Consider the following 72,089-nt stretch of genomic DNA (forward strand, 5'->3'; position numbering starts at 1 on the left):
AAAAGCCTTCCGTTTGCACATTTAAAGATATTAAAAAAATAGTTTTTATAAAATTTTGGCCGTAGTCCTTGTTGAAATATTAAAAAAATACACGCTTATTTGCGATCCTTGTAAAAACTTTGTAATAAATCTGCGTGTATACCTTCTAAAGTTTTTCTAAAAAATCTAAAATCTAGTGTAGTTCTTGCTTTTTTAAACGTACGCCTATTTGCAGTTTTCTTAAATAATATTTAAATTTTTTTTAATATCAGCCAACCTGTAGTTTTTTTCTATAAATCCTAAATATTCAAATTACATCGATGAATTACTTACGGAATAGCGAACATAGTATACCTTCAGTACTATGGTGGAGGAGCATTAGTGTGATTTCACAAACATAACTGATATATATTTATCTTTTTTATTTCCGAATTCTCTTAATAGTCACATAAGAAAATTATTATTGATAACTAAATTAAAGAATAATGTAACTGTCATACCAACAAGCCGCATGACATATCAACAAATTAAATTATGTTTTTTTCCATTCAACTTCAATCAAAAATTTTATAAATTTCTTATTACTTCGATTTATTGCTGCAAAGCCAAAAACAAATAATCAATCCATTAACAGTTTTATTAGATGAATTGTTCTTTTTTCACATTTCTTATGTATTTATTGTTGTCTTTTCCATTACAGTTGGCGGGCGGCAATGGACATGAATATCACTTCAAACATCGGGCTCTGCCTCATGCCCGGTCTCGGCGTAGTATTACCCATACACGATTACTCAAAAGTCATCCAATGGTAAGTAATAATAACACAGGGCAACAGAGAAATTTAAAAATATGTTTCGAAAAACTAAACTAAAATGTTCGGCTGAAAAATGTTAACACTAATACAGTAACAGGAAAATTCACACTCCAAGGCTTTTTATTTCAATAATGAAGAGTTCCTAAACCAAAATTTTTGTTACACTGTTTAATAAATGATTTCATCATAAAGTAGTTATAATTGAATTTCGTTATACGGAAATGTAAGAAATGGACAAAAATCAATTTGAAATTTCGTTCGTCAAATCATCCATGAGTAATATATTTTTGAAGAAAATTATTATTCGAACTACATAAAGTCGATATGAAATTTCGGTGTGGGTTTTCTTATCACTTTTTTCATTTGCTTGATAATGTAATTCATTTCCTTTTCCCTCTTCCTTTTACAGATACACACTGCTGTACAACAGCCCGGTTTCAAGCGTGTCAAACGTGGACTACGACCAGCCGTTCATGCTATCCACGGACTGAAATTCGATGCCACCTATAATACACAACCGAGTTCGGAAAGTACCGAACCGACAGATCCTTACTTTCCCTTTCAATGGTATTTAAAGAATACCGGTCAGAATGGTGGTAAGGCACGTTTAGATTTAAATGTTCAGGCGGCGTGGGATCAGGGTATCACTGGGAAAAATGTTACCACCGCTATTATGGATGATGGTAAGTTCAAAATGCAATTGACACATATTCATATGTATGTATATGTGTCATTGGAAATATTTTCATTAACTAATTGGATGCAAGCAAATAGACCCACACATACATTAATATTTTTTTAATTCTTCTTTTTTTCTCTGTCACAGGAGTTGATTACATGCATCCAGATTTGAAATTCAATTACGTAAGTAAACTTTTTGTTCATAATTAAATATGAAATATATATTTATAAGTATGTGCATTTAAATAAAAATGTATGTATATGCATATGTTGTTATTATGTGTTGGTCATATGTGTGTGTGGGAACAAATTAAATTATCTTTATGAAATGTAATTTATTACTGAGTTTTGCAAATGTCATTATAGGCGAACTGGGAAAAAAATAAATGACGAATGTTGTTATTATGAGGAATAGGAAATGTTGAAAATATTTAGTGACCAGTAACATACATTTTAGAAATTATAATTAAAAAGCGAAACAGCCATGGTTAAGTTACAAAAGTCGGAATGGTCAATCTATACCATACCCTCCACCACTATATCGAATTCTGAACCGATTACATTAAAACTTCACATACGTTATGCAAAATTTTGTCTCAATATTCTCATATTCTCAAAAGGGTATCTCGTTCTAAATATAGTAAATGTCCACCAGAAATATTCACTGGAGACCTAGATTATATTAAAATTATTATTTCCATCTGCTAAGTCTGTTGAAATCACAATAGAGTACCCTAGAGATAGAGCTTTGTAGTACACATACTTTGCTACTATTCTTAGGAGGGTATTGAAAATGGGATGGTCGGTCCCACGATGAGGTATATCCTACATTACCTCAATATTTTGTATGGAGGTCACGTTTTTCAAGTATCAACAATTACCCTGTGATGAGGATGAAAGCTCTTTGCGAGTACATTTAAGGGGACACCCTTTTCACGGTTTTAATATATCGTCAAGTTACGTGGTCACGTTTTTCAAGTATCAAATATTACACTGTGCTAGAAAATTTTAGGGATGAAAGCCCTTGGCGAGTACATTTAAGGGGAACTACATTGAAGGGGACCTACCATTCACGGTTTAAAAATATCACTTTTTTATTTAAAATGAATCTATAACTTCTCAAGAAAGTCTCATTATGCCGATTTCAGCCAAGTCGAAAAATTTCTTATGTCGCTCGCCCCCTCTTACAAATTGGAAAGATGATCTTTAATGCTTCACCGGCCACGAAAGAAAGGAATACCACAAAATGTGATGATGACGACTCAGGACTTTATATCGCGAATGAAAAATGTTTCAAAACGTATAGAACATGTAACAAGCTTCAGATATATTGAAAGAACAAACGTATACAGTTAAAGTGACCAATGAGATAATTTTATTGTGTGAAAGGGAAGACATCGTCTTGAGGGGAAGTAAAGCCTGTCGTTAGACGTAAACTTAGAAAATTTTTGGGGAGTACACCCAAAAATGTAAGGTGAAATAATTGGAGTATACATCCGAAAAACAAATTCTGAAGGTGGCTCTGTGGATCACTATTTGAAAAGCGAAAGATCGCCGATCATCTTATTCACTTGATGCGATTGTAGTATGTGACGAAAATCTATTCCCAAGAATAATATATTGTTACAAATTTTAATAGCAATACCGGTAAACACAGCATCAGCAGCTTGGTTCTTCACCCAAAATAGGCGAATTTTCAAAAATTTACCTAGGTCTGCAATTTTGCTAATATTCGAGCGATGTCAATAATTCTAGCTCATATCAGAGCTAAATTTCTAATTGCGCCGGAATTTTGAGAAACGGATGTTCAAGGGATCGAAAAAATGTATTATCTTTAATTACAAAAAACAACAACAATATAGAAACCTATGAGAGTATCCCCTTAAAACCCAGAAGGACAAATTCGCTATTGGCCAAATTTTAGAGTTATGAAGCGGTGGATATTGAGTTGCTAACCCCAAAGTTTATGATATACTTTCATACATTTTAGTTTGCAGCTATTGCTGATAATTTCTGAGATGGCAAGTCTGTCAAATCTTCCTTCCTACCCTTCACCACACTGTGGTACAGGGTATTATGCCTTTGTGCATATGTTTGTAACAGGCAAAAGGAAATGAGATAGGCACAATGTTCCTTTTGAGAATATGCATAGAATCACTTTCTGAGCCGATTTACGCATGTCCGTCTGTCCGCCCATGGATTTTTGTGAACAAAGTACATGTCGCATTTATGATCCGATTTGGATGAAATTTGGCATAGGCCACTTATTTGGCCCAAGGACGAACCCTATTGAAGTTAGGAAAAATCGGTTAAGATTTAGATATAGCTCCCATATATATTTTTGCGTCCGATTTAATGTAAATAGTGCACCAAAGTCCGTATATATCTTTCGATTTGCAAGAAATTTGGCACAATGTAATGAATCAGGTCTAGAATGATGTGTGTTAAGTTTCCTGAAAATCGGTTCAGATGTAGATATAGCTCCCATATATATATATTCATCCGATTTAAGGTAAATGGTGTAGCAAAGTGACATAATATCTTTCGCACGAAATTTGGCACAGAGTAATAAATTAGTTCTAGAATGATGTGTGTTAAGTTTCGGGAAAATCGGTTCAGATTTAGATATATCTCTCATATATATATATATATATATTTGTCCGATTTAATGTAAATGGTGTACCAAAGTCCCTATATATCTTTCGATTTTCACGAAATTTGGCATATCGTACTTAAATAAGTCTGGAACGATGTGTGTTAAATTTCGTGAAAATCGCTTCAGATTTTGATATAGCTCCTATATATATTTTCCTCCGATTTAATGCAAATGGTGCACCAAAGTCCCTATATATCCTTTGATTTGCATGAAATTTGGCGTACTGAATTGAGTCTAGAATGATGTGTTGAAAGTTTCGGATCAGATTTCGACATAGCTCCCACATATACATATATACTCCGATTTTACAATAGCGCACCAAACACCTAATGTTTGCCCGATGAGCACGAAATTTTGCACGACGTATCAAATTGAGACCCGAATGACGTTATTGCATTTTGTTGAAATTGGTACAGATGCATTCATAGATCACATATGTATATCGAACGGGTATCTGATTGAGATTGAATTTTTAACAATGCGGCGTACCGAATAGGGGATATCAATTTTGTGAAAGGTATCATATAGTCGGCCCAGTCCGTCTTTACTACTTTCCTTATTGGTTTATTGCAGGTTATTGTAGTCCGATACTTAATTATAAAAACTAGTACCAAAAACATATAATAAATAAGTATTAGTTAAACATTTCTACAGTTTTGTAAAAAAAAAATCATATTCGCCGAATGTGCCCCCAACCCGGGGTGTCTGCTTACAGTCCTAATTTATATTTGATCCTCAGATGCCGTTCCAATTCATCACATACCAAATCCTCGTCCCGTGTCTATCCATCTTCAGACACATATTGTGTGATAAACAACAACCAAGTGTTAAATGTAATGTGGTATCTCTGGCCCCCGCTGGACCTGGCCCCGCTGAGCCTATCCCGGCTCATAGTCCATTTTCCCATCTGCAGTTTTTAATATCAGTCAATGTTATACATATATAGGGGTCATTTTCGGTATACTCAAGTTCATAGTCCATTTTCCCATCTGCAGTTTTGTTTTCTCGGGTCAGCAATTTATGGATATCTCTACAAGTCCCAGTTTAGTTATTTTGGTGTAGGGTATAAAATGTTCGGCCCGGTCGTATTTTCCAATATAAACTTCCACTTATGTTGAAGTGACTATATTTTAGGATTACCAGGTGGTTATAATTTCGTGCTTCGAATGGTAGATAACTCCATAGAACATTTTCATTGCAAGTTTATATCTTCTCCTGGAAGATATTTATCATGGCACAGTGATTTTGTCTATCGCATGATGGAGGGTGTAAACAGTTTGGTGCGGTTAAAGACGTTGTTCTTGTTCTTTCGAAGGGATCGAATTTTTATACCATGACCATACTATGAGGTGAGTATTCAAAACAACTAAAACGGACAGGACCCGTTTATGGTTCTATGTACGTATGAGAAAATAGAATAACAAAATATGTATCTTAAAAATTGTTCAAAAACCTGTAGAATATCGAAAATTAACCGGAATATGATAGTATTAGCAAAAAAAATACCCGATCCCATGTTTTGCCTATTAATTCCCGCAGGTATTGAGTGAATGTTGGTATAATTTCAGCAACATATCTAAATTGATTTGTAAGTTGAAATCGATCACTATGCGGCGTTCTGAATTGAGCCTAGACTGACGTGTGTTAAGTTTCATTGCAATCGGTTTAGATTCGTCAAAGATCGTGCTAATTATGCACTAAGAATAAAACGTTTGTCCAATTGGCATCAAAATTTTGAACAGAGAGCTGTGGGGCAGTATACCAAATGAAGTACATCAATTTCATACCAATATTTTTATACCCTACACAACTATGTTGTCAGGGTATTATAGCTTTGTGCAGCCCCAAGAGTTTGTAACGCCGCGAAATATTGGTCCTAGACCCACCTTTAAGTATACCAATCGTCATATCTCGACTAGCTGAGTCGATCTAGACATGTGTGTCCGTCCGTCCGTCTGTCCATTATATTTTGTAAACACGATACAGGCCACAGTTATGGACCAATCTTCACGAAATTTTGCATGTAGGATGGGTTCGGCCTAATGAAGACCCCTATTGTTTTTGGTAAAGATCGGATAATATTTAGGGGATGAAATGGACCAAATACTTAATTTTTTTCGGTTTTTCTGGTCACTCCAGAGGCCGCAATTATGGCCCAAACATCTCGAATTTTTACATGGAGAAGGGGATTGGGCCAAAGAATAAGCATACCTGTTTTGATAAAGATCGGTCAATATTTAGCGGGTCAAATGGACCCTGACTTTTGTGTGAAAAATTACAAAATTTGTATTCTATGGCGTATATATTTACTCCTGGAGGACATAGAGCCGAGAAGTATTTCCAAGAGGAGTGGTTGACCTTTAAATTGATACCAATTTTACTGTGATATGTACACGGATGTGGGAGTGACACGTAAATATTTACAGGTGCTTATGCATTCAGATATTATTTAGTAACCCATTACCACACTAGACGACGGAAAAATAGCACTGGTCGCTTTGAAATTTTGCATGACGTTCTAGTTATGGTCAAGGACAACTCTTATAATTTTCGGTGATGATCAGATACCAATTCGGGATGAAGTGGACCGAAAACTTTTTTGATTGTTTTTTTTTTCGAGACGATCTATAGGCCACAATTATAAACCGAACATCACAACACCACCCACGGTGAAGGGAATCTGGACAAGTAATTAGAGGGGCGGCTGTACTGAATATTAGTAATATTCGGAAAATATGTCATTGTAAGCAAGAGGTGCTGTTGAACTCTAATCGTACAAGAGGCTCCAAATATCAAGAAATATTGCCCAGGCTCGAAATAAAAATCCGCAGAAAGCTATATTAACGTGGTAGTTGTGTAGGGTATCGTATGGTCGGCCCCGTCCGACTATACTGCTCCGCTCACTGGTTATGGATAATTTTTCATTTTCTTCACCTAAAATATATATTTTATTGGCGAAATAACAATTCAATATCCTCTTGCGAGCAGTGGTGCTGTATACCAAATGACGTGCGTCAATTTCATACTACCATTTTTACGATTTTATTGACACAGAAAACAATTTAATATCCTCGCGCTATGTTTTAAATACTTCTTAAATTTCCCCTAAAGTATTGACATTATCTTCGTATTATTTACTTTGTTTAATACTCTTAGCGTTACAATAAACACCTTAACTTAGAAAATCTCTGGAATACATTCGTTGTTTTCTTCCATTGGTAATAATTTATACTTGCGACAATGGAACAATATCTTCTAGCGAAAATTAATCATAACAAAACAGATTAAATATGAATAATGATACACGTGAGTATCTGCTTCGCCATGTTTACTTTTCGAAATCTTCAATTTGTCGTTCGCATCAAACACGACAAACACACTTAACTCAAGGCAACATTTTTTAAGTAATGAAATCTGCTTTAGTGGAAATCTCATATCTTAAATGTAAGAGGATAACGTTTGCTCTTCAGCATTTTGATATTTGTTGTTGTTCGTTCATTCGTTGTATTTCTATAATGGTGCCCCAGAGATGAAGTGAAAACAAAACTGCGCATTTGAGTGTATTATCTGTATTTTATAGCGATTCATTTATAAAATGCACTTTAAGATAAAGACATCATTTGTAACATGTTTAAACGGAAAATGAATTAAAGAAAATTTAAGGAATGAGAAAAATTGTTGTGGTCTATTGGGTACACTTTCGATGTTTTATAGATCAATTTATATAAATATCATGAAAAATTAAGATATAAAGTAAATTGCTAACTAAAGTTGCACTGGTTCGATTTGTTCGTTAATGGGAAAATCAGGTTTTTCTATACAAATGCACTAAAATTTATGTTTTTCGTAAAATTGTTTGATAGATTATCTAACATGGGTATAACGTAATAATATAACGTGGCCAGTATATCCGTCACATTAAATATTACAATATTACAAGTTTAAAATTTCTTAAGTTCTAACGGGTCGAACTTTTTGTATCATTCGGGCCTTCGCAAAAAATTTAACTACCAAAATCTATTAAAAAGAATATTCAAACCTTCAAAGTACCAAAAATTCACCAAGTCATGGAACACGATGTCCGGTCCTAAATACTAAAAATAATTTATTAAGTTGTTCCTGATATCCGGTAAGGAAAATGTCAGGGCTGATGACCAATCACTTCCTGATTTAACCGGCCAAACAGGTGCTGTACAGTGGTCGAAATCACTGATTTAGCGGCACTAAATTAATAAATTCCAAACCAATTGCACAAAATAAACCTATACCCGTGCGAAGTAGTGGGCCGAATATGCACCAGATCGGATCATGCTACCATATAACGGTGCAACCGATTTTTGGTATTTTGAGGACGTTTAACAGGTTTTTTTTTAAACAAATTGACTGTAATTTGATATGTTTGATACTTACTGGTTGTCCAAAAATCTGAACCATATATAGTTTCGTCCTATTTTATGTAAATGGTGCACTAAAGACCAAGACTTACGCAGACCCAAAATTTTGAACAAATTGAGCATAAAACCAGTAAGGAAAATAGTAAAGTAGGACTGGGCCGACTAAATGATACCTTTCACCACTTTGGGTATATTCAACAGATGAATTCTAACAGACGTAGCATGTTTGTTATGTATCTGTATCTGAACCGATTTCAGGGAAACTTGCCAGAGACTAATTTATAGTACTTCAGTACGTTGTGTCAATCGGCCAAGCTATGGATATTTTCACGAAGCTTAGCAACATCATTCTAGACTTAATTCAGTACACTATACCAAACTTCGTGCAAATTGAAAGATATATAGGGACTTAAATCGGACGAAGATATATATGTAGCTATAACTAAATTTTAACCGATTTTCACGAAACTTTGCACACGTCATTCTATACTTAATTCAGTACGCTATGCCAAATTTCGTGGAAATCGAAAGATATATATGGATTTTGGTTCACCATTTACCTTAAATCGGACGAAGATATATACGGGAGCTATATCTAAATCTGAACCGATTTTCACAAAAGTTTGCACACATCATTCCAGACTTAATTCAGTACGCTGTGCCAAATTTCGTGCAAATCGTAAGATATATAGGGACTTTGGTACCCCATTTACATTAAATCGGACGAAAATATATATGGGAGCTATAGCTGAATCTGAACCGATATTCTGCAATTTCAATAGGATTCGTTCTTGGGCCAAATAAGTGACATTTGCCAAATTTCATCCAAATCGGATCAAAAATACGACCTGTACTTTTTTCACGGACAGACGGACATGCATAAATCGACTCAGAAAGTGAGTCCCGTACCACAGTGTGGTGAAGGGTATAATGAAGTAAATTTTGCACAACTTATAAAGTTGAGCATAGAAGGAAGTAATTGCGTTTTGTAGAAATGCGTATGTATGTATTTTCGACCGGGTGTACGATTGAGATTTGTTTTAAGGGGACCCCCCATTCTCGGGGTCAAAAATTTTTTTTGACATAATTCGAATCTACACTAAATCAGGAATGTCCCTACAAATATCTCAAGAACTCTTGAAGATATAGCCGATTTATTCTGTCAGCATCAAGTGACGGCTAAAGGGCTTCTCAAACTTTAAACGCGTTTTTCTCTAAACGAATGGCGGGCACGATAACTCAAAAACTAAAAACCCAATCAATTCCAAATTTTTACACGTTTCTCTGTAAGTGTATAGCTATCGTATGAACTAGGATAAAGCTAATCGGTGAAGATCTTCCTTATTTTTTAACTTAGTTTTTCGTCAAAAATCGGCGATTTTCCAAAAATATTTTTCAAAGGTCCGCCATTTTGTTAATTTTAGAGCGAAGTCAATAATCCTAGTTCATACGAGAGCCGGACATGTACTCTTTCTAACACCGTTGGAATTTTCGGATTCCGATGTTCCATTGAGGAGTTATCATGCCCGCCATCAAAAATAAGGACTTTTCTTTAGTTACAAAAAGCAACAACAAAACAACAACACAAATTTTTTGTAAATTATTTTTCTTCTCTTTTACATCTTCAAATATATATATATGCAAAGTTACATACCTTAACAAGCGTTGGTATTGATTTACCAGCCCTTTGAAAATCTTGAAAAATGAAAATCGAGAATGGGTGGGGTTCCCTTAAATCGATTTACACAATTTCATTACACTGGAAACAAACGACTTCATATCTGCCCAAATGAAAAATTTAATATAGTTTGCAGAATGGCAGGTTTGTGGAGTCGGTTCACATGTAGGTAGGTTAGGTTGAAAAGAGGGGTGGATAATACCACCACATGTCCAACATGGGAAGGACGTACACATAAGCCAATTGAGGCTTCTTGTGCGCTCTAGAAATGCGGAGAAAGTTAGATTTAGTGAAAGTTAGATTAACAAATTTTGGGTCTGAACCCCCTATGGAATTCCGTGTTTTTTTAGAACTCCTTAAGTCTTCTCCATTCACACCCCCTCAGATCTCTTAGTTCGTGAAAAGTGTCATTTCCCAAGAATTGTCTCCGAAGGCATGTAAATGCTGGGCAATGGCACATGAAATGTTCCATCGTTTCACTGTCTTCCTCACACGCTCTGCACATGCTGCTACCTTCGCATCCAATCTTGAGTAGATGTGCTTTCTGGCTGAGGTGTCCCGTGAGAATACCCGTCAGTCGGCTTATTTCTTTTTTGTTTAGCGTTAGGATTTGCTTAGTTTTGTGTTCGTTTGGGTCACCCCATAAGATTTTGGTTTTCTTTCCTGTCCCCTCATTTTCCCAAAGGGTTTTGTGGGTATCATTCGCCCATTTCCTTATTTCTTGGCGTGTTTCGCTAAAAGTCTTGGCGGTATTCACATCTATTGTGGCTAGTGCAGCACCATTCCTAGCTTGTTGATTCGCTATCTCGTGGCCTATGATTGTTTTGTGACTCAGTACCCATATAATCCGTACAGGTCCTTGTTTTGAGAAATCATTAATGGTATTTATACATTCCAGTACAGTTTTGGATTTAATTGTTTTGGAAGATATTGGCTTTATAGCTTGCTTGCTGTCCGTAATAATATTTATTGTACTTTGTCCTTGGTTTGAAATTAACCAGTTAAGACACTCTTTTTTTTGTTTGAACCTCGGTACCCAGTGCAGTGTTTCCTCCTAGTTGAGAGCCATCTGTGTAGCAACAGGTACCAAGCGGCATCTGAACTAGTGTTCCACTATTCCATTGTTCTCTATCTACCACCGTGCACCGTGTTACTACTCTCGTTTCAGGTATGCGGTATGAATCAAAGGTTTGGAATATAGACTTAGTAGTTGCCTGTGTGGCATGTTGTGTCCGGTATCTATCCACTCGTCTATTGCTTTGCGTCTTAAAGCTGTAACCGCCGCTTCATTTTTTATTTGGATGTATATATAATATTGTTTCCAAGGCTCTAGTTGGTGTTTTACGCATTGGCACACATATACCTAAGCAACACGTTCTCTGAACATTCCGCTTTTACGTTACATTTTTTATTCATTGCTGTCCACCAGACAACAGACGCGTATGTTATAATTGGTCTAATAACGCTTCTATAGATCCAGTGTATCATCTTAGGACTGAAACCCCATTTAGAGCCTACGGCTCTTCCACAGAATGACCAGCATATATAGGCCTTGTCAGTCTTTGCTGTATGTTGACTTTCTATTTAAGGTTTCTTGTCTAGAATTACTCCCAGATACTTAACGTTGGTTGATATAGCTAACGTTTTGTTTTGGAAGATGGGCTCTTCATTCTGACCTATTTCTGTCTTTCTAGTGAAAAGACATATCTCCGTTTTGTCCGGATTTACGTTTAAGCCCCTCGGTTTAGCCCAATGGTAGGCTTTTAGTACCGTTTCGGCTTTCCTGCATATTAAGTTAGGATTCTTTCCCAATAGGAAGAATTTATCATGGTGTCGATTGTACGTTCCATGGTTTTGAGTAGGAATGAAGTTATGCTAATTGGGCGATAAGATGTTGGTGTGACATAGTTTGCCTCGCCGGGCTTGGGTATGAAGACTTTCTGTCAGGCTTTCGGTGTGTACGTCACCTTAAGCATGCATTAAAGAGTGCAGCTAGATGTGGTGATAAAAAAACCGCCTCTTTTTGTAGTAACGCGGGGAAGACGTTATCCGGTCCTGTCGCTTTCAATAGTGTGAAGCTTTTTAATGCGTTTAACACTTTTGACTTGTCAATTATAGGTTCCTCTGATCTTTCTTCAATATCTGCCACGACATCTTCCATTGTCGATGTAAAGTCGGTTCCATCCGACTTTATTATTATACCCTTCACCACACTGTGGTACAGGGTATTATGTTTTTGTGCATATGTTTGTAACAGGCAAAAATAATCGAGATAGACCCATGGTTCCTTTTGAGAATATGCATAGAATCACTTTCTGAGTCGATTTATGCATTTCCGTCTGTCCGTCCGTCTGTCCGTCCATGTATTTTTGTTAACAAAGTACAGGTTGCATTTATGATCCGATTTGGATGAAATTTCGCACAGGTCACTTAATAGGCCCAAGGACGAACCCTATTGAAATTGGAGAAAATCGGTCCACGTTTAGGCATAGCTCCCATATAATGGTACCCCCAAATTTTCGGTATTTTGAGGTTCTTGAGCGCGTTTTTAACTGAATTCGCCGAAATGGTACTTTGAGTTCTTATTGGGTAGCAAATCTCCCTACCAAAAATTATAAAGATCAATTTTTTCGGATAGCCCCCATATAAGATTACTCCCAATTTTCGGTATTTTGGGTGTTTTGATCGCATTTTTCGACCGAATTCGCTGAAATTTGGTACTTTGTGTTCTTATTGGGTAGCAAATCTCCCTACAAAAAATTATAAATAAAAGTCAATTTTTTCGGATAGCCCCCATATAAGGGTACCCCCAAATTTTCGGTATTTTGAGGTTCTTGGTACTTTGAGTTCTTATTGGGTAGCAAATCTCCCTACCAAAAATTATAAATAAAGGTCCATTTTTTCGGATAGCCCCCATATAAGATTACCCCAAATTTTCGGTATTTTGGGGGTTTTGATCGCACTTTTCTACCGAATTCGCTGAAATTTGGTACTTTGTGTTCTTATTGGGTAGCAAATCTCCCTACCAAAAATTATAAATAAAGGTAAATTTTTTCGGAAAGACCCCACATAAGGGTACCCCCAATTTTCAGTATTTTCGGGTTCTTGGGCTCGTTTTATAACTGAATTTCGTCCGAGTTAATGTAAATGGTGCACCAAAGTCCCTATATATCTTTCGATTTGCACGACATTTGGCACAGCGTAATGAATTAGGTCTAGAATGATGTGTGTTAAGTTTCCTGAAAATCGGTTAAGATTTAGATATAGCTTCTATATCTGACCAAAAGAACAATTTAGTATCTGTTGCAGAATGACGTGTTTATGGTTCCAATTTCATTTTACTGGTCCTTTAAAAATGCGACGTCTGTTAGGATTCATCTGTTGAATATACTCAAAGTGGTGAAGGGTATCATATAGTCGGCCCCGTCCGACTTTACTACTTTGCTTACTGGTTTTCCTTACTGGTGTTTTGTCTTTTTTTGGTCACTTTTGAGGCTTCAAATGTTTCTTAACGCCACGCAATTTTACACCAGAGACGAAATCTGGCAAAAGAATAAGCATGACTTTGTGTTATGATATTGTTTAATATTACTATTATCCACTAGAGGATGTAAATGTCGCGCTGATCGCTTTGAAATTTTACATGAAGTTCCGGATATGGTCAGGGACGATACCTACAATTTTAGGCTATGTAGCAATTTTCGGCAAAACTTTGTTTTTGTCTGATTCTCTAGTCGCTCTAGAGGCCATTGTTATATGCAGAACGTCACATATTCTACACGGTAAAGGTAATCTGATCAAATACTTAGAACGGCTGTTTAGATGATGAGCGGTCAATATTCCAAACAAAATCAAATTTTTATTTTATGGCGTAAATATTCACCTCCGAAAACAAGATTTGGAAAATATGCCAGGGTTTGAAAGTGGATCTGTATCAAGAACTATTACTCAGCCTCAGAATATAGAAAGTTAGATTTGCGTAGAAGTTATGTAGGGAATCATATGGTTGGCCCCATCCGTCTATACTGCTCCGTTCCCTGGTTTTTTATTGCTACACAAATATACAAAAAATATATATTTCATATTTTTAGCATTTATTCCAATATATACATTATCCCGAAAATGTTATTATCCTTTTCCCGATAAAATGTTATTAATTTTTGTATTTACTTTTTTTCTATTTTTCTTCATTTTCTATTTTTCTCTTTCACAGAATGCTGAAGCTAGTTACGATTTTAGCAGCAATGATCCATTCCCGTATCCACGCTACACAGACGATTGGTTTAACAGGTAAGCAAGACTAAAATGTCACATTTGATTTCATAGAATAGCTAACAATGACAATAATCCGCCATTGTTGTGCTAAGAAAAATTGGTCAAGGTTTAAGTACATTTTGTTATTCTTGTTGTCTTCTTCTTCTGCTTCGATTTTCATTTCAATTTTCCTGGCAGCCATGGAACTCGTTGCGCTGGTGAAGTTGCTGCTGCTCGTGATAATGGAATTTGTGGTGTAGGTGTTGCCTATGACAGCAAGATTGCAGGTAAGTTCGAGTGCCAGTGGGTGTTATGAGGGGGGTGGGAAATCTAGCAGTGACAGATTCTATAGTTAATCAAAAGACAAATGATTTATCAAGGTATGTGTGTGGGTGGGTGGATGGTTACACGTTTATGTAAGTCAGTAAATTCTCTTAGGAGAGAGTATATAAATCAGATGATTAATTTTTAAAGTACTGTCAAAGAGTTAAATGTGATTCCTCAAAAATGGTTTAATATTGGAATATTGTTTTCAGAAAATTTTAATAGATTTTTATGATCATCATTTAATGGGTTAATAAAAGGGATTCAATACTAACTAATGTTATTTTTCCTTTTATAGGAAACATTACTTCAAATCAAAGATTTGCTCTGTAATTACTCTGTAAATATATATATATATATATGTACTCAATTGTTATATTTATAATTTTATTGACACTTCTTATGAACAGACATCTAATGTTTGTTCAATACTCACTTTGATTCACCATCATCATTATCATCGTTGTTATTTTTATTATTATAGTTATTGTTGTTATTGTTATCACTTTTTTATTGGTCTTTTTGCCCAAGTAAAAGCTTTTAATTGAATCCAGCATAGAATTGTGAGTTTATTTGGACTGTGTGCGTTTGTTATTATTTGCTTTTAGTAGTTTACTTTTGTAATCGTTTATGGCACCAACCAGATGACAGAAATCAAAGTTTAATGCCTTATCAATAAATATGTATATAGGTATTTATGATAAAATAAAATGATACACACATACGACTACACCTACTTATGAATCCATATGCTATCAAAGTATTTTATTCTGAATAATCTCGGGTTATTTTGTGGATATACATTCCGGCATATGTATTGGATTTGATTGTTTGACGTTTGCACACATGTTGAATCGAATTTAGGAATATTGCAAGTAAATAACCAGTTGGGGGAGGGTCACAAGGAAACGATATGAAAACCAGTAAGGAAAGTAGTAAAGTCGGACGGGGCAGACTATATAATACCCCTCACCACTATGAATATATTAAACAGGACTACTATCATGAAATTGTATGAAATAAAATATGTGATATTTATCTACATGTGAAACGACCTAGATCTATCCATAAACATGTCATTCCTTTGTTACAATGGAACAAAAGTATGTAAATCGACCTAAAACAAATATCAAAAGGTCATCCGTTGGGCTAGGTCTGTACTTTTAGAAAACCCAACTACGTTATTCTTTACTCAATTTTGTACGTTGTGCAAAATTTGATGTCAATCTAACAAATATGAGGAGTTTGATGCACAATTTACTTATATATGGATGCTATATCGAAATATGAACCGATTTCAACGAAACTTGTCACAGGTTTGGCTATACTGATTTTAGTGATACTGATTTTGTTCTTATCAGCCATATATTGGTTCCTTGGTGCGTCAATTACTTAAAATCAATCTATAATATAAGGGAGCTACATCCAAATCTCAGCCGATTTTCACTAGACTTGGCACACATTATTCTGGATTAAATTCAAAACGCTATGCAACGTAAGAACTTGATACATTATTTAGATTAAATCGGACGAAAATCTATATATCATAATCTGAATCGATTTTCACGAAACTCAGCACACATCATTCCAGCATCAATTCGGTATGTTATGCCAAATTTCGTGCAAATCGAAAGATATATGGGACTTTGGTGCACCATTTACATGAAATCGGACGAAACTATATATGGGATCTATATCTAAATCTGGACCGATTTTCACGAAACTTGACAGACATCACTCTAGGCTCAATTCAGTACGTTATGCCAAATTTCGTGCATATCGAAAGATATATAGGGACTTTGGTGCACCATTTACATTAAATCGGACGGAAATATATATGGGAGCTATATCTAAATCTGAACCGATTTTTCCCAATTTCGATAGCGTTCGTCCTTGGGCCAAACAAATGAGCTGTGCCAAATTTCATCCAATTCGGATCATAAATGCGACCTGTACTTTGCTCACAAAAATACATGGACAGACAGACGGACGGGCATGCTTAAATCGACTTAAAAAGTGATTTTATGCATATTCTCAAAAGGAACCATGGTCTATCTCGTTTCCTTTTGCCTGTTACAAACATATGCACAAAGACATAATACCCTGTACCACAGTGTGGTGAAGGGTATAATTATAGTTTTTGGGAAGTTCAAAATTTGTTAATCACTTAATCACTATACATAAATCAGTGAATTGGTGAAGAAAAAATGTACGTCGCTCAAGATAACCCTAAAAGATTTGATATTCCATCCAAAAATCATATGGACTGATGAGACACATTTCCACCTGGATGGCTACGACAAGAAGCAAAAAATTTTGCAACTGTTTGCTTAGAAAACCGATGAGTTATTATTGAGAAGCTTATTCATTTTCAAGTTGTGATAGTTTGGTACAGTGTTTGATTCGGCAGGGTCAATTGTACGGGAGTTATATTTAATTAGATACTTACATTAAACATTTTCTACGAGGACACTGAACTGAAATGTCGAAGTTCCATGCTGCAGCCACTTTTGTTGGTTCTTTATAATACTTACTTTAATAACCTCCACCATGTGGATGACAATCAAAATATGTAAAATTAATGGGGTCCTAGGAGGGAACTCATGTCATGAAAAAAAAAAAGAATGAAATTCTCAAAATATCGAATAGTGGGGCTACCGTTATATAATAAAACGGAAAGAATTCGGAAGAATACCAAATTAAAGCCAATTCGGTTGAAAACGTGTCAAAATTTTCAAAATACATAATTGGATCAATATTAATAATTTTTAGGGCGGAGATGTTGCGGTACTGTTATGAGAATCCAAAATTACTGCCAATTTGATTGACAAACGTTACAAACATCCCCATATGTGGGCTACCCTTAAAATTGGATCAGTATTATTATTTTTATACCCTTCACCATACTGTGGTACAGGGGTTTATGTCTTTGTGGATATGTTTGTAACAGGCAAAAGGAAGTGAGGTTGACCCATGGTTCCTTTTGAGAATATGCATAGAATCACTTTCTGAGACGATATATGCATGTCCGTCTGTCCGTCCATCCATTTTGTGAACAAAGTACAGGTCGCATTTATGATCCGATTTGGATTAAATTTGGCACAAGTCACTTATTTGGCCCAAGGACGAATCCTATTGAAAAAAAATCGGAAAATCGGTTCAGATTTTGATATAGCTCCCATATATAGTTTTGGCCGATTTTATCTAAATGATGCACCAAACTCCCAATATTTGTCGGTCTGTGACAACATTTTGCACAGCGCACTGAATCAGGTCCATACTTATGTATGCAAAGTTTTGTTGGAATCGGTTTATATTTAGATATAGCTCCCATAAATAGTTTCGTTCCCAATATTTGTCCGATTGGGACAACATTTTGCACAGAGTATTGAATTAGATTCGTCCGATTTTATCTAAATTATGCACCAAACTCCCAATATTTGTCCGATTGGGACAATATTTTGCACAGTGTACTGAATCAGGTCCATACTTATGTATGCGAATTTTTGTTGGAATCGGTGTAGATTTATCTATAGCTCCCTTATATAGTTTCGTCCGATTTTATGTGAATGATGCTCCAAACTCCCAATATTTGTCCGATTAGGATAAAATTTTGCAAAGAGTACTGAATTAGATCCAGAAAATATTAATATTTTTTGGTACGGATATATGTTATTCAATTAGAACCCAAAATGCCAAATTACAGTCAATTAGATTTGAAAATCTTTCAGAAATCCCCAAAATACTGAGCATTGGGGAGTACCGTTATATGGGGGCTACACTGAAACTTGGGTCAATATTAATAATTTTTGGTACGGATATGTGATACTCAATGAGAACCCAGAATGTCCGAAATTCCCAAAATATCGAATATTTGAGGGTATCGTTATATGGGGGCTACTCTAAAACGTATACCGATATATCCTATTTGCAATGCCAAATATTCTAGGAGCATTATGATATTACGAACTCTATCGTGATTTCCACAGATGGACAAACATATGGACACATTCTTGATCAGTATTAAATATGCACTCCGCGTTATGATTGAGGGTATAAGCATGGTGCGGGATCTTTCAATAGCGTCTTCTCCTTTATGTGTCTCTCTCACAAAGGGTCGGTTAGATATTGTGAGACATTGTAGTTATTTTAAATAGATGGGTCTCGGTCCTCCATCAAATATGGTATGCGATTGGATAGAGTATCCGATCTTGAAAGTAATATGTTAACTTTCAAACCAGTAAAGAAAGTCGGATAAGGTAGACTATGTGATACCTTTACCCACTTTGGGTACATACAAGAAATTTACATATCTACAATATAGATATATATTTGAACCAATTTAAATAGACCCATACGCATAACATTCTGAAATCTATGAAAAATTGCATGACAATCGGACAGGCTTGGATTCATTGGTGTACTATTTGTACGAAATCGAACATGGGAGCTATATGAAAATCTGGACCGAAATGAGCAAACGTGTCGTGCCCCATATGGTATGCAGAAGCATAGTGTCCAAAATGTAATCTCGATTGGTACACGAACATGAACTCAGATATAGATATGGGACAAACATTGGGAGTGTATTTCACCATTTATATAAAATCGACGAAATTATATGTGGGAGCTAAGTCTGAAACGCTGTGCCAAATTTTGTCTCAATCGGACAAGCATTGTGACTTGGATAAACTATTGGGGAATAGGATAAAACTCATATATGTGGGAGCTATATATAAACCAGTGAGCGGAGCAGTATAGTCGGACGGGGCCGACCATACGATACCCTACACAATTTCCATGAAAATCTATCTTTCTGTGGTTGTATATTCTGAGATTGGGCAATATTTCGCGATATTTGCACACTTTTGACTGGCTAGAGGTCAGCATATGTTACTAATAATCAGTACAGCACCTCTAATTACTTGTCCAGATTCCCTTCACCGTGGATTGTGTTGTGATGTTCGGCTTTCGACTCGAAAAGTACAAATAATTAAGTTTTCGGTCCACTTCATCCGAAAAATATTATCTGATCATCACCTGACATTTTAGGTGCTGTCCTTGACCATAACTGGAACCTCATGGAACATTTCAAAGCGATCAGCTATATTTCCGCCCTCCAATGTGGTAATAGGTTACAAAATAATATATGAATACGTAAGCACTTGTAAATATTTAAGTGTAACTCTCGCATCCGAGTACCTACAAAGGTCAACCACTCCTCTTAGATATACTATCAACTTTACGGGTCTATGTCCTTCAGTGGTAAATATATACGCTATAGAATAAAATTTTTTGTAATTTTTCACACAAAAGTTAGGGTTCATTTGACCCGCTAAATATTGACCGATCTTTATCATGCTTATTCTTTGGCCCGATCCCCTTCTCTATGCAAAAATTCGCGGTGTTTGGCCCATAATTGCGGCCTCTGGAGCGATCAGAAAAACCGACAAAAATAAAGTTTTCGGTCCATTTCATCGCCTAAATACTAACCGATCTTTTCCAAAAACATTAGGGGTCTTCATTGGCCAGAACCCATCCTACATGCACAATTTCGTGAAGATTGGCCTGTATCGTGTTTACAAATTATAACGGACAGACGGACGGACACACATGTCTAGATCGACTCAGCTAGTCGAGATATGACGATCGGTATACTCAAAGGTGTGTCTAGGACCAATATTTCGCGGCGTTACAAAATTTTGGGGCTGCACAAAGCTATAATACCCTGACAACATAGTTGTGTAGGGTATAATAAATCTGAACCGAATTTCCTTACGCCAAATAAGTGTGCTGTGTCAAATTTCATTCCATGCAGATCATAAATGCGACATGGACATTGTCCACAATTTAACGCGGCTATGCATAAATCGACTTAGAAGGTGATTCTATGCATATTTGGAAAAGGTTATTCAATTCAATGTCCCAGTCCTAATCTGTCCTGATCTGTCTCTATTACTTTTCAACTATGCTATTAAAACTCTCTGGCCTTAAGCTCGTCTATGAAGTCTTCCTGGGCTTCAACTCGTCTATAAAGACTCCCTGGGCTTCAGCTCATTTATGAAAGACTTTCTGGGCTTCAAATCGTCTATAAAGACTCTCTGGGATTCAGCTCGTCGATAAACACTCCCTGGTCTTCAGCTCGACTATAAAGACTGCCTGGGGTTCAACTTGTTTATAAAGACTCCTCTGGCTTCAGATCTTCTTTAGGACTCTCTGGCCTTAAACTCGTATAGTAGGACTTCCTGGCCTACAGCTCGCCTATAAAGTATTCCTGACATTCAAATCGTCTATAAATACGTTATGGTCTTGTGTTCTTCTATATATACTGTCTGCCCTTAGATCGCCTATGAAAGACTCTCTGTCATTTAGCTCGTATATAAAAGAATCGCATCTATGGAATATAAAATAACCCTTATCCTTCAGTTCTTCTATAAAGCCTACATGTCCTTCAGCCCGACTATGAATACTCCCTGGCCTTCAGCTTGGTTATTAAGACTCTCTGTTCATCACTTTGTCTCCAAAGTCTCCCTGGCCTTCAGATCGTATATAAAAGACTATCGTCTATAAAACATTTCCTTCAGCTAGTCTGTAAAATAATCCCTGTAAGTTAACTATAAACAACTCCCTGGTCTTCAGTTCGTCTAAAAAGACTCCCTTGCCTTCACATCTTCTGTGAAGACCCTCTGACTTTCTATTAATAGGGGTGGAAGAATCTCTCTCTACTGTGGTTGAAGTTTTTATATTGTATCTTATGAATTTTCCAGAATTTTATATTTTTTGTAATATCATCTACATATATCCTTTTAATATTTACAAGAATATGTAAAACTACGAAGTAGGACTATTATGCAATTCACGATGATATATTAAAACAAATACACCTACACCAAAATGGCCATAAATATGTTAACATGGGCAAAGTGATTTTTATTATTTGCCATAAATTGATGAGAGATCTTGTGCAATGTCAATAAATAGCAATACATACATGTGTGTGTGTTATCTACCACACAGATAAATATTAAACCTGTGGATTGTCAATTGAATGACGTTATGTCAGATTACAAATAATTGTAGATAATAAAATATACGTAAGGAAATATGGTAAACCATTTATATAGCTATAACATTTAATTCCCTTCTCACTCTCTCGTCTCTCTTATTTACTTTTAAAGGCATTCGCATGTTGGATCAACCTTATATGACAGATTTGATTGAAGCGAATTCAATGGGCCATGAACCACATAAAATTCACATTTACAGTGCTTCATGGGGTCCAACAGATGATGGCAAAACAGTGGATGGACCTCGTAATGCTACAATGCGTGCAATTGTACAGGGTGTTAATGAGGTGGGTATAATGGGCTGAAAAAAACCAAAGACACCTAATAATAAGTATTTGAGATTGGACACACATTCTCATAGACTTCCTCCCTCTCATTTGTTGGGTGGAAATCGTTCAATTGTAACCAAATGTAATAACCCACACTCACTCACACACACACACACCCATATATTCATTTATTTCCCGTAGGGCCGCAATGGTTTGGGCAACATTTATGTCTGGGCATCGGGTGATGGTGGCGAAGAGGATGATTGCAATTGTGATGGCTATGCCGCTTCCATGTGGACAATTTCCATTAATAGCGCCATAAACGATGGTCAAAATGCTCATTACGATGAAAGCTGCAGTTCAACATTGGCCAGTACATTTAGTAATGGTGCCAAAGATCCCAATACTGGTGTGGCAACAACAGATTTATATGGCAAGTGTACAACAACACATTCGGGCACAAGTGCGGCAGCACCGGAAGCAGCTGGCGTATTTGCATTGGCCTTGGAGGCAAAGTAAGTAAATCATGTGGCATGGTGTGTGTTGTGTTGGTTGATAAGGAAACAGCACAACATATGGACGCGCACTTAAATTGGATTCACAAAGAATGACGTCGTTCGTTCTCTTTACAGTTTTAAAGATGGCATAACATTAAATTTCAAAACAAATTTAAAATTTGTATTTTTGTTTAATTTTTTCTTCATTTAGCCCCGAATTGACATGGCGTGATATTCAACATTTGACAGTTCTCACTTCGAAGCGGAATTCTCTGTTCGATGCCAAAAATCGTTTCCATTGGACAATGAATGGTGTTGGCTTGGAGTTTAATCATTTGTTTGGCTTTGGTGTCTTAGATGCTGGTGGCATGGTCACACTGGCCAAACAATGGCATACCGTACCGCCACGATATCACTGTGAAGCCGGAGAAATTTCGGAGACACAGTAAGGAATTGATTTTTGATTAAATATTTAATGGTTGATTCTAAATTTTTTGTTTTTATTTTTAGTCCCATCTATTCTGGCCGTTCTTTATTCTTGGAAATCAAAACGGATGCCTGCAAGGGCACAGATACTGAGGTAAACTATTTAGAACATGTCCAGGCTGTGATTTCGGCAAATGCATCACGCAGAGGAGATTTGGAACTGTTCTTAACATCGCCAATGGGTACAAGGTAAGGAATAAAGAAAACTTTTTTTATAAAAAACATTGTTTCCTAAAAAAATCCAAATAAGACCAAAAATCCTTCAAAAATATTTTGTTTAAAAATTTCTCGCTTATAAGACCGAAAATCCTTCAAAAAATATTATTTAGAAATCTACACTTATAAGACCGAAAGTGCTTCAAAAATATTATTTAAAAATCCACGTTTATAGGTCAGAATATTCTACCACAAATATTGTTAAAAAATTCGCGCTTATAAGACCAAATACTCCCTGATCATAACGTCGACTATAGTGACTCCCTGACCTTCAACTCCCCTATAAATACTCCCTGGTCTTCAGTTCCTCTATGAAATATTCATTGATCATCGGCTAGTCTATAAAGATTCCTTGAGCTTCAACTCTATAAAGACTCCCTTTACCTCGTCTATGAAAAACACCCTTCTTTAGCGCTTCCATGAAATACTCGCATCTTCAGCTCCTTTCTACTTGTCTATGTTAGACTGACTCCCTTCAGCTCCTCTATGAAATACCCCCTTCCCTGGGCTTCAGCTCCTCTGTAAATACTCCCTGGTCTTCATTTCCTTGGGCTTCAACTCTATAAAGACTCCCTTTAGCTCGTCTATGAAAAACACCCTTCTTTAGCACGTCCATGAAATACTCGCTTCTTCAGCTCCTTTCTGCTCGTCTATGATAGACTGACTCCCTTCACCTCTTCTATGAAATACCCCCTTGCCTGGGCTTCAGCTTGTCTCCCTGGCCCTCAATTCATTAATAAAGACTCCCTGGGCTTCACCTAGTTTAGAAAGATTCCCTGGGATTCAACTCGTCTATAAAGAACAAGTTGAAAGACTCACTGGGCCTTTATTCATTCATAAGTACTCCCGTGGCTGCAATTCGTCTTAAAGACACACCGGACTTCACCTCGTCTATAAAAACTCCCTGGCTTTCTGCTTGTCTATAAAATCGAACTAGCCTTCAGCTTGTCTATAAAGACTCCCTGGGCTTCAACTCGCCTATAAAGAAGAAGATGAAAGACACACTGGGCTTAAATTTATTCATATGGACTCCCAGACATTAAATCGTCTATAAAGACTGCCTGGCATTCAGCTTGTCCATAAAAGAATTCCTGGTCTTCAACTTGTGTATAAAGACTACCTGACCTTCAGCTCGTCTATAAAGATTTCATGGACTTCAACTCATCCCTGGTCGCTTCAAGAAGATGAAAGACACACTGGGCTTAAATTCATTCATAAGGACTCCCTGGGATTCAACTCGTCTATAAAGACTGAATGGGCTGTAGTTCGTCTATAAAGACTCCCTGGTCTATAAATACCTCTTGGCTTCAACTCGACTACAAAGACTCCCTGGACTCCAACTCGTCTATAAAGAAAACGCTGATAGACTCACTGGACTTCAATTCATTCATAAAAACTCCCTGGGCCTTAACTCGGCCATAAAGACACCCTGGATTTCAACTCGTTTACAAAGACTCCCTGGTCGGCAGTTCGTCTATAAAGATTCTCTGGTCTGCAGATGGTCTTTAAAGACCTCTTGGGGTCCAACACGTCTATAAGGACTCCCTGGGCTTCAGCTTGACAATGAAGGTCTTAATAACCTTCAACTCGTCTATAAAAACTCCCTGTTCCTTAGCTCGTCTATGTAAAGCTTCCTGCCCTCAGTTCTTCCTGTCCTTCAACATCTTTACGAGAAAGTCCTTGCTCTTTAACGTGTTAATGAGAGAATACTGGCCCATCAGCTCGTCGATAATGAGACATCCTGTCCTTCGACTTGTCTGTAAAGAGCCTCTGGCCTTCAGCACGACTATTTAAGATTCCCAGCCTTCAATTCGCGTAGCAAGAGTTTCTTCCGTTCGTTTATATATAAATGTGTCGCTACACACTTCTTTGGACCGACAGCAAAAATATTTGTGTTTCTTTATGACTAAACTGATACTCACATTAACATTTAAATTTTTTGTTTCAGATCAATGATTCTATCACGACGCGCCAATGATGATGATCATCGTGATGGTTTCACAAAATGGCCTTTCATGACAACTCATTCATGGGGTGAATATCCTCATGGTACATGGAAATTGGAGGTACATCTAGTACAATTATTATTGTTTAATTTCAATTAAAAATATTTTCTTTTCTAGGCCCGTTTCAATTCAAATCAACCCCGTTCTGGCTGGTTAATCGATTGGTCTCTGGTGTTGCATGGCACAAAGGAGGCACCCTATCGCACCCTGTCACCAGCATCACCTCACTCCAAATTGGCCATTGTTAAAAAGGCTCATGAGGAAAAGAAAATGCAGTAATTTCAAATTTCAATCCCCACAAAAAAATTATCGATATGAAGATAGACAACAGTAAAATGAGAAAAATTTTACTGCATCTGAATTCGATATAAAGAGAAATAGAATCAAAAAATCATCAAAACTCCCACAGCTAACAAAAATCACAAAATGTATGTTTTGTGATGATCGAAGGCCAATTGAAATCTATTCAGATGTAAAATTTAAAAGAAATTTAGAAATGTTTAAAACTATTGTAGGAAATTTGATGCGTTTTAAGTTAAAAGTAATGTGAAATCTTCAATACACTAAGAGAAAGTAAATGTTATTTAATTATTTTTAAAAATTTATTTTTTTTGTTTTCTTTTCGCATAACTCTCTGTGTATGATGATTGTTTATTTAAGAGTTGTGGGAGATTTTTTCCAGAAAATATTCCATTATCATTAATTGGCCTTTTGATTTTCTTTGTATGTTGAAATGACAAAGATTTATTGTTATTTAATATTTGTTGTTTATTTATTTGCAATGTTATCTACACTATTTTCACATTTCCTTTTACAATGATTAAATTCGAATAAATCTGGACATTCTCAATTTTCTTTCTTCTTTTTATTATTACATGGTAGACTTGGAGGAGCCTAGCCTCGTATAAATATGGGCTATTTGAAATAAAATATTTTAAAATTTTAAATAATAGTAAGAATTCAATATATATTTATAACGAACGTTTATTGTACTTCATGTGAAAATGGTGTAATATTTATTAGTGGTTTAATGTTGTATATAATTTTTTACATAATTTAAAAATATTTTACATTATTTTGTGTTCTATCCGACATAAGGAATTTCATTTATTATTGTGCAAGTACAAAATGTATATGTGCATATCGTTAGCTAAAATGCAAAATGGCGTAACTAACAAAAAATTGAAATTGATTTTGTCAACACATGTAGTTTATTGACATTCACAATATTCATTCAAAAAGTCAATTTTCAATTTTTTGTTAGTTACGCCTTTTTGCATTTTAGCTAACGATATATATTATTTAAATAATAGGTTTGCATTATTTAATGCTCGAATAAATAAAATGTCGGGATTCGATAACTTTTATATTTCATTTAAATCAATAAAAATCCTATTATTTTAGCTTCAAATTCCACATAAAACCAAAAACAATGCATTAACAATTTAAATCAGTTTTTCAAACCAAATTGAGAAAATATTCTGTATTCCGTAATGAAATAATTTGTCATGACATTTAATACCTTGGAGTAACATTGGTTAATACAAAATTGATGTTCTTCCAGGATCAATCTTCCTGTCTATTAATTTCATTATAGGAATATTATAGAAAGGAAGATGTTTAGATGCTTTTGTATTCGATATACAGTGAGTGTAATAAGTATTTTGCCTCAATAAAAATTTGAAAAAATTCCAATATATACGCCTAAAGCCATCAAACTAAAGATGTAAAATGAATTATGAATGATGGAGTACATTTGTGGACATATTTAGATCGTATTTCTACAAGAATCACAGCGAAAGATCCATTGGTCTCGAAGATATCGGCCTAAATATATAACAACCCAAAAATGTTTATCACAAAAAAGTATTTTGCTTTTTATTATTATTTTAGAAAAAATGGTTACATAGAACTCGTTTGGTCTTTTTATAGTTACCATTGCGGGTAACGACACACTATAAGTGATTTGGCAACGATTCCAATAAACCGCGGCATTTTTCGCGAGTATTTTCTCTCACATTTACATTCTATACATTCTCCAGCAATATTTCATTTAATATTTGGTATTTTCTCGCCCTAATCTTAAGATGAGAGTATTAAACATAGTCATTGTGGCTTCAAAACATCCCAAATATGTTTAGAATAATAAAAAAGAGGTTTTGCAAAATATAACGCGAGGACAGAACCTTAAAAACTATTAAAACCAAAATCCGACAAACAAATTATTTAAAAAAATATCGCGAAACCCATTTTTTTCTATCTTCGAAAACTTTATGGTTCATTATTACTGATCTGGGAACCAAAATATACCATGAAAATACCAATAAGGAGGTCAGATTCAATGTTATGGACGGTTTTCTGGCAATAGAAATACATCTTATTTCGAAAATAAATAGATCGACCCGTTTATTCCCTACTGCATTTTATTCCCAACTGATGGTGTTAATCGGAGATAAAATATAGAATGCGTATTCGCCACCAGCAACCACAGTTTTTCAAAAGACAGTAGGATTTGACGAATAATGATGTTTTCTCCCAACTTCATGTATTGCATTTTATTACTATTGCTTTAGAACTGTTCATATATTTGAATCTGACCCCCTTATTGGTATTTCTATTGCATATATTGGTTCCTAGATCTATATTACTGGACCATACAAATTTCGAAGTCAGAAAAATTGGGTTTCGCGAATTTTTTTAAAAAAATTGTTTGTTGGATTTTTGTTTTAATAGTTTTTAAGGTTCTGTCCTCGCGTTATATTTTACAAAACCTCTTTTTTATTATTCTAAACATATTTGGGATGTTTTGAAGCCGCAATGACTATGTTTAATACTCTCATCTTAAGATTAGGGCGAGAAAATACCAAATATTAAATGAAATATTGCTGGAGAATGTATAGAATGTAAATGTGAGAGAAAATACTCGCGAAAATGCCGTGGTTTATTGGAATCGTTGCCAAATCACTTATAGTATGTCGTTACCCGCAATGGTAACTATAAAAAGACCAAACGAGTTCTATGTAACAATTTTTTCTAAAATAATAATAAAAAGCAAAATACTTTTTTGTGATAAACATTTTTGGGTTGTTATATATTTAGGCCGATATCTTCGAGACCAATAGATCTTTCGCTGTGATTCTTGTAGAAATACGATCTAAATATGTCCACAAACGTACTCCATCATTCATAATTCATTTTACATCTTTAGTTTGATGGCTTTAGGCGTATATATTGGAATTTTTTCAAATTTTTATTGAGGCAAAATACTTATTACACTCACTGTATATCGGTCCACCTTTTTGTGAGAGCTATTTTTTACCTATTCAGATATAATGGAGGATGCGAACCCCTTCGGTTTCAACATACATATTGTACTGTGTTCTTTCAAATTTTGGAGGCTAAAATACATCCTCGCAGCAATTTTTTTTAACATAGACCCATGTATTGAAATGGGACCAAAAAACGATTTGGTGATCGGACTTCCTGACAGAAAACGTTCATTATGGGACCATGTTTCGACTTACTTTGCATATGAATGTTACTTCCTCATTTTGCTATTGGTCCTGATAACATTGTCCAACCAACTTCTTGAGCGAAAATTTTCAATATATTTTTATGTTTTGAAATATAAGTCCTAGAGGCATTTTCTGATTTGGCATTTCGTTTCTGAAATAATACAAAAAAAAAAAAAAAAAAACTCCTAAGGGAACCTTTTTATTCTTCCCCTAACAATGCAAACTAACATGCTTTGATATAACGCAAATTGACCGACTCCGACCGAGTTTAAGTACTTTGAAGGTCCTAGCAGAATTTCTATTCATTTTTTTACCCCAGGGTCACACTTATAATACGATAATAAATCATCTAAAAAACCTGTACCCGAGCAGTGCTAGTTTGAACATACGGCAACAGTCCAAAAATTGATCCTGTCGTTTATCCTGATAAGAAAAAAGGATAAAAATCAAAATTTTGAATTCAGTGGCCCACAATCTAGAGTCGATGAATGTTTCTTTCCACAATTCGAAAAAAATAATTACAGCACAATTCGGCTTTCGATCACATTAGCCTTAGTTTCATTATACCCTCCACCATAGTATGGAGGGTATATTAATTTTGTCATTCCGTTTGTAACTCATCGAAATATTCATTTACGACCCTACAAAGTATTTATATTCTTGATCAGGGTAAAATTCTAAGACGATCTAGCCATGTCCGTCCGTCTGTTGTAATCACGCTATCTTTTGAAGGAATTGAGATAGGGTGCTGAAAATTTTCATAGGTTTGTCTTTTATTTGCAGGCAGGTCAAGTTCGAAGATGGGATATATTGGTCCACGTTTAGGTATAGCTCCCATATAACAGTACCCCCCAATTTCCGGTATTTTGGGGTTCTTGAGCGCGTTTTTATACCGAATACGCTGAAATTTGGTACATTGGGTTCTTATGGGTAGTAAGTAAATGTATCCACAAAAAATTATAAATATAGATACACTTTTTCTTGTAGCCCCCATATAACGGTACCTCATAATTTTTAGTATTTTGGGGGCTTTTATCGTATTTTTACACCGAATTGGCTGTAATTTAGTATTTGGAGTTCTTAGTAGGTACCAAATCTCTCCACAAAAAATTATAAATATAGGTCAATTTTTTCGGATATCCCCCATATAAGGGTACCCCCCAATTTTCGGTATTTTGGGGTTCTTGAGCGCGCTTTTCAACCGAATTCGCTGAAATTTGGTACATTGGGTTCTTATTGGGTACCAAATATCTCTATTAAAAATTATAAATATCGGTCCACGTTTTCATTTCAAATATCTGTCAGTATACCTGGGGTGGAGGGTATCCAAAGTTCGGCCCGACCGAACTTAATGCTTTTTCACTTGGTTTTCAATCAAATGGGCTTAATATGAAATTTCAAGTTTTTAGAAGATAATTTATCATGTTGGTCTATATTTTTGAATGTTCCATATAAGGGTACTATCCCTTTTTCAAATAAAAGTTGCTGGGCTCTCAACGGGTATTTTGAAGATCTTAACCGCATCTTTCAGAACCGAAATATTTGGAATTTTCGCTCTTCTGAGATTTACAGACCTCTTTACTGCAATATATGTCCATGTTTTTACATTGCGCCATTATTGATATTTTCCAGGTCCCAGCAAAATTTTCAAAGAGGATATATATATATATATATATATATATATTTTTATATACTATATATATGCTTAATATAGGTCTTTGTTCTGACATATCCGTCATGTAAATGCCTCATCCCATATTTGTAATTGACGCCTATCATTATTTCTTATTGTGTAACATGGTTTTTCGATTCATCAAAAACTATCCCGAAAAAATGTTTAATACATGAATATGCTTTGAGGTATTTTGATAGTCCTATTCGAATTTTGAAATCGAATTGACTGTAATGTAGGATTGTAGGTTATCAAAGGATAACAGATTTTTGGTGGACAAATATTATTGGAAGAGTCAATCAAATTGTGAGTAATAGCTATGGTTGAGGAAAATTAAAAGTGGTCCCTTTTTACTTTGCAATTTCAGGGCTAGGATGTTCTAAATAGCGAAATCAAACGATATATGGGATTAAACCTAAAATGTGTTAAATCCCTTCAATAAACATAGGACCTAATCTGTAGTTGTGCCATGATTAGATTATACCATCTAAGATAAGGGCGATAACAAATGCTTTGAATTTGAAGGCTAAAAGACAATGATCGGTTCGCTATTCTAATATTTTTGTACGGTACTGTACTAATTTATAAATTTCCAAATTTATATCCAATATTCAACTATATTTAAAATTCAAAAATTGATCTTTAAAAAAATATTTATAAATTATACAAATATATAATTTTTTCTATTTATTCATTATTTAATAAAAATAAAAAAATCATAAAAATCTATAAATGTACGTGAAACTTTATCCAGCTCTGTAATATATAAAAAAAAAACTCTACTTACATTAGAACTGAAAAAGAAAAACACTAAACCTAAAAAATATACAGCAAAGCGTAAACGGATGTGTAGACAAATTTTAAGAAAAAAATGCTTTAAATAAAAAAATATATACTAATAAAAAAATTAAAAACAAAATACTAATTGTGTGGTACATAAAATAATAAAATCAACCTTAGAAACATTCGAAAACTAGAAAAGAAGATGAAAAATAAAAGAAAACTATTACTCGAAAATATTACAAAAAAAAAAAAAAACTTAAAGCCTTTTCTTCCACTGTGCATGGTAGTTGGTTTTCTTTCGCAATTTCATTTCCAGCATAATTTTAATTTTGTATTTTATTTATTTGTTTCCTACTTTCGGGGGCCAAACATATATTAACATAAAACAAAAAATATAAATAAAACATAATGCATAATAATTTCCCTAAAAATAGAAACGAAGATGAAAAGGAAATGTTACCAACCAAAGGAAAACAAAAATAATTGTTAAAGTTTATGGATGTTTTATTCAGAAATGGATATAATAAATACAAAACATAAAAAATATAAATAAATGTATAATAAAAAACAAATATATTAAAAACAAAAATAAAAGAATAATAATAAAAAATATATATTTAAAAAATAAAAAAAAAATACCAAACAAGAATAAATAACTCAGTGTACAGCATTATAATCGATACGAAGAAAATAAAAACATGAATTGCTAAATTAAAAAAAAAAAACAAAAATAAACGAGAAAAATAAATGGAAATAACATCCACCTTAAATATTTATACAAAATAAAAAAACAAAACAATATAGTAAAAATGACATTATAATAAACCAAAAAAAATATATTAAAAAACATAAAATAGTAAAAATAACAAATATATGGGATATTTGTTATTTTAACCATTGATGTAGTAAAACGACAAACAATTAAGTGACACATGTTATTGCAAACCAACAACCAGACAAACAAATATATAATTATTGATTAATTTTCAATATATACATATACTAACATAATCAGAAAATTATTTATAGCATATAATTTAGATCTTATGTTGTATTACAATTAGTTATTTTTTAAATTACATTTATAACACAATTTATTTTCAGTTTTGTAAATAAATTTATAATAATATATACATACATATATATTAACTATCCGAAATGTTGGAAGGTGTTTTAATTTTTTGGAAAGGGAATTACGATTTTACAAAATGGGAAAATCTTCTTCTAGCTTCACCCGAATTCGCTGCTTCTTTAGACATTCGCTTAGTTCGTATACGGAGGGAATTCGATATTTTAAATTGTTTGATCACGGCAACCACACTTGATAATCAGCAATACCCGTTTGTTTTGAATGGATTTAAAGTTTAGCCATCCATCTTTCAAACCAAAATACAATTTTATGACTTTTCAAAAGTCTTAGTTCATGCGCCATGCATATTCGTTGATCCGATTCCATTTAACTTGTAAAATTTCATGCTTTATAACTTTGACCACTAAAACAGACTTTTATAACCCAAAAACCAGTAAGGGAAGTAGTAAAGTCGGACTGGGCCGATTATATGATACCCTTCACCACTTTGGGTATATTGTACATATGTATCCTAACAATTGCATGTCTATGTTCCCTCTTTCTCCAACCTATCCTAACTTTAATTCCATTCGAGCAGATTTATAGCCGCTTGCGTAACATGGGGAAAATGTATGGAAAACGATTTATAGCAAAATTGATACACGCTATTCGGTACACCGCGTTGTTAAAAATATAATCTATATGAGGGAGCTATATAAATCTGAACCGATATCCACGAAATTTTACACACATCGCTTTAGACTTAATTCAGTACGCTGTGCCAAATTTCGTGCAAATCAAAGGATATATAGGTACGTTGATGCATCATTTACATAAAATCTGACGAACATATATATGGGAGCTATATCGAAATCTCGACCGATTTTCCCGAAACTCCCCACTCATCATTCTAGAGTCAATTTAGTGCGCTAAGCCAAATTTTGTGCAAATCGAAGCATATAAAGGGACTTTGGTGCACTATTTACCTAAAATCGGACGAAAATATATATGGGAGCTATATCTAAATCCGAACCGATCTTTACAAAATTTAAAACACATCGTTCTAGACTTAATTCAGTAAGCTATGCCAAATTTCGTGCAAATCGAAGTATATATAGAGACTTTGGTACACCATTTACCTTATATCGGACGATAATATATATATGGGAGCTATTTTCAAATCTGAATGGATTTTCACGAAACTTTGCACACATCACTCTAGACCTAATTCATTACGATGTGCCAAATTTCGTGCAAATCGAAAGATATGTAGGGACTTTGGTACACCATTTACCTTAAATCGGACGAAAATATATATGGGAGCTATATCCAAATCTGAACCGATTTTCACGAAACTTTGCACACATCACTCTAGACCTAATTTGATGCACCATTTACTTTGGTGCACCATTTACATTTAACAGGACAAAAATATATATGGGAGCTATATCCAAATCTGAACCGATTTTCACGAAACTTTGCACACATCATTCTAGACCTAATTCATTACGCTGTACCAAATTTCGTGCAAATCGAAAGATATATAGGGACCGTTTACATTAAATCGGACGAAAATATATATGGGAGCTATATCTAAATCTGAACCGATTTTTCCCAATTTCAATAGGGTTTGTCCTTGGGCCAAATAAGTGACCTATGCCAAATTTCATCCAATTCGGATTATAAATGCGACCTGTACTTTGTTTACAATTTAACATCGACAGACAGACGGACATGCATAAATCGACTCAGAAAGTGATTCTATGCATATTCTCAAAAGGAACCATGTGTCTATCTCGTTTTACTTGCCTGTTACAAACATATGCACAAAGACATAATACCCTGTACCACAGAGTGGTGAAGGGTATAAAAAGGTTCAGCCCTATATGTTATGTGTAACGATTTGCAAAGTTTGGATAAAATGAGGATCAAATTGACAAATTTTCAAAATTTGTGCATTTTGTGTGGAAGGTAGCCGTAAAAGTGAACCAATGGATCCCATCTTAGAGCTTGATCTATGTAAGGTATTCTAGCTCTATCGGATTAGCAAAATCCTAATTGTGTTAAATTTAGTACCATTATGTATACATATATACAAGTTTCCATTACTATCTACATCATACAAACCAATAAAAATAATCGCTAATACAAAATTGTACACATTTTTTCTACGTTTCTGTTATCAAATCGATGCACTACTTTAAACACGGGGGTAAATATTTAGGTAAATACCCGAATATTTGTACAAATTTTGGGTATAAACTCTTTAACTGCCGAATTAATTTTCGTAGGCTGCCAATATTTGTCTCACATGTTTATACCCTTCACCACACTCTGGTACAGGGTATTATGTCATTGTGCATATGTTTGTAACAGGTAAAAGGAAACGAGATAGATACATAGTTCCGTTTGAGAATATGGAGAGAATCACGTTCTAAGTCGATTTATGCATCTCTGTCTGCCTGTCCGTCCATGTTAAACTGTAAACAAAGTACAGGTCGTATTTATTATCCGATTTGGATGAAATTTGGCACAGCTCATCTGTTTGGCCCAAGGACTAACCTTATTGAATTTGGAAAATTCGGTTAAGATTTAGATATAGCTCCAATATATAGTTTCGTCCGATTTAATGTAAATGGTGTACCAAAGTCCCTATATATATTTCGATTTGCACGAAATTTGGTATGGGATGTAAGACGTCAATATAGGTATTTATCCACTGTTCATCTCTACTAATGGGGGTATATAAAAATTGCTACGGCAAAAATGAGCCTCGCCGAAATATTAATTTTTGACCTTATGTTTCTTTGGATGAATTCCGTTTCAGACAATTTGGAGGCGATATACAAATGACCTCAGTCTATATGCCTGGCCCGCTGCAGCGCATAATAATTCTCGAAGGGTGTAACCGATATTATCCAAGCTTTACACATCGTAATATTTCTTCCAAATCTAGTTCGAGTTCGAAGATGGTGAATATCGGTCCACTCTTTCTGGTACCTCTCCCACAAAATGGTTAGAATTGGTTAATAGCCGATTTTAACCAAATTTTGTAAAACCTATTATTTTTACTATGCCTAGAGCAAATCCGAAGATTGTATAAATTTGTCCACTCCTTCTGGTATCTCCCCACATATGGCCAACATTTGCAATATTTATAAATCCAATATCTGGCGAATGGAATGACCGATTTGAACCAAAATTTGACTTGCCTAGATCATGTCCGAAGATGGGACTCGTCGGGCCTCTCCTACTGGCACCACCCACGCAAAAGGTCAATGTGTTATAAACTTGTAAATTTAATTTGAAGCTATTCTAATTACAAATTTGAAATTTTAATTACGAAAATCTCCACAAACCATGGGCTGAGCGTATATATCTCTCGGCGACATCGATTGACGCTTTTCTACTTGCTTTTAAACACAAATGGCAATGCCATTTAATCTACGAAGCTTTTTAGTTAATTCAAAAACCGATAACATTAAACAAAGCTTTTTATAAGCTTGTAATTGAATTCGTTATCGATAAAAGAGCTTTTTGTTGTAACTGTTATACAGCTTTTGATTAGTTTAGTTAACACCAAAAACACCCCTAAGGAAATTTCGATTTTGTACAGGTGTTTGTCTGGGATTTAATACGCAATACATGATTTGTGTATAGGCATGATTTGTCTTATCTCTTCTCTTTAATTTAATATAACGAATGTATATTATAAGTTGATTCGAGTTTTAGAGCAACAATAAATTCGTAAATATTGATTTGCATGTAGGCATTTCCGAGAAAAGGTCAACCAGAGCCATATAGCATTTTTTCCTTTAGAGGTCATAAATGCAATAATATTGCTTGATATTTACACCCTTCAGTACACAGGGTATTATGACATTGTGCATATGTTTGTACCAAGTAAAAGGAATCGAGATAGATACAAGATTCCTTTTAAGAATATGCATAGAATCACTTTCTGAGTCAATTTGTGCATGTCCGTCCGTCTGACTGTCTGCTCTTGTTAAATTGTAAACAAAGTACAGGTCGAATTTATGATCCGAATTGGATGAAATTTGGCATAGCTCGTCTATTTGGCCCAAGGACGAACCTTAAGTGGGCCACACACGTCAAACATGTGCATTCGATCGGTGTGAAGCACATAGCCCACACACGTCAAACGGATCCACGAAACTTTATTTCGTATTTATTTTTGAAGTGTTAAGATGGACAGCGATAATGATGACGGAAAAAAGACCTAATATTTTTAGTTAATATAAATTTATTAAATACTTTTATTTTATTCCGGGAAAAACATTTTTATTTGCCACACTGTAGAATATGTGTAAAAACATCAAAAAAATCTTCCAAGACATTTTTTTCATATTTTTGACATTGTCCGCTGATCCACACTCAACAAATGAGAAAATATCCACAAACCAGGCCACAGAAGTCAAACATGAACGCGTCGCACAACGAAAAATTAAAATTTTTAATTTCTTTCGATCGGTGTGCGCACCGGCAAATCGGTGTGAACACATACGTCAAACATTGCTTCGATTCACACCGATCTAACGCACATGTTTGACGTGTGTGGGCCACTTTATTGAAATTGGGACAAATCGGTTCAGATTTAGATATAGCTACCATATATATTTCGACCGATTTAATGTAAATGGTGTACCAAAGTCCCTATATATTTTTCGATTTGCACAAAATTTGGCATAGCGTACTGAATTTAGTCTAGAATGATGTGTGTTAAGTTTTGTGAAAATCTGTTCTGATTTAGATATAGTTCCCATATATATTGTGATGAATTGTGTACCGAACTCCCTATATATCTTTCGATTTGAAAGAAATTTGTAATAGCGTACTGAGTTAAGTCTTGTGTTCAATTTAACATTTAAAAAATTATTTTGCCACCGAAAATCGCGTGAGTGACCGAGAAGATACCCATAGTATATCTACAACATAATTGACAACGATTGGTTTATGATGATTTGTATGTAGAACCTAGAAGTACCCATCATATTTAGATATACATTAAGACCACCTTTTGTATACTTATTTGTGGTCTTCTGAAATGTTGCTTATGAAAGACATTTCCCTTTAATGTAACGATTTATTGGAAATTGAATCAATCCAAATCATAATTGAAATTCTTATTCAGTTTATGTGAAACTAAATATTCCTACAGTAAACAATTTCATTAAACTCGTAACACAATTTGGAATCAATTAGAGAATTTGTAAATAAATCGATACACAATCGAGTGTCTAATGATGTCGTTGCATACGCAAATATTCATTGGAATTGTATGCATTGAATGAAGTGTCTGGTTGCTGGAAAGTCTGGAAAGTGTTTACTGACCTGTACAAACAATTGAAGTCTATATAAAAAATAAATCAACGAGAAATCGAAGAGTTCATTACATCAAGGCTATGACCATTTTTGCAACATACAAGAATGTATCTATAACTTCCCAAGAATGTATCTATAAAATGTGAAGTGGTTTATGATGTATCTAAAAAATTGTGTAAGCGACAGTCTCTCAATACTTTAATGTGTTTTTTTTCTCTATTAACTATCGTATGAACTATGATAAATGTAAACGGTGAATATCTTCCCCATTTTAAAGCTTGGTTTTTGGTCGAAAATATGGGATTTTCCAAAAAGTTGGTTTTATATCTCTACAATTTTGCTGAAATCTTCGAAATTTGCAATCCTCATAACTAGCTCACATCGCATAACAATTAAAAACACTATTACAAAAATTGTGATTCTGTCGCAGCCACATATTTTGCTTTAACCCTTTCAGTGTTTTTTTTGTCGGATATATCCGACATTTAAAAGTACTCTCTTTCTTTGCGATTTTTCGGTTATCCTATGTACAATTGATGTTTTTATACCCTCCACCATAGTATGGAGGGTATATTAATTTTGTTTTTCCGTTTGTAACTCATCGAAATAATCATTTCCGACCCTATAAAGTATATATATTCATGATCAGCGTAAAATTCTAAGACGATATAAGCATGTCCGCCTGTCCGTCTGTCTGTCTGTCTGTCCGTCTGTCCGTCTGTTGTAATCACTCTAGAGTCTAAACGAGTTGAGATAGATCGGCAAAATTTTGCACTGAGTGGTCTTTTGTCTGCAGGCAGGTCAAGTTCGAAGATGGGATATATCGGTCCACGTTTAGGCATAGCTCTCATATAAGGGTACCCCCAAATTTTCGGTATTTTGGGGTTCTTAAGCGCGTTTTTCAACCGAATTCGCTTAAATTTGCTATATTGGGTTCGTATTGGGTACTAAATGTCTCCACAAAAATTATAAATATAGGTCCATATTTTGGGATAGCCCCCATATAAGGGTACCCCCCAATTTTGCGGTATTTTGAAGAGGTTAGATAGCATTTTTCGACCGAATTCGCTGAAATTCGGTACTTTGAGTTCTTAATGGGTAGAAAAGCTCTATACTAAAAATTATAAATATAGGTCAATTTTTTCGGGTAGCCTCCATATAAGGGTACCCCCCAATTTTCGGTATTTTAGGGTTCTTGAGCGAGGTTTTCAACCGAATTCGCTGAAATTTGCTACATTGGGTTTGTATGGGGTACCAAATGTCCCCACTAAAATTTATAAATATAGGTCCACTTTTTCTGGTAGCCCCCATATAAGTGTACCTCCCAATTTCCAGTTTTTGAGGAGTTTTGACCGGATTTTTTCACCGAATTGGCTGTAATTTAGTAATTTGAGTTCTTATTGGGTGGCAAATCTCTCCACAAAAAAATTATAAATATAGGTCAATTTTTTCGGGTAGCCCCCATATAAGGGTACCCGCAATTTTCGATATTTTGAGGTTCTTGAGCACGTTTTCCAACCGAATTCGCTGAAATTTGGTATTTTGTAGTCGTATATGGTAACAAATCAGCCACCAAAAATTATTAATATTCGCCCCTTTTTAGGAGTAGTCCCCATATAACCCCCTTTTTTATATTAAAATGTTTATCTGATTTGTTCCGCGTTTTGAGTTTAGTTTTAAGACTCTGTTGTAATCTTTTCACCAGCGGAGGATAGCGAGATAAAAAAAAATAGAACGTAACGTTCGATAATGAACTATAGCCACATTAGACCTAGCCCCTATGTGGAGGTTCCAGAAGGGTGGACCGATATTCCCCATCTTCGAACTTGAACTAAGTTTGGAAGAAATAATAAGATGGGCAAAGTTTGGATGAAATCTAAATTTTCTGAAACGGATTTGGTCGAAAGAAACATGGGGTCTCGAAACAATATTTCCATGAGGCACATTTTCACCGTGTCAAAGTGTATACACCTCTGAAATTTGTATTATGGTTTACATAATATGTTTGTAGAAATGTTGGTATAGGTCCACTTTGATATTTTCCTAATATTTTCATTTCAAGTACCTGTCAGTATATCTATGGTGGAGGATATCCAAAGTTCGGCCCGGCCGAACTTAACGCTTTTTCACTTGTTTACCTGTTATTTAAGAAAACGACTTGGAGGATATGTGATTTCAGCAAGATGATGCCATATGCCACACAACTCGAGAGAATATGGAAGATGGGGAATAACGGACCACTTCTTCTGATACTTACCCACAACTTAATTTTTTAAAATCATCGGAACGGTCTATCCGATTTGCATCAAACTTTGCAAAACATATTACCTTTGCCAAGCTTCTTCTGGTACCTTCCCCACAAAGTAAAAAACTTCACAGAACCTTATCAGTATACGCCCATGTTCATACATAGTGCCCATACAAAGGTCACGCGTCATTTTGGCATGTTCAACGCATAAGTCCAATCTGCCAACCTGAGTGCCTGTAGGCCCGACCTTTTTCTTGTTTCATTCTATTTTTTTTTTTGTTATTACGACAGTGCGTCAGATTTTAAACAAACATCTGCATAACAATTCTATGTAAACACAAAAATTCATTTTTTAACCAATATTGAATTCAAACTCCTAATTAAATTAACATCATTGTTTCTTTTTGAGTCATTCGTTTTTGTGTGTGTGTGTGTGTTTGTGTATTCGTGCAGTTAAACTGTGGGTCATTAAGAGTAGTTAGGCTACTTGTGTTAACCTCTTGTTTTAATAAATGACCCTTAATAGGGGCAATCGCAGCATAAAACAAAGTTCATTGTGGATGGCATTTCTTTTCCCAAAGAAAAACAAAACAAAAAACCAGAAAAATGAACTAAACGCGAACAACGGGAAATGGCGATTGAATTGGAACTTGAATCGGAATTGTGTCTAGAAAGTAATTTAAAATTTTTAAAAAATCAATCGAAATAGTTCTGACTGACTTTGTAATAGGTTTTTAAATATTTACCCTTTAGTTGGGAGAATAATATTAACATATAGTAATATTTTGTAATATAATTAATTTTTCATGGAGATTTTTATACCTTTCACCACACTGTGGTACAGGGTGCATATTGTTATTGTGCATATGTTTACAACAGGCAAAAGGAAACGAGATAGACACATGGTTCCTTTTGAGAATATGCATATAATGACTTTCCGAGTCGATTTATGCATGTCCGTCCGTCCATCCGTCTGTAGATGTTCAATTGAAAGCAAAGTACAAGTCTCATTTATGATCCGATTTGGATGAAATTTGGCACAAGTCACTTATTTGGCCCAAGGACGAACCGTATTGAAATTGGGAAAAATCGGTTCAGATTTAGATATAGCTCCCATATATACTTTCGTCCGATTTAAGGTAAATGGGGCACCAAAGTCCCTCTATATCTTTCGATTTGCACGAAATTTGGCATAGAGTACTGAATTAGGTCCACAATGATGTGTGCTAAGTTTCTTGAAAATCGGTTCAGATTTAAATATAGCTCCCATATATATATATTTTCGTCCGATTTAAGGTAAAGGGGGCACCAAAGTCCCTCCATATATTTCAATTTGCACGAAATTTGGCATAAAGTACTGAATTATGTCAAGAATGATGTGTGCTAAGTTTCGTGAAAATCGGTTCAGATTTCGATATAGATCCAATATATATTTTCCTCCGATTTAATATAAATTGTGCACCAAAGAACCAAAGATTGGCTGACCCGCACACTGGAGTTACTATATCCTTGTGTGTGTCAAGTTTTTTTGAAATTGGTTCAGATTTACATAAAGCTCCTATATACACTTTTAAGTAAATGGTGTACTAAAGACCCATAGTTAGGCCAATTGGCAAATCGTACTGTAATTAATATAAAGCCTTAAAGTCTATTTAAAAAGTATGGAATATATTGCAAAATGGCATGTGTAAGGATTGATGGTAGTCGGTTTACTTATAGATAAAGATCGCATTTTTAAGTGCGTTCAATTTCATGACAATGTTCCTTCGAAAAGACGACATCTGTAAAGGTTCATATGTAAAATATCCCCAAAGTGGTGAATGGTATCGTACAGTCGGCCAGGTCCGACTTTACTAGTTTCCTTACTGGTTTATCTATTAAATTTGCACTTTCAATAGCAACTGGTTTAATGTCACCCCACCATCTTAATTCAAAGACCACCTGCTGTACAACGGCAGTATTTGTTTACATCTTATCGTTTTGTAACGCTTGTTTGAATAAATTATTTTAAATATTTTTGTCTTTTCTCAAGAAGAAAATAAACACCAATTAGGTGAGTACCGACTATGAAAAAGTCCATAAATATTAATAAGCAATGAAGAAGCTTGACTCGATAAAAAATGCAGCTATGATATTGATTTTCGATTGTTATTGAAAAGTGCATTTAATTAGCCAAGGTCAACGACTGGAACTTGTTATGTAATAACGACAAGAAAAACTAATTTTAATGTGTTGTGAAGAAATAAATAAAAGGGTTTTAGACACGCTTTTCAACCGAATCAGGTGTAATTAATTATTTTTGATTTACTTTGACTACGAGATCTGCCTAGGAAAAATTATAATTATAGGCCCATGTTTTAGGATACCCCCCCATATAACGGTATCCCCCATTATTCGATATTTAGAGGTTTTTGGGTACAACCAACTACTTGCCTGCATTTTGTTTTTTTAGGCTGTGGTATGGTAGTAAATCTTTCTACTACAAATTATCAATATTTGGTCTGTTCCAGTACTTTTTTAATAGTAAATCTAGTAAAAGGGAAACATTTCAAAATTGCTCTCAGAATACAAAATAATTTGAAATGTTCGGGAACGCAAATCTAGTAAATATGCAAAATTAGATGGCAATACTTTATATCACATGCCATTTACTCGATCAAATTTCTCGAGTAAAAAGTTTACAAAGAGAGCCCCATTTTGTTTTGTGCTCTCTTAAATTTGAGTCAATGTTTTAGCAGTTTTGTGGGTTAAGGAACGGTTTTCGAGTAAAAAGTTGCAAAACATGTAAATTGAGTAGAATCGTTTAGGTTCAGGAACGGAACTATTGTTCTATCTCTTAGGGAAGTCCCCATATAACGCTACATCCAAAAGATCGGTATTTTGGGTGCACGTGATTCAATTTGGGAGCCGTATAATATTTTGATTTCTTATTGAGTAGAAAATTTCCATATCAACAATTTTCAATATTGGAACATGTTTCCAAGTAGCCCTCATATAATGGCAATCACCATTATTCGGCATTTTGGTTCCATTTTTAGGGAATATTTCTTCACTTTTTAGAGAAACCCCCATATAACAATACATTCCAAATTTCGATATTTTGAGGAGCTGGGGCGTGTGCTTCAACCAAACTAGTTGTAATTTTATAATTTTGGATTCTCATTGAGTAGAAAATCTCCTTACCAATCAATATTTGCTCAATTTTCTTGGTATTCTATGGGGTTTGGACCGAATTCGCTCTAATTTGATTTCGTAAATTCTCTTCCTTCCCAAAAATTATAAATGTTAGTTTACGGTTTCGTATAGCTGCCATAGAACGTTATCAACCAATTTTTGGTACATTGAAGACGCTAGCCACATTTTCCCACCTATGTGGCTGTAATTTGGTATAAAGAGTTCTGGAAACTTGAATTTCATATATATATATATATATATATATATAATGATCAATATAGGTACATGTTTTGACATAACCTCCATATAAGGTATGGACGCTTTGTCAATACTGAAGGGAAGTTGTCTATGAAGGCCCAAGTTTCGATATAATACAATTCCCACATAGAAGTTCCGCCTCTTTTTCGGTATTACCACTTAATGCAATAACATGCCATTGGAATTTTCGGAATCGTATGTTCCGGTCATGGGAAAAAAGGGTAAAGCCCACACTAAACGGCTGAAGCTAGAACCTTTAAATTTCCGATGAGGGTCACTCTTGGTCTAAAGGTGTCAGATAAGACTGGGTTTTTAGCAAATTCGTACTAGAACTTCGTTTGACGAACCGGTAGAACTAGAACTCTTAAATTTTACATGAGGGTCACTGATGCAGTTTAGAATAGATATAGCAAAGGGAATGCGAATAAGGGTTTGGAATGCGAATAAGGGTTGAGATGTAGGGTTTATTTCAGGAGATGGTTTTGAAAACGTGAACTCATGTGTACGAAAAGTATTATATGGTACTATATTTGGTAAAAATTTAATTTGGACATACAAATCGAACAGGAATCCTGGAATTTAAATTATCATTAACGTAGGAGTGTAGGATTGGGATATGAACGTAGTTTTGGAAATTTCGTACTATAATCGGTACAGTTTGGATTTGGGTGAACCGACAGAGCGGGAACAATGAAATTTGGAGTCAGGATCATTGTTGGGGTGTGGGATTGGGGTAATAAATGGTACTAAATTTGGTACAATTTGAATTTTAGGTGAACCAATAGAGTAAGAATCATGAAATTTGGAGTCAGGATTACTGTTGAGGTGTAAGATTGAGATATATAAAAGTTTTAGAAATTTTTACTAAATTTGGTACAATTTAAGTTGTGAGTTAATTGATAGAGTTGGATTCCTGAAACTTGGATTTGGAATCATTGTGGGGGTGTAGGGTTGGGGTATGTAGGATGGTTAGGATATGTACTAAATTTAGTACGATTTGATTTGTGGGTGAACCGATAGAGTTGGAATCATGAAATTTTGATTTAGGAACTCTGTGGAGGTGTAGGATTGGGGTATGTAGGAAGATTTGGAAATTGGTACTACTATGTACTAAATTTAGTATAATTTGAATTGTGGGTGAACCGATAGAGCAAGAATCATGAAATTTGGAGTCAGGATCACTGCTGAGGTTCAAGATTGAGATATGTAAAAGTTTTAGAAATTTGTGCTAATGTGTACTAAATTTGGTACAACTTGAATTGTGAGTTAACCGATAGAGTTGGAATCCTGAAACTTGGATTTCGGATCACTGTGGGGGTGTAGGGTTGGAATATGTAGAAAGTTTTAGAAAATTGTATTAAGTGTACTAAATTTGGTGCAATTTTAATTGTGGGTGAACCAATAGAGTTGAAATCCTAAAATTTGAATTTGGAATCATTGTGGGGGTGAAGGTTTGGGTTAAGTAGGAAGTTGTGGAAATTTGTAATACTGTGTACTATATTTGGTACAATTTGAATTGCAAGTGAACCGATAGAGTTGGAATCCTGAAACTTGGATTTAGGATCACTATGGAAGTGTACTACTGTGTACTAAATTTGGTACAATTTAAATTGTGGGTGAACCGATAGAGTTGGAATTTTGAAACTTGGATTTAGGAACAGTGTGGGGAGTAGGATTGTGGTATGTAGAATGTTTTGGAAATTGGTGCTATTGTGTACTAAATTTGATGCAATTTGAACTGTGGGTGAAACGATATAGTTGGAATCATGAAACTAGGATTAAGGATCACTGTGAGCGTATAGGGTTAAGTACGAAGTTTTGGAAATTCGTACTACTGTGTACTATATTTAGTACAATTTTAATTGTGGGTGAACCAAAACTTCGTACTACTGTGTACTATATTTAGTAAAATTTGAATTGTGGGTGAACCAATAGAGTTGAAATCCTGAAATTTTAATTTCGAATCATTGTGTAGGATCGGGGTATGCAGGAAGTTTTGTTGTATGGCTGAGGAATGTACTTATGGAAATAATGTGTGCTAAATGGAAATAAATTTGGTAAAATTGGGATTCGGGTGAACCTGACATATGCAGTTTTCTGTGAAAATATAATATGTTAATACATGTTTAAATATTAACCACATTACCTAACGAAGTAGCGGTCATATGCTAGTTTGTAATAATTTTAGTATCTTGTGCTAATCGGAAAATTTGTGTATTTAGTGCACAATTTACATAACATCATAAGAAAATATATATGGGAGCTATAGCTAAATCTCAACCGATTTTCACAAAACTAAACACATATCATTCCAGGCCCAATTCAGTATGCTATGCCAAATTTCGTGCAAATCGAAGGAAATATAGGGACTTTAGTATACCAATTACATTAAATCGGAAGAAAATATATATGGGAGCTATATATAAATCTCAACTGATTTTCAAAAAACTTAACACATATAATTCCAAGGTGAATTCTGTACCATATGCCAAATTTAGTGCAAATCGAAATATATATAGGGACTTTGGTGTACCATTTACATTAAATCGAACGAAAATATATATCGAGCTATATCGCAATCTCAACCGATTTTCAAAAAACTTACTGATATCATTCTATGGTCAATTCTATAAGCTATGCCGAATTTCGTGCAAATCCAAAGATATATAGGGACTTTGGTGAACCATATACATTAAATCGGTCGAAAATATATTTGGGAGTTATATCTAAATCTGAACCGATTTTCAAGAAAATTTACACACATCATTCTAGTCTCAATTCACTGCGCTATGTCAAATTTCGTGCATATCGAAAGATATATAGGGACTTTGGTGAACCATTTACATTAAATCGGTCGAAAATATATGTGGGAGCTATGCTAAATCTGAGCCGATTTTCATGAAATTTTACACACATCATTCTAGACTCAATTCAGTACGCTATGGCAAATTTCGTGCAAATCTGAAGACTTTGGACCACCATTTGCTTAAAATCGGACGAAACTATATGGGAGCTATATATAAATCTAAACCGATTTTCTCTGATTTCAATAGGGTTCGTCCTTGGGCCAAAAAAATGACATGTGCCAAATTTCATCCAAATCGGATCATAAATGCGACCTGCACTTTGTTCACAAAAATACATGGACGGACGGACAGTCGGACGGACCTGCATAAATCGACTCAGAAAGTTATTCTATGCATATTCTCAATAGGAACCATGGGTCTATCTCGATTCCTTTTCCCTATTACAAACATATGCACAAAGACATAGTACCATGTACCGAAGTGTGGTGAAGGATATATAAACGGGGTGCATCCAGAAATTGCTCGGCTTAGAGAGAAAAAAATAACAAAAATTAATTAGGTTTAACAAATTTATTTTATTTAATAAAAATAATAATAATTTAATGCTTAATAAATTACTAATCAACTAAAACGGACTTATGCGAAACAATTATTTAAAATTAACTTTTGGTGGCAAATAACCATTTGCTGTAACCGATGAAGGATTACCAAAACCGCTTGCTTTGTCCGACAACAAACCTTCATTAATCGAAGCGAAATCCAAAACAGGAGCAACCCCTTCATTCGAATAACGTGAAGTACCACCCAAACTATCGTATTCCTGTTGGATTATTTGTTGGGCACGCACAGCATCCTCGGGAGTGCGATATTTGACAAAATGTACTTCTGGTTTTTCGTTACTGTTTTGCTGCACCGTTTTCAGCTTATTAGCCAATTCGGCGATGTCAGGTTGTTTGCTTAGAACATAAATGGCGGTTTTCGATTCGGCTGTGTGTTTAGCTAATTGCAAAGCGGCATTTTCCAAAGCATGATTTTCGGGTGTTTTTATGAAGACAACACGAAGATTTTTTCGCATTGTTGCAGCCAAACGTTGGCTGCCATCAATGTCATTGAACTCTTCCTCAGGAGCTGCATACGAATAGAATTCCTTATTGAATTCCGGCCGTGATTCTACAGATTGATATTGTTCTCTGGCAACTGTATCGGCGGCGTATCCACCAGGTCCAATGTAATTTCCAGTGGCAGCTCCATTGTCTGTTGGTGTGGGTGCTGAGGTTGTTGCTGGGGTGGCATTACGCCCACGGTGTTTAAATCGATTTCCAAATCCATGAGTCGATCCACCCGCTGAGTAAGTGTATCCCAGTTTTTCAGCATTGGCAACAGCGAAGAGGACAATGATCTGAAAGAAGATACGGGAAATATTGTATTTGATTAAAATTGATATTACAAGTATAATAGTAAGAAAGGTGTCAATTTGTCAAATATATTAAAAAAACAAGTGAAAAAGGTGTTAAGCTCGTCCGGGCAGAACTTTGGGTACTCTCCACCATAGGTATACTGACAGGTAGTTGAAATGAAAATAGAGGGAAAATTCCAAAAAGTGGACTTATACCAAACTTTCTATAAACCGGCTTATGTAAACCATAAAAACCAAATACAAATTTCTGCTAATTGAGGACTGATACAGCTTTAGACCCACAAAAAACGAAAATTGGGGTACCCTTATATTGGGGCTACCCAAAAAATTGACTATATTTATATTTTCAGCCGAAAATTGGGGGTAATCTTATGTGGGAGCTATGCCTAAACGTGGACCGATATATCCATCTTCGAACTTGACCTGCCTGCAGACAAAAGACGACTCTATGCAACATTTTGACAATCTATCTCAATTCGTTTAGATGCTAGAGTAATTACAACAGACATTTAAGCTGATCAAGAATATATATACTTTCATATATTATGATTCTGATTCTGTAGTGGGATTCTATACTACAGAAGTGAACCAGTAAGGAAAGTTCAAAATCGGACGGGGCCGACTATATGATACCCTTCACCACTTTGGGTACTTGCAAGACATGTTATTATCTACAATATCCTGTAGATAGAACGGTCATACAATCTTTGGAGAGCCATTAAGATGGTATCGGCCGATTTCAACAAACCTTACCACGCATCATGTTTTTCTCAATAGCAATCGCTATACAAAATTTTACTCAATCAGACAAATATAGGGAGTTTGGTGTATCATTCACAAAAAATCCGACGAAACTATATTTGGAAGCAATATCTAAATCTGAACTGATTTTAACAAAACTTCGCAGACATCAGTTAGGACCTAATTCAGTACTCTGTGCAAAATTTTGTCCCAATCGGACAAATATTGGGAATTTGGTGCACCATTCACAAAAAGTCGGACTAAACTATATATGGGAGCTATATCTAAATCTGAACGGATTTTTTAAAAGAAAAACTTCGCAGACATCAATCTGAATTCGATTCAGTACTCTGTGCAAAAATTTGTCTAAATTGGACAAATATTGGGAGTTTGGTGCATCATTCACAAAAAATCGGACGAAACTATATATGGGAGCTATATCTAATTCTGAACCAATTTCAACAAAACTTCGCATACATTAGTCTGCACCTAATTCAGTACTCTGTGCAAAATTTTGTGCCAATCGGAGAGATATTGGGAGTTTGCTGCATCATTTATATAAAATCGGACGAAACTATATGTAGGAGCTATATCGAAATCAGAACCGATTTTAACTAAACTTCGCAGACATCAGTCTGGATCTAAATCAGTACTCTGTGCAAAATGTTGTCCCAATCGGATATTGGGAGTTTGGTGTATCATTCACCACAAAATCGGAACTAACTAAATCTGAACCGATTTTAACAAAACTTCGCAGACATCTGTCTGGACCTAATTCATAACTATGTGCAAAATTGTGTGCCAGTCGGACAAATATTGGGAGTTTGGTGCCTCATTCATATAAAATCGAACGACTATATATATGGGAGCTATATCTAAATTTGAACCGATTACAACAAAACTCCGCACACATAAGCATGGACCTGATACAGTGCGCTGTGCAAAATTTTGACCCAATCGGACAAATGTTGGGTGTATGGTGCATCATTTAAATAAAATCGGACGAAACTATATATGACAGCTATATCTAAATCTGAACCGATTTTCTCCAATTTAAATAGGGTTCTTCCTTGGGCCAAATAAGTGAACTGTGCCAAAGTTTTTCCGACTTTATAGGACCTGTACTTTGTTAACAAAAATACATGAATTCTCAAAAGGAACATGTGACATGCTGTTACATATGCACAAAGACATAATACCCAGTACCACAGTGTGGTGAAGTATAAAAAAGGAACCATGGCTATTGCGGCAAAGAATACTCGTTTCAATGTATAGAAGAAAAGGAACTTTGGAATTGGGTATTAGATATATTTTTCATGACAGTTTATTTACCCTTCATCACACTGTGGTACAGGGTACTATGTCCATGTTTGTGTCTATCTCGATTCCTTTTAACTGTTACAAACATATGCACAAAGACATAATACCCAGTACCACAGTGTGGTGAAGGGTATAAAAATGGAATTCTGCAATGCAGAAGTAGACAAATTTGAGCTATTGCTTTGGAATTGGGTATAAGATACATTTTTCATGACAGTTTATTATACCCTTCATCACGTGTGTTGTGTTGTGACTTGTGGTATAGGACTCGAAAAAATACAAAAAAAATTATGTCAAAATTTTAATCTGATCATCACAGAAAATTAAAGGCGTTGTCCTTGACCATAGGATCCTCAAGGAAAATTTCAAAGGGGAAATTTCCCCCCTCTATTGTGGTAATATGTTACTAAATAATATATGAATACGTAAGGTCCTGAAAATATTTACGTGTAACTCCCACATCCGAGTACATACGAACATATAATTGGTATCAATTTAAAGGTGAACCACTCCTCTTAAATATACTATCAACTTCCTGGGTCTATGTCCTTTAGGAGTAAATATATACGACATAGAATACAGAATTTGTCATTTTTCACACAAAAGTCAGGGTCCATTTGACCCCCTAAATATTTTTGCATGATTATCCCCTTCTCCATAATATATGTTTGGGCCATAATTGCGGCCTCTGGAGCTTCCAGGAAAACCGACAAAAATTAAGCATTTGGTCCATTTCATCTCCTTAATATTAACCAATCTTTACCAAAAACAATATATATCATCCTACATGCAAAATTTCGTGAAGATTGGTCCATAACTGTGGCCTGTATCGTGTTTACAAATTATAATGGACACACGGACGGACGGACACACATGTCTAGATCGACTCAGCTAGTCGAGATATGACGATCGGTATACTCAAAGGTTGATCTAGGGACAATATTTCGCCGCGTTACAAACTCTTGGGGCTGCACAAAGCTATAATACCCTGACAACATATATATATAATTGACAACATAGTTGTGTAGGGTATAATAATACCCTGACAACATAGTTGTGTAGGGTATAAATATTTTGGCATATCATGAATTATTTTCCGGCAGAGGTCCACTTCTTGGTAAACTTAACATATCTTATATTTTTTGTTATTCACTATTTGAAGTTCTTTTCATATCTTTAACCATAAACACATATAACGAGTGGAGATACGAATAATTCTCTGTAGTATTATAATATTATTTTTTTTTAAAAAAAATTGTATATCTAATTATTTTCCAAATCACATCATTTTACACTTTCATTAATTTCATTGTTCCTTTTGTTTTAATTTTTCAATATTTTCAGTTCCTTATTATATTCAATTCTGTTATTTCACACATTAACACTTACGAAAAATCCACGCATTTTAGTTTTGAATCAATTTTGTAAAAATTAAAAAAAAATAAACCCTTAACGGAAACTAATGTTTTGACGTTTTGTTGATGTTTAAACCATTGAATCGGATACGCAGCGTATTTTATAGAAAATTTGATAATTTTTCGCTGCGATAGATCTGTGTGTATGTGGATCGCATGTCTAACGGCGTATCTTTGATATGATTGCAACATTGCATAGCCAATTAAATGACATTTTGTTTTACATTGCTGATTAATAACAGGCGGTGTTTTTTTTTTGTCGATGTCGATTTTTTGGTGTTTTGCAAAGCATTCAACATAAACATCAAAAGTGCCCCACAAGATGAACTTGTTTTGTGAGAAAATCATCAACGAAATAATGGGTATGAATTTTTTGGAAATTATGTAAATAAAACTAGTTTGTCACATTGTTTGAAGGGGTTGAGATGTGCGGCATTGGTCGAAAATGGTTATGCCCTATTGATTTTTAAATCGATGTAAATCATATATTGATGATGTATTTAAACGAAATCCGGAACCCTGATAATGTTTGTATGATACGTAATGCTATTATTCATAATCTTGCATACCGAATGAATTAAATTGATTGTATTTCAGATGAATTGGCCGACTAAAATTTGAAGATACAAGATACGATGAGTTAAATTGTTTAATAATCAGAGACGATTTTTAAAATATTGTACAAAACTACTAGCATAGCGTGGACATTTTATAACCCTTTAATATGGTACAGGGTATTATGTTTGGCGGCACATAAAAGAAAACTAAATAGATCCATTTTCGCTTTTTGGAGAACTTTAGACAAGTGTTTCAACTTAATTTTCTCTAATTGATTATTATACCCTTCACCATAAGGTGTATATTAAATTTGTCATTCCGTTTGCAACACCTCGAAATATTCTCCGGAGACCCCATAAAGTATATATATATATATATTCTTGACTAGAACAAATTTCTTATATATTAAAGGACCTCCTCATGGCGGAGGGTGTATAAAATTCGGTCGGGGCGAGCTTAACATCGCATTAAGTTGTTTATACAGGTTGTTTATAACAGGCAAAAAGAAAAGAGATAGATACATGGTTCCTTATGAGAATATGCATAGAATCACTTTCTAAGTCGATTTATACTTGTCCGTCTGTCCATGTTAAATTGTAAACAAAGTACAGGTCGCATTTATGATCCGAATTGGATGAAAAATGGGCACAGGTCACTTGTTTGGCCCAAGGACGAACCCTATTGAAATTTGGAAAAATCCCATATATATATTCGTCCGATTTAATGTAAATGGTGCACCAGATTTAGATATAGCTCCCATATATATATTCGTCCGATTTAATGTAAATGGTGCACCAAAGTCCCTATATATCTTTCGACTTGCACGAAATTTTGCACAGCGTACTGAACTAGGTCTAGAATGATGTGTGTTTAGTTTCCCGAAAATCGGTTCAGATTTAGATATATCTCCCATATATATTCGTCCGATTTAAGGTAAATGGTGTACTAAAGTCGCTATATATCTTTCGATTTGCACGAAATGATGTGTGTAAAATTTCGTGAAAATTGGTTCAGATGTAGATAAAGCTGCCATATGTATGTTCGACCGATTTAATTGCACAGCGAACTGAACTAGGTCTAGAATGATGTGTGTTTAGTTTCCCGAAAATCGGTTCAGATTTAGATATATCTCCCATATATATTCGTCCGATTTAAGGTAAATGGTGTACTAAAGTCGCTATATATCTTTCGATTTGCACGAAATGATGTGTGTAAAATTTCGTGAAAATTGGTTCAGATGTAGATATAGCTGCCATATTTATGTTCGACCGATTTAATGTAAATGGTATACCAAAGTCCTTATATATCCTTCGATTTGGGCGAAATTCGGCACAGCGTACTAATTTGGGTCTAGAATGATGTGTGTAAAATTTCTTGAAAATCGGGTCAGATTTAGATATAGCTCCCATATATATTTTCGTCCGATTTAAGGTAAATGGGGCGCCAAAGTCCCTATATATCTTTTGATTTAAACGAAATGTGGCATAGAATACTAAATTAGGTCCAGAATGATGTGTGCCAAGTTTCGAGAAAATCGGTTCAGATATAGATATAGCTCCCAGATATATATATATATATATATCTTTCGAATTGCTCGAATTTTTGCATAGTGTACTGAATTATGTCTAGAATGACGCGTGTCAAGTTTCGAGAAAATCGTACCAGATTTAGAAATAGCTCCCATATATATCTTCGTCCGATTTAAGGGGACCCCCCCATTCTCGGGGTCAACAATTTTTTTGACTTAATTCGAATCTACACTAAATCAAGAATGTCCCTACAAAATTTCAAGTGAAAATCTCAAGAACTCTTGAAAATATAGCCGATTTATTGTGTCAGCATCAATTGAGGGCTAAAGGGCTTCTCAAACTTTAAACGCGTTTTTCTCTTTTGCGAATGGCAAGCACGATAACTCAAAAACTAATAACACAATCGATTCCAAATTTTTACACGTTTCTCTGTGAGTGTATAGCTATCGTATGAACTAGGATAAAGCCATTCGGTGAAGATCTTCCTTATTTTTTAACTTGGTTTTTGGTCAAAAATCGGCGATTTTCCAAAAATATTTTTTCAAAGGTCCGCCATTTTGTTAATTTTAGAGCGAAGTCAATAATCCTAGTTCATACGAGAGCCAGACATGTACTCTTTCTAACACCGTTGGAATTTTCGGATTCCGATGTTTCAGTGAGGAGTTATCATGCCCGCCATCAAAAATAAGGACCTTTCTTTAATTACAAAAAACAACAACAAAACAATAACAAAAATTTTTTGTTCATTATTTTTCTTCCCTTTTAAATCTTTAATTATATATGTGGAAAGTTACAAACCTTAACAAGCATTGGTATTGATTTACCAGCCCATTGAAAATCTTGAAAAATTAAAATCGAGAATAGGTGGGGTTCCCTTAAGGTAAATGGGACACCAAAGTCCCTATATATCTTTCGATTTGCACGAAATTTGGCACAACGTAATGAATTAAGTCTAGAATGATGTGTGTTAAGTTTCCTAAAATCGGTTCAGATCAAATGAAAAATTTAGTATCGGTTGCAGAATGACATGTTTATGGATCCAATTTCATTTTACTGGTCCTCTAAAAATGCGACGTCTGTTAGGGTTCATCTGTTAATATACCCAAAGTGGTGAAGGGTATCATATAGTCGGACCCGTCCGACTTTACTACTTTCCTTACTGGTTTTTGTTTAAATTTGTAAATTATAACCAGTGAGCGGAGCAGTATAGTCGGACGGGGCCGACCATACCATACCCTACACAACTGCCACGAAAAGCTAACTTTTTGCGGTTCTATATTCAGAGCCTGGGCAATATTTCGTGATATTTGCACCCTTTTTACCGATTATACATCAACAACTGCACTTTCTAACCCTGACATACATCAACAAATGCACTTTATAACCCTGCCACATTTTCAAACAATTTTTTTCTTGAAGTGAATTTTTACGACATAAAATAAAAAATTGTTCACTTGACCGATCATCATCTAAACAGCCGCTCTAATTTTTTAGTCAGATCCCCTTCACCTTGTAATATATGTGATGTTCTGAATATAATAATTGCCTCTAGAGCGACTAGAAAATCTGACAAAATTAAAGTTTTCGGTTCATTGCACCCTGAATGAAATCTCAACTTCACCGAAAACTATAGGCGTCGTCCTTGACCTTAATCGGAAATTCATGTACAATTTCAAAGCGATCAGCACGACATTTCCGTCCTCTAATGGAGTAACAGTAATAATATGCATATAGTCAACTGTACCTAATTACGTATAACTCCCACCTCGGAGTACATACATCCATGTAATTTGAAGGTCAACAACTCCTCTTGCATATACTTTCACCTTCTCCGGTATATGTCCTTCAGGAGCAAGTATATACGCCCCAGAATAAAAAATGTGTAATTTTCCACACAAAAATCAGGGTCCATTTGACCCGCTAAATATTGATCGATCTTTATCGAAACAAGGCATGCTTATTCTTTGGCCCGATCCCCTTCTTCATGTAAAATTTCACAGTGTTCGGACCATAATTTTGGAATTCAGAGTTCTTAGACGGGGAATAATGTCAATGCGGAAAATGTTATTTATAGGTTTATACTTTTATATAACATAGAGGAACTTCGGGTAATGTGGATTATGCGACAAAATCTGATAGCCCGTTGGCATGATTTTTTATTTTTGTAAAATTTGGACAATTTTATGGGTGTGGTACCATATTGTCGTATAAAGTTGTATATACCCTCATTAGCCATAAGGCTGAGGGTATAAAATCAATATCGGGTAATATTAACCACGATTAAAAAGCGTCCTTTTCATGGGTACTATGTCGAAAGATGGGCCCATAATAAAAACATTTCTGCAAGGAGGTATTCTATCCTTTTTAAACTCGATATGCTATATAGTATCGACTTCAGTTGGATTATAACCTAGGAACTTCAAAATATTGCAAATGGGGGCGGAACCTTTAAAGGGGCTATTCCAAAACATGGGTCTCATTGAAATATTGGTTTAATTTTGCAAATGTTTTTATATATTTTTTTGCATTTTTATACCCTACACAACTATGTTGTCAGGGTATTATAGCTTTGTGCAGCCCCAAGAGTTTGTAACGCCGCGAAATACTGGTCCTAGACCCACCTTTAAGTATACCGATCGTCATATCTCGACTAGCTGAGTCGATCTAGACATGTGTGTCCAAAACATGGGTCTCATTGAAATATTGGTTTAATTTTGCAAATGTTTTTATATATTTTTTTCGCATTTTTATACCCTACACAACTATGTTGTCAGGGTATTATAGCTTTGTCCAGTCCGTCCTACCGTCCGTCCATTATAATTTGTAAACACGATACAGGCCCCAGTTATGGACCAATCTTCACGAAATTTTGCATGTAGGATGGGTTCTGGCCAATGAAGACCCCTATTGTTTTTGGTAAAGATCGGTTAATATTCAGGGGGTGAAATGGACCAAAAGCTTTTTTTTGTCTGATTTTCTGGTCGCACCAGAGGTCGCAATTATGGCCCAAAACATATGGAGAAGGGGATTGGGCCAAGAAATAAGCATGCCTCTTTTGATAAAGATCGGTCAATATTTAGCGGGTCAAATGGACCCTGACTTTTGTGTGAAAAATTACAAAATTTGTATTCTATAGCGTATATATTTACCACTGAAGGACATAGACCCGAGAAGTTGATAGTATATCCAAGAGGAGTGGTTGACATTTAAATTGATACCAATTATATTGTCCTATGTACTCGGATGTGAGAGTTGCAAATAATTATTTTCAGGTGTTTACGTATTCATATATTATTTAGTAACCCATTACCACATTAGAGGGTGGATTATAGCGCTGATCGCTTTGAAATGTTCCATGAGGTTCCAGTTATGGTCAAGGATAACGCCTTTAATTTTCGGTGATGCCAAACTAAAATAATAATACTGGGATGAAGAGGACCGAAAACTTAATTTTTTGTGTTTTTCGAGTCGATCTATAGACCACAATTGAAAGCCGAACATAAGAACATAACGCACGTTGAAGGTCAATAGAGTGAAAATATTGTCCAAGATAAGAATATAGAACCACACAAAGTTAAATTTTCGTGGAAGTTGTGTAGGGTATCATATGGTCGGCCCCGTCCGACTATACTGCTCCGCTCACTGGTTTTATATATTATTTCGGATTTTTTAAATATAAAATATCGAAGTATTTTCGTAAACAATGTGTAAGTCACACTTATTTTTTCGAATTCTGTATTGGAAATATAGTGATGTGTGTCTTTTATTTAATTCGATACATTCATATAGTGTGTAGGGTATCAAAACAAAACATATTAACATTTTAAATTCCAGTTTGTTTGAAACAACCACTATTGGTCTATGTTTAACTATCTATCAATGACCAGCAGCGAACGAATACAGCTGTTACTGTCACATTTCTATTCAAATTCAATGTCAAAGGCAAATATCTATCTATGAAATTGATAACCTAAAATTTCAAATGGTGGGCACAACATTGTGTAGCAATCGAAAATAAACATGCAAACTTGTCAAAGAAATGCTGACCTGTAATAGATATGTTCATCTTCGGCAGTCAACAACAACAACGACCAAAAGAACCTTGTTTTCAAATATTTTACATTTTGATAACACACACAAACAACAACAGCGATAAACGATTAAACGGCTAGAAATACAAACCAGAAAAAACGTCAACACCACATGTGGCCAACACGCTCATCATGCAGTTGTTGTAATGGAAACAGTTTACAACAAAAACAAACATATTAATTGGTCGCGATTTGTTATTAATTTGACTCGACCGGCCTATGAGCCCCATTAATATGGCCGTCTATTAGTCTAACGTTTATGCGGTGTAGTCATACGGTTTATTGTTGCGGTGGAGAGGAGATGCATCGATTATAGTTTTTAAAACATTCATATGGAAAAATATTAATTTAATTAATTAATACCGCGCCAATGGTAAGATGCGATGATGAATGAAATAAAATCATTGCCCAGTGTTGAATGAAATCTCTGAAACGTGCCGTAAAAAAAAAAACAAAAAACTTCTTTTCTTAATATTTAGGTCACTGTCACTGCTTGTGACAGTTTTTTCGACTGTAATAAATCATAAAATCTATAATAAATGTCCAATGTTGTCAAATAAATTTGTTTTTAGGCCTGAAGGCTTAAAAGTGAATAAGGGCATGGAATCTTCGGGGTTATAATAAATAAAATATTACAATATTAGAAATAAAACAATACTTGTCTGTATATTAGGCCAACTGTATGACAACTATAACGAGGTGTGATTAATTATGAAGTAAGAAAATTGAAATTGACGGACTCCATAAATACATATGTAAAACGTATTAATAAGCCTGATTTAGGTGTGACTTAGAAAGTGATATGAATATTTGGCAGATAGATAGATTATAGATGGAGAAAAAAAGTGAGCCATATTTGAAGCTAGAAATGGCAAATTACAACCAGTGTTGCCAATTTAGCACTTTTAGTGCTAGATTTAGCACTTTTCAAACTCGTTTAGCACCAAAAAAATTGATCTGGCACCTAGCATATTTTTTAGCATTTTTTATTTTTTCCGGAATTTTTTTTTTTAAAAATGTAGGTATGTTTGGTTTCATCCCAAATATCTAAATGTTTCACGATGTGAATTGGATTTTCCAATGTTAGAAAAGTGTCAGTAAATCTGAACAAGTAAAAAAGCCCGACCGTTCAAACATTCTATACACTGCACATTGTGGTGTGCATTAAAATTTTCTTAAAAATGGTCGGGTTCTTCATATGGTGGCTGTGGTATTGTCTGTTTTAAAATTGCAGCCACTTCTATGGAAAAAGGTTGTAAAACCTCAAAAGTACACAAATGGGACTAAATATTATATGTGACGTATGTCCAAACATAACCTACGTTGGAAATTGTCTGCATAAATAGGTCCTACCCTAAAATAACCTAAAGAATGCTGCTAAAACCTTCAAAATACCGAAAATTTGGCGGTACTTTTATATGCAAACATTGACCAAGATGGATAATTATCTGCATATATGCCAGCCTCCAAACCCCCACTTTGGTGTGAAAATGTGGTCATAACCTTCAAAATTGTCATTAGGTAGCTACCGGCATTAATCCATTAAAATCAAAAGTATCAAATCATAGTCAATTCGGACGTTCCCAAAATATCGAAAAATGTGGGGTACGGCTCTTTGGGAGCTACACCGAGCAAAACCTAAACTAATAACCAGTAAGGAAAGTAGTAAAGTCGGACTGGGCCGACTATATGATAGCCTTCACCACTTAGGGTATATTGTACATATTTATCCCTATCAAAATTGATACTCGCTATTCGGTTAAAAATTTAATTTCAATCAGACACCCGTTCGAAATACGTATGGAATCTATGGCTGCATCTGCACTAATTTTAACAAAACCGAATAACGTCATTCAAGTCTCGATTTGATACGTTGTGCAAAATTTCGTGCTAATCGAACAAACATTAGCAGTTTGGTGCACCATTTATGTAAAATCGGACGAAAATATATATGGGTGCTATATCTAAACCTGAAGGGATCTTCACGAAACTTAGCATACATCATTCTACACTCAATTCAGCACGCTATGCTAATCGAAAAATATATTAGGACTTTGGTGCACCATTTACATTAAATCGGACGAAATATATAAATCTGAACCGATTTTGAAGAAACTGAGCACACATTTTTTTCGATTTACACGAAACATAGCACACACCATTCTGGACTCAATTCATCATTCTAGGCTTAATTCAGTACACTGTGCCAAACTTCGTGCAAATCGATAGATATTTAGGGACTTTGGTGCACCATTTACCTTAAATCGGACGAAAATATATATGGGAGCCATATCTAAATCTGAGCCGATTTTCACGAGACATAGCACACATCATTCTAGGCTTAATTCAGTACGCTGTACTAAATTTCGTGCAAATCGAAATCGAAACATATTATATTTGTAACAGCAAAAGGAAACGAGATAAACCCATAGTTCCTTTAGAGAATATGCATAGAATCAATACAAACATGTGTATAAGTCATCCATTTTTAACCGATTTTTTGATTTTTCTCATTTCCGAAAGCTTATTTAATTTTCTTCCCCGTAATATAATAAAACTTATACAGCTTGATATCATAATTTCATCGTACAGACCGAAGAAAAATAAATTTCTTCTTTTTTCACATTTCAACCACTGCAACTCAGTCAATCCTCAACCGATTTACCAAATATATATCTTCTTTGAAAGGAAAAATTCTACTCTTCGATAGAAAAAAATAATAATATAAATCCGTTAGAAATAAAAAAAGTTATCCGCGTTTCAAATTGATAATCTATGAGACCACGTTTTTTCTATATTTACCGTTATAAAACTAATTTTGGAAGTGACCCAGGAAAACCAATGGTATTTTCGTGTTCCAGGGACTCCAACTAAACAGAATTGGTACATTAAAACCACTGAATAATTTTCGTGTCGCACAGTGCTATAATAAAATTTCCTTCTATACATTTTTAGCACTTTTATCTGGCACTTTTTTACATTTTTTAGAACTTTCTAGCATTTTTTTTTAACAAAATCTAGCATTTTTTATCAACAAAGTTTTGGCAACACTGATTACAACAAAAGATCTAAAAATTCTAAAACTTAGTAATTGTGAGGTCTTTTGAAATTTTTCCAAGGATTTCTTCATTGGAGTTCAGAAATGCAAAATTGCAGTTAAGCAATGAACATTTTATTTTTGGATACGAAAATGTAAATCGGTCGATAATGTGCATCTGCAATAATATTCTGCAAATATGCCATTGAATACAAAATTATGATCTGGAAATTTATAGATAGGCATCTGGATTGTAACAACTAAATTTTTAAATAATCGCAAGATAATGGTAAAGGTTCGAACCAAAATTCATGTGTATGAAAAAATGGCATGTTATTTTGAAATATACTTAAAATTGGTTGGCAATTGTAAAAAACCCGGTAAGGAAAGTAGTAAAGTCGGACAGGGCCGACTATATGATACCCTTCACCACTTTAGGTATATTTGTCATATGTATCCTAACAGAGATCTCCTTTTCGAAGAAAATTTGACATAAAATTTAACGAACTTAAATAAATAACTAACATAAATTTGACACACGTTATGTGGAATGCTGCACTGTTCGAAATGTAATCTTAATCAGACACCCCTTGATTGTTTGGTGCACAATTAACATGAATATATATGGAAGGTATGTCTGCATCCGCACCAATTTCAACAAAACGCAATAAAGCCATTCTAGCCTCAATTTGGTACGTTGTGCAAAAGTTCGTGTCAATCGACAAACATTAGGAGTTTTGTGTACCATTCACCTAAAATCGGACGATATTAACATCAGTACATTTTGCAACATGTTGTGTCAATCGGACGAAAATATAGGTTTATATGTAGATCTAAATCAATTTCACAAATATAGATATACGTAACTCTATACTAACTTCAGAAGATTGTACAAAATTGTGTGCCAATCGGAAACATCATACATAAAGTCGGAAAATATATATGAGAGCTATATCTAAATTTGAACCGATTTGCAGGAAACTCAACACACATCATTCTAGACTTTATTTAGTACGCTATGCCAAATTTCGCGCACATTTAAAGATATACAGGGACTTTAGTGCACCATAAATCTGAGCCGATTTTCACGAAACTTAACACAATTCATTCTAGGCTTTATTCAGTATCACTGGAACATCGGAATCCGAAAATTCCAACGGTGTTAGAGAGAGTACATGTCTGGCTCTCGTATGAACTAGGATTATTGGCTTCGCTCTAAAATTAACAAATCGGCGGACCTTTAAAAAAATATTTTTTAAAAATCGCCGATTTTTGATCAAAAACCATGTTAAAGAATAAGGAAGATCTTCACCGATTGACTTTATCCTAGTTCATACGATAGCTATACACTCACAGAGAAACGTGTAAAAATTTGGAATAGATTGGTTCATTAGTTTTTGAGTTATCGTGACCGCCATTCGCAAAAGACAAAAACGCGTTTAAAGTTTGAGAAGCCCTTTAGCCGTCACTTGATGCTGACACAATAAATCGGCTATATCTTCAAGAGTTCTTGATATTTTCACTAGAAATTTTGTAGGGACATTCCTGAATTAGTGCAGATTCGAATTAAATCAAAAAAAATTTAGACCCCGCGAATGGGGGGGGGGGGGGTTCCCTTAAATCGGACGAACATATATATGCAAGCTATATCTAAAATTGAAACGATTTTCACGAAACTTCTCACCCATCATTCTAGACTTAATTCATTACGATATGCCAAATTTCGTGCAAAGCTAAAGATATATGTAGGGGCTTTGGTACACCATTTACATTAAATCGGACGAACGTATATGGGAGCTATATCTAAATTTGATCCGATTTTAACGAAACTTTGCACACATCATTCTAGACTTAATTCAGTACGATATGACAAATCCAAATATATATGTGGACTTTGTGCAACATTTACATAAAATCAGACAAAACTATATATGTGAGCTATGTCTAAATCTAAACCGCAACGTAGCACACATCACTTCAGACTTAATTCAGTACGCTGTGCCAATTTCGTGCAAATCGAAAAATATATAAGGACTTTGGAACACCATTTATAAAAAATATATATGGGAGCTATATCTAAATCTGAATCAATTTTCTCCAATTTCAATAGGGTTCGTCCTTGGGCCAAACAAATGAGCTGTACCAAATTTCACCCAAATCAGATTATAAATGGTACCTGTACTTTGTTTAAAATTTAACACAAACAGACTGAAGGACTCAGAAAGTGATTCTATGCATATTTTCTATATAGTTTCCTTTTGCATGTTACCAGGGTGGTGCAGGGTATAAAAATTTTGCGAATGTCAACCAGTAGTAACTTATCTCAATCGGAAAACATTCACTGCATTTTGCTCCATTTACATAAAATCGGACGAAACTATATATGGGAGCTATATTTAAATCTGAACCGATTCCAACATTCGCATACATCAATCTGGACCTAATTCAGTACTCTGTGCAAAATTTTGTCTTAATCGGACCAATATTGGCAGTATGGTCTTCCACTTACACAAAATCGGACGAAACTACATATGGGATCTATGTCTATTTATTTTCTCTAGTTTTAATAGGGTTCGTCCTTGAGCCATATAAGTGACCTGTGCTAAATTTCATCCAAATCGAATCATAAATGCACCCTGTACTTACTCACAAAAAATCATGGACGGAAAGTAGTTCTATGCCCAAAGACATAATATTCACGTCTTTCATAAAACACGTGCCGAAAATCGCCAAAATATCGAATATTGGGGCGTACTGTTATATGGGGGCTACCCTGAAACTTAGGTCAATAGTAATTATTTTTAGTATGAACATATTCTATATAATGACAACCCAAAATTCTAAATTACAGCAGTTCAATTGATAAACGTGTACAAAAATCCACAATATCGAATATTGTGGGATAACTTTATATGAAACTTACCATGAAACTTGGGTCAATATTAAAATTTTTTGGTACCGCAATGCGTTTTACAACGATATCCTAAAGAAATTACATCCAATTCGGTTGAAAAACGCGTTCAAAATCCACAAAATACCGAATATTTGGGGTGTACCGTCATGTGGTGGCTACACCAAAATCTACAAGCAATGTTTGTTCAAAATTTCAGAGCTCTGACTTAAATATTGCAGTCTCTATGGTGATTTAATAGATCGACATAGAATTTTATTTTGTGGTGTTGCAAACGGAATGACAATTTTAATGTAACGGAGTAGCCCTCATAGAGGAGTACGAAGTGGCTTCAATTTTATATTTTGGCGGATGTGATTTAAAAATATGTTAGACGAATTTTTTCGTTGTAGATTATTGTTTGGTATAACCCGCATATAAAGTGGGAGGCGAACTTTTCCGGTACTCTGAAATGCCTATAATTCGGCATTCCGAATCCCCGGTGAATAATTTTACTAATTCTGAGCCGTTTTAAATAAATTTAACACACCTAAGTTTCATAGTTATCGGACAATTTATGGTTGCATAGTGCATCATTTAGATGAAATCCCTCGAAAATATATATGCCAGCTATTTAAAACTGAACCGATTTTACCGAAGCCACATGTGTGCTACAAAATTGTTGATAGCATATGTGCACATTATCTATTAAATATGCGAGCTCTATCGCTATTCCAGACTTGGCTTCTCAACCTCTGGAATTTGGTCGATGTTTTATCTCTCAAAGCGTCGGAGCGATTTTCTATTCTTTTGAAATACTAATGATGTTATACTAATAATATATTGTTTATATTATAATATCGATAATCTGTCGCTTATGTCTACATTTCCATTGATAGTGGAAATTACAAAATCAATTTTGTTTTCACACAAATGTTATATAAATTAATAACTTTATTAAATATTTATACAATATTATTCATATCAATCATCAATTTAAATATATATTTTTGTGAATTTCCCAGCATTCATCGCCCATCCATCCATCACATAATCATAATCATTCATTATGCTGCTAGCAAACACTCGACAAAACAATGCGCATTTCACGGCATTGTCTCAACTATTGTTCACAAATTTATAGCTGCCAATTAAAATTTTATTTTGTGTTTTGTCGTTATCTCGCAAGACTATCTATCGAGCTATCATCACTGAATTTGGGTCAACATTTTAAGATCTTATCTAATAATTATTTCGATTAATGTTCGTATTAAGGGTTATAAAATTGTCGTAAAAACCTTTTGGCATAACTGTCGATTTATTGACAACTACTGACGGACTTCCCCAATTATTGCGGATTTTCGTAGAAAACCAGCCACTAAGCACCCAAAGTTCGGCGAGCCAAAACAACCGCATTTGCGTAATTGAAATTCAAAATAGCCCTATTAGCGTTAGTTTTATGCTGCAAATATTTTACACGTTTATGATTCCTTTTATGTGCCGCTTGAAGCCAGTGTAGAAGCTAGTCAAATGCGTTTTATGAATATTTATGTGACATGTGTGATAAAATATTTACATATATACATATGTATGTTTTCGCTAATTAAATACTATGGACTATTCCAGTTGTACTATTGTGGGGATGAGTTAGTTGGTTTTTTCGCAAATCCCGTCACTGGCTTATAGTTCCGTATGCCCTCATCCATAAAGAGTATGTAACTTCTTGACAATAGTTAAAGTCTATATCGATTAAGCCTGTTCGTTTGACTGTTGAGATCACGTTAGAGCTCCCAATATTTAAGATGAACATTGTTCCAATGTTTTCGAAATTCTTATTTCGAATTTCGGATTCTTGGTGAATAACAAACGTCTTTCCTGAAAATATCCATTCCATTCCTGTATGTTAAAATTCCAGCCAGTTTTTATACCCTACATAACTATGTTGTCAGGGTATTATAGCTTTGTGCAGCCCCAAAAGTTTGTAACGCCACGAAATATTGGTCCTAGCCCAACCTTTAAGTATACCGATCGTCATATCTCGACTAGCTGAGTCGATCTAGACATGTGTGTCTGTCCGTCCGTTTGCCCATTATAATTTGTAAACACGATACAGGCCACAGTTTTTGTTAAAGATCGGTTAATATTTAGGGGATGAAATGGACCAAATACTAAATTTTTGTCGGTTTTTCTGGTCGCTCCAGAGGCCGCAACAATGGTCCGAACATCTTGAAATTTTGCATGGAGAAACGGATCGGGCCAAAGAATAAGCATGCCTGTTTGGAGAAAGATCGGTCAATATTTAGCGGGTCAAATGGACCCTGACTTTTGAGTGAAAAATGACAAAATTTGTATTCTATGGCGTAAATATTTACACCTGAAGGACATATAGCCGAGAAGTTGATATTATAGCCAAGAGGAGTGGTTGACCTTTAAATTAAGACCAATTATATTGTTGTATGTGCTCGGATGTGGGAGTTACACCTAAATATTTACAGGTATCTCCGTATTCGTATATTATTTAGTAACCCATTATCACTCTGGAGAGCGGAACTATAGCGCTGATCGCTTTGAAATGTTCCATGAGGTTCCAGTTATGGTCAAGGACAACGCCTATAATTTTCGGTGATGATCAGATAATAATTTTGGAATGAAGTGGATCGAAAACTTAATTTTTTGTGTTATTTTCGAGTCGATCTATAGACCTCAAATGAAAGCCGAACATCACAACACAACCCACGGTGAAGAGAATCTGGACAATAGCTGTGCTGAATACTCGTAATATTCGGAGGAAGAGGTGCTGTTTACCTCTAATCGGGCAAGAGGGTGCAAATATCACGAAATATTACTCCGACTCGGAATAAACATCCGCAGAAACTTTGAGTTCCGTGGTAGTTGTGTAGGGTATCGTATGGTCGGCCCCGTCCGACTATACTGCTCCGCTCACTGGTTTGAAGATTATTTTTGCAAGGGTCATCACAGGCGTAGATTTTTTAAACATTATTTTTTCAAGTAACATCACAAGTGTGGATTTTTAACATTATTGTTAAAGGGTCATCACAGGCGGAGATTTTTTTTACATTATTTGGTAAAGGGTCATCACAGGCAGAGATTTTAAAACATTATTTTTTCAAGTAACATCACAAGTGTGGATTTTTAACATTATTGTTAAAGGGTCATCACAGGCGGAGATTTTTTTTACATTATTTGGTAAAGGGTCATCACAGGCAGAGATTTTAAAACATTATTTTTTACACAGGCGTATATTTTTGAAGGATTATTTTTTCAAGGGTCGTCAAAGGCGTAGATTTTTAAAAGATTATTTTTTGAAGGGCCAACACAGGCATAGATTATATATTCAAGGGTCATCACAGGTGTATATTTTTTAAAGTTATTTTTTTAAGGACAGGCATAGATTGCTTCAAAAAAATGTTTTTCAAGCTTTAAGGACAGGCATAGATTGTTTCAAAAAATATTTTTTGAAGGGCCAAAACAGGCATAGATTATATATTCAAGGGTCATCACAGGTGTATATTTTTTAAAGTTATTTTTTTAAGGACAGGCATAGATTGCTTCAAAAAAATGTTTTTCAAGCTTAAGGACAGGCATAGATTGTTTCAAAAAATATTTTTTTCAAGGGTTAGAAGCCATTTTGTTTTAAACCAATGAGCGGAGCAGTATATTCGTAACCGACAATATGGTACCCTACACAACAACGGCTAAGGACTCAGTTTCTGCGCATCAATACTTCGAACCTGGGTAGTATTTCGCGATTTTTGCACTCTCTTGACCGATAAGATGTCAACAACAGATGTAGGCATCATTTGATCCGCTAAATATTGACCTTAATTATGGAAAATTTATGATTACAACGGTGACGTCTGGAGCGATTAAAAAACTAAAGTTTTCGGTCTATTTCATCACCGAAATATCATCTGATCGTCAACGAAAATTATAGGTGTCGTCCTTGACCATAATCTGAACCTCATGCAAAATTTCCTAGACATCAGTGCTACATTGCATGTTTCCGCCCTCTAGTGTGGAAATAGTAATACTAAACCATATAATATTACATAGATCCCTGTAAAGTTTAAGTGTAACTCTCCCATCCGGGTATGTACTTCAATATAATTGGTATCCATTTAAAGGTCAACCACTCCTCTTGGATAAACTATCAACTTCTCCGGTCTATTTTCCTCAGGAGTAAATATGTACCCCATAGAATACCAACTCTGAAATTTTTCACGCAAAAGTTTGAGTCCATTAATTTAATATTAACCGATCTTCATCCAAACAGACATGCTTTTTCTATGGCCAGACACCTTTCTCTGGGTAAAATTGACGATGTTCTAGTGCGAACAGTCAAAAATAAAGTTTTTGGGTCCATTTCATATCCTACACACAATAGGGGTCTTCTTTGGCCAGATCCCCGTCCGTTTCGTGGCAATTGGTCCATACCGATGGTCGGTATCTGTTTACAAATTATACCGGACAGACGGACGGATGTCTTGCCACACGTTATGTTATAGTAACTTCAGTACGTAGAGAACAACTTTGTGCCGATTGGGCCCACCATGGTAAAGCGATCGATCGATCGATTTTCACGAAACTTAACACACATCATTGTAAACAATTTAGTACGCTGTGCCAAATTTCGTGCAAATCGAAAGATATATAGGGCTTTTGGTACACCATATACATTAAATCGGACGAAAATATATATGGGAGCTATATCTAAATCTGGACCGATTTCCAGGAAACTTAACACACATCATTCTAGAGCTAATTCATTACGCAATGCAATATTTCGTGCAAATCGAAAGATATATAGGGACTTTGGTACACCATATACATTAAATCGGACGAAAATATACATGGAAGCTATATCTAAATCTGGACCGATTTCCAGGAAACTTTACACACATCATTCTAGAACTAATTCATTACGCTATGCCAAATTTCGTGCAAAATGAAAGATATATAGGGACTTTGGTACACCATATACCTTAAATCTGACGAAAATATATATGGGAGCTATATCTAAATCTGGACCTATTTTCAGGAAACTTAACACACATCATTCTAGACCTTATTTATTACGCTATGCCAAAATTCGTGCAAATGAAAAGATTTCCAGGGACTTTGGTGCACCAATTGCCTAAAATCGGACGAAAATATATATGGGGCTATATCTAAATCTGAACCGATTTTTCCCAATTTCAATAGGGTTCATCCTTGGGCCAAACTAATGAGCTGTGCCAAATTTCATCCAATTCGGATCATAAATGCGACATGTACTTTGTTTACAATTTAACATGGACAGACAGATAGACGGACGGACGGACATGCATAGATCGTCTTAAAAAGTGATTCTATGCATATTCTCAAAAAGAACCATGTGTCTATCTCCTTTCCTTTTGCCTGTTACAAAAATATGCACAAAGACATAATACCCTGTAGCACAGAGTGGTGAAGGGTATAAAAAAACTAATATTAATACTAATACCGGTCCACGTTATGGTGTCCGTATTTTGAAGGGTGACACACAAATATTTCTGTAGGTTTAATGACGCATTATCCTTTATTTGCATCAATTTGGCCGGATTCCCGGTGAATAAAAAAGTTCTTTCCAGAAAGTTTTTAATATATGTTTGTAATTTTTGTAACGCTTCCACATAAAAACAGGATGGACGGTATAAATAGTTCGGCCCGGAAAACCTTAACAACATTTTTACTTGTTTCGGATTCCCATTGGGTAGAATATCTCCCCATTAAAAATTGTCAATATTAATTGAAATTTTAGGGTAGTATCTACATAAAGCGGTACTCCCGTTATTCGGTATTTTGGGAGAAACATTTTCAATCATTTTCGGTGTGTTCTAGGCCTAGTTTTCAACCCAAGGGTCTGTAGTTTGACATTTCTTTTTCTGATGTAAGGCATTTACCATGAGCGATGTTTGTCTTGAGCAAGATTGAAGAACTTGACAGGCCCCGCCTGAAATCTAGAAAAGTTTCTGCAGTTTAGGAAATTAGTTCCTTGTCTGTCGTTTATTAGTATACTATAATAGATTAGTAATTATCACATTGTCTTAAAAATCTCAGTATAAAGCATATACGAAGCGGAATAGTCTTTATGTACCCCTGTTCTATTATTAACCATGCGATTTGCATTTTACTAATTAATCAATTTACATATTGTGTTGAAGTTTACGGATGATTAACTTAAATGATTTTAAATACGACGTTTAGTCTAACAGCGACCAAAATGATGATGTCACATTTGTTAGGCTTGCTTCATCGAATTGAAATGTCATCACTTTCATAGGTCTTTGAATATTTAAATATATTTTAAGAAAATATTTGGTTAAACCAAAAAATTTCTGTTTACGGTATTTGTTAAAGGGTGAAGCTGAATGTGCAATGATGAATACTGAATTATTAGGATATGTTAGGAAATATATATATATATATATATATATAATTATGTTTTAGTATCCACATTTAAAGTAAAATGTATTTATTATACCCTACACAACTATGTTGTCAGGGTATTATAGCTTTGTGCAGCCCCGCGAAATATTGGTCCTACACCCACCTTTAAGTATACCGATCGTCATATCTCGACTAGCTGAGTCGATCTAGACATGTGTGTCCGTCTGTCCGTCCGTCTGTCAATTATAATTTGTAAACACGATACAGGCCACAGTTATGGACCAATCTTCACGAAATTTTGCATGTAGGATGGGTTCTGGCAATGAAGACCCCTATTGTTTTTGGGAAAGATGCCGCAATAATGGCTCGAACATCTTGAAATTTTGCATGAAGAAGGGGATCGGGCCAAAGAATAAGCATGCATGTTTTGATAAAGATCGGTCAATATTTAGCGGGTCAAATGGACCTTGACTTTTGTGTGAAAAATGATAAAATTTGTATTCTATAGCGTATATATTTGTTCCTGATGGACATAGACCCGAGAAGCTGATTTTATATGCAAGAGGAGTGGTTGACCTTTAAATTAATACCAATTATATTGTTGTATGTGCTCGGATGTGGGAGTTACACCCAAATATTTACAGGTATCTCCGTATACGTATATTCATTAGTAACCCATTACCATACTGGAGTGCGGAAATATAGCGCTGATTGCTTTGAAATGTTCCATGAGGTTCCAGTTATGGTCAAGGACAACGCCTATAATTTTCGGTGATGATCAGATAATAATTTTGGAATGAAGTGGACCGAAAACTTAATTTTTTGTGTTATTTTCGAGTCCATCTATAGACCGCAAATAAAAGCCGAAGGAATCTGGACAATAGCTGTACTGAATACTCGAAATATTCGGAAAATATATCACTGTGAGGTGCAGTTTACCTCTAATCGGGTAAGAGGGGGAAAATATCACGAAATATTGCCCAGGCTCGGAATAAACATCCGCAAAAAATTTGAGTTCCGTGGTAGTTGTGTAGGGTATCGTATGGTCGGCCCCGTCCGACTATACTGCTCCGCTCACTGGTTCAATATCAGTTTATTTTACAAAGGCTTTAAAAAATGAATTTTTCAGCATCCTATTCGAGTAAGATATTCCCATTTCAGGAATCATTTGTTAATTTTCATTAGGAAAACTTCCGCAACTTGGATGATAAATGATTTTATTACTCGTAATTTTTAAATTCAAGAAACGATATGTCTATATATTTATAGGTATTTAATATAAATTTATGTACCCCATAATATTTCAACACTGTGAAAAAAATACTATAAAACTTTTTTCTACGTGATTTGATTTAATACACAATCAAAAAATCATAAAATTTAATATCTCCATTTATAGCGTATCCTATGTGGGTGGGTGTAAAATAAAAAAATACCACCACATAATGTGTCCACAACAGCGTTTTAAGGGTAATTGATTCATTTATTTTCCACCCGGTTTTTATGACTATTTTATTTATTTGATATTCTTCTAAATTGCAGCAACTAATTTTCAAGCATAAAAATCGTAATTAGTTTAACATGCCCACAAAGACGGAAAAGGGGAAGAATTAATTAAAAAGGGATATACGATGTAAAAAAGAAAGTCCATACCCAATGACTGACTTCCTCAACTGTACATATCATATATCCTCCAATGAGGTTATACGTACGAACACCCACTCATTTTGCTCGTGCATGTGTGCGACATTTGCATTTTACTTGTATTGTAGCAGCAGGATTCAAGTCTATTTTAAGACAAATTCATTTACAAGTTTCTTTCCACAATCATTGTGGTTAGTTGTCGATGCGTAGGTGTGATTGAGTTGGGTAAATGAAAGATACTGAACTGTTGATTTCTTGGTGGGCGTAGTGGGTTGACTTGGGTATTTAACCAAATATGCCAATACATTATGGGTTGCCATCAAGGACATCAATTATCGTTGTGTGTATCTTGATTTCGTGATAAATGCTAAAAACAACTGAAAGAAGAATGAACTATTTTCATGGGAAATTAACTAAAGACACAACATTATAAAAACGATTTAATAACAGGAGCACGATATATTTCATTGGATTCGAAAATGAGAAATATTTTGCTCCCAACAATAATTTGTATAAAGTCAAATAATTTTAGTTTTCCATTTGAAAGCATTATAAAACCAGTGAGCGGAGCAGTATAGTCGGACGGGGACGACCATACGATACCCTACACAACTACCACGGAACTCTAACATTCTGCCGACATTTATCTTGCACCTTCTTGCCCGATTAAAGATCGACAGCACCTCTTCCTTACACTGACATATTTACCGAATATTCCCAATATTGAGTACAACCTTTCAATTACTTGTCCAGATTCCCTTGTGTTGTGATGTGCGGATTATAATTGTGGCCTATAGATCGTCTCGAAAAAAACATAAAAAATTACGT

At 34.9% G+C, this 72,089-nt stretch overlaps 2 protein-coding genes across 2 annotated transcripts; one reads left to right on the forward strand and one right to left on the reverse strand.

Moving 5' to 3' along the window:
• Positions 1-679: 679 nt before the first annotated feature.
• LOC133321538 (neuroendocrine convertase 2) lies at positions 680-25,609 on the forward strand (the record flags this gene model as incomplete). The annotated part of the gene is made up of 11 exons (XM_061530623.1): positions 680-787; positions 1,203-1,476; positions 1,620-1,657; positions 14,416-14,492; positions 14,655-14,743; positions 21,959-22,134; positions 22,318-22,631; positions 22,825-23,058; positions 23,124-23,288; positions 25,264-25,381; positions 25,439-25,609. Coding segments are annotated over 11 exons (1,755 nt in total), but the record flags the coding sequence as incomplete, so codon positions are not given.
• A 21,230-nt stretch (positions 25,610-46,839) lies between these two features.
• LOC133321537 (uncharacterized) lies at positions 46,840-51,135 on the reverse strand. The gene is made up of 2 exons (XM_061530622.1): positions 51,058-51,135; positions 46,840-47,589 (listed from the first exon to the last, which is right to left on the reverse strand). The coding sequence occupies exons 1-2, from the start codon at positions 51,070-51,072 to the stop codon at positions 46,840-46,842; spliced, it is 765 nt and encodes a 254-aa protein (XP_061386606.1). The 5' UTR covers positions 51,073-51,135.
• Positions 51,136-72,089: the final 20,954 nt, after the last annotated feature.

Source organism: Musca vetustissima, unplaced genomic scaffold, assembly GCF_032173495.1.
Source record: "Musca vetustissima isolate MV318-11 ecotype Yass unplaced genomic scaffold, APGP_CSIRO_Mvet_v1 utg31740, whole genome shotgun sequence".
Lineage (NCBI taxonomy): Eukaryota > Metazoa > Arthropoda > Insecta > Diptera > Muscidae > Musca > Musca vetustissima.